The sequence below is a fragment of the Xenopus tropicalis genome, chromosome 7 (assembly GCF_000004195.4).
Source record: "Xenopus tropicalis strain Nigerian chromosome 7, UCB_Xtro_10.0, whole genome shotgun sequence".
Classification (NCBI taxonomy): domain Eukaryota; kingdom Metazoa; phylum Chordata; class Amphibia; order Anura; family Pipidae; genus Xenopus; species Xenopus tropicalis.
Genome location: NC_030683.2, coordinates 123,706,672 through 123,778,760, shown reverse-complemented (window position 1 = coordinate 123,778,760; position 72,089 = coordinate 123,706,672). Strand labels below are relative to the sequence as shown.

General features: G+C 42.8%; 1 protein-coding gene across 1 annotated transcript; it reads right to left on the bottom strand.

Moving 5' to 3' along the window:
- Nucleotides 1-43,491: 43,491 nt before the first annotated feature.
- Nucleotides 43,492-65,113, bottom strand: LOC101733890 (sericin 1-like). The gene is made up of 9 exons (XM_031905912.1): nucleotides 65,039-65,113; nucleotides 61,537-61,647; nucleotides 58,672-58,818; nucleotides 55,444-55,581; nucleotides 53,582-53,719; nucleotides 50,082-50,198; nucleotides 46,822-46,965; nucleotides 44,966-45,100; nucleotides 43,492-44,480 (listed from the first exon to the last, which is right to left on the bottom strand). The coding sequence occupies exons 1-9, from the start codon at nucleotides 65,088-65,090 to the stop codon at nucleotides 43,873-43,875; spliced, it is 1,590 nt and encodes a 529-aa protein (XP_031761772.1). The 5' UTR covers nucleotides 65,091-65,113; the 3' UTR covers nucleotides 43,492-43,872.
- Nucleotides 65,114-72,089: the final 6,976 nt, after the last annotated feature.

Genomic DNA, 72,089 nt, shown 5'->3' with positions numbered 1-72,089 from the left:
GTTCAATAGTTTTAAAAAATGTTAATTTGGGACTTTGTTGAAATTGTATAAATACATGTCTCAAAATTGAAGTTGGGATCAGCAATTCTTTTTTTCATTGCTGGTCCACGTGTGTGTAATAAATCTTCTCTGGAGGAATTTTTTTTCTTTGTTTAATGAGTGATGTTTCTTTAAGAGACTAACTAACACATGATGGTGCTTGATTGACCACTGCCTAGTGACATATTTAAGTTGGGTTAAAACAAGACCAAAGTCCATCAAGTTCAGCCTTCGCTCATCACTATTTGCAATGTCTTTCCTTGCTTACAAGGGGAATATACTGACATGTATACTTGTTAAACAACATTTTAAAGGGATTACAATGCAGGATTCTGCTGGAGTAGCTCTATTAACTGATGGGTTTTGAAAAAAAATGTTTTGCTAGTATTCCTTTAAAGATGTTCCATTTTCCTTCTGTGTCTAACCCTATGAAAAGCCTTTCCCAGCTGACACATTGCATAGATGCCCTTATACTAGCATTACATTACATTACATTAACATTTATTTATAAAGCGCCAACATATCCCGCAGTGCTGTACAATAAGTGGGTTAAATACATTGGACATACAGAGTAACATATAAAGCAATCAGTTACCGATACAGGAGGGGAAGGGAGCCCTGCCCAAAAGAGCTTATAATCTACAAGAGTCTGCACGTCTAAAATCCAGCGTTTTAGTTACTCCCTTATAGAGCTGTCTCTGCAGCATTATCTCAAAGGAGACCATGTTGGGATCACTGTTCCCCAAATGCCCCCCCACACAAATGTTAGAGATAAGTTCAGTATTATTAGAAATCACCAGGTCCAAAATAGAATCATTCCTAGTGGGTTCTTGAACTGCCTGAAATAAAAAGTTGTCATTTAGCCTATTTACAAACCTACTAGCTTTTTCTGACTTAGCCCCCCCATTACTCCAGTCAGTGTCCGGATAATTAAAGTCCCCCATAATAACAACTTAACCCAGTTGTGAAGCCTCTTCCGTCTGTAATAGATCCCCCTCACTTATACAGGTGGGTTTATAGCATACACTAATGATAATTTTCCTTGTAACCTTTAGCCCTGCTGGAATTTCTACCCAAAGGGATTCCACACCCTCCCCAATGGTGCCCCTGGTAATTTTTTTAGTGTGCGGCATTAGTTGTGGCTTTACATAAAGACAAACTCCCCCCCTTTTTATCCCTATCCCTTAGCTCCCTATGGCTTTATCCCTTACCTCTTCACACCTTTACTGTTATTGGGTAATAACCCCTGTACTTAAGTTACAGTTCTAACACTATTCCCTATAGGTCTATACAGGTTGACCACTCCCCCTGCAGATTGATAAAGTGTCTGGCAGGAGGGAGTGGCTTCCTCTTTGGCTGCCTCTGCTTTCAGGCATCAGTCCACTGAGCCTGGAGCACTAAGGCCCCAGTAGCATTTCATCTGATAAGTCAGGGACAGGGCCCCATGAATAAGGAAAAGACAGCATAGCAGGTTTGTCATAGCCCCTCTAGGAGGTGTGAGATCAGTCAGACTTATTTAGTAAGGGCAGCTTTCACCCCATCCAGAATATTAGGAAAGGAGTAGTCTTCCTACTATGCCTCCATTGCCTTATAGTAGGGACACAGAAGTGCTAGGGAATTAGGTTAGCAAATATGCCTTGCCCTACCTCTTAAGGAGAAGGGACTACGCCGGTGAGCTGCCTATACCTATCCTTCTGTTGGTGCTTTACCTACCCAACCTCTTGATGAGAAGGGATCACTAGGGAAGTATCATATTCCACCTGTTGCTCATCTGTATTATCGTTTGTACTTCTGTATGCTGGTCTACCTCAACTCTGTGTATTTGCTGATCCCTGCATTGATACATCATTGTCTTGGACAATAACGCTTCATCTAGTTAATCTGCAAGAGCTCCTGGCGTCCATTTATATCCTTTGCACCACACAACCTCAGATAGTTGTAGTTCAACTACACCCTCACTCCATAGTAAATCTCCCACTTAGCGGAGGCCCACTCCTAAGTATTAAGTGTCGCATGTAACACATGCTCTACATTACGCTACTAGCCAGGATTTGCCCTATTTAAGTCAAAATAGTGTTACAAGTGTATATCCATTTAAATTCATAGCCTAGTCAAATGTTTCATCTCACCAGGTCTCAGTGATACCAATTAAATCATAATTTTCAATACATGCAATAGCCTGCAGCTCCCCTAATTTACCTGACAAGCTACGCGCATTAGCCAGCATGCAGCAGAGATTACTACTTCTCCCTCTGATGTTACATTAGCTAAGGGAGAATTAGAGCTAAGGTTACTATTAGCTACTATCTATCTCCTCTTTAGAGAAACGACAGCTTTACAAACCTCACTGTAACAATGCTTTTTTACAGTTTTTCTAAACTGTATTTACATATTTATTGTATTGTATAAACAAACAGTGAATTGCTTTTAACCCTTTAAGTGCCAGCAGAATTTGACATTTCGGTTCCCCTCAGTGCCAGACGTTTTGTAAACATTCTGTGCTCTCTCAATTTAGGGGCTTTTACTGGGGGCAGGGTTAAGTTTAGGTAGGCAAACTATATATTGTTTTTTTCAGGAGAACCTGAGCTTTCCAAATATGCCTGAATTTTTGTGTATTCACTTCTGGAACAAGATTTAGAGCTTGAAATACAAAAAAAAAAGGAAAAATGCTATTTTTCATGATATAGGGATTTATACCAGAAACATTTTATTTTATGGACAAAAATTCAACTGATTTGGAAAGCCTCATGTCTCCCGAACGTGCCAATACCTGATATGTATAGTTTTATTGAGATTTCTGACTTCTATAGATCAAAAACTCCCAGCAGTAAATTACTAAATTTTCAAAGCATTACAGCAGAATACGGCATACTTTACATTCCAAAGCCAAAAATCCTGGAACATTAGGTTTACCCCAGGAAACCATACATTTTTGAAAACTACACATTCTGACGAATCCGAAATGGGGAACTATGTCTTCCAACTCCTAAGTACCAAACAGCAATGCTTTACTGAATTTAGCATTTTCTATAAAAAATTTAGAAAATTCTAAAAAATCACCTCAAATCTTCCACTTTCAAGCACCTTATCTCCCACATAACATTAGGTACCAAAAGAACACACCCTAAATATGAAAGCCAAGGGTCCGCTGAACAGTTTGATGCCCATTGTGCATAGGATCACCAATGTATCTGGCATTTAGAGACCCCATAAGGAAGTTAGTGCATAGAAATTGCCCCAGAGGTCTTTTTAGCTACTGAAGGAGTAAAGCCACAAAAAAGCAAGCTCTCTGTTTAAGCTCAAATTAAGCAGGGAAATCCCTTTCTAAGGGAGGATTTTTTGGTTTCATTTGATGTGTGAAGGTGTTGGTCATTTGTTGGTTGAATTTTGAGAAGTTTTGAGTTGATTTACTTTATTTAAAATCGAATTTTAGTTTCACCCAGAAGGTGAGTGATTGCTAGCCCATTTCCCTTCACTTCTTTGGGCTACAAACTCACTGATAGATCCCCTACCCCTCCCCCACACCTGGGTGTCAGTTTCATTTGCATTTTGATTCTGTTTCAGCTTAAATCAAATACTTTTTTCTGAGATTGTGTGGGTATTTTATTTTCATATTGCATTTTTTAGTTTTTGAATGTGAGAAAGCTAAAGGGAGAAAGATTTTGGAAGTTAAAATCTTTTCTCAGCAGCAGTGCAACTCCCAGACACCTGCTCACATTAACTCTCTCCCTGCCAGAGCCTCTCTCCTTTATATCTACTTTTTGTTGATTAATAGGATTAAGCTTCCTTTTTTGTGGGGTATTTTGTAAATAATGGGAGGTAATAAAAACAAAAATGTTAAAAAAATGCCTCAGGGTCCTAAAGACAAAAGACCTGAAAGACCCGGCTACAGCTCTGCAGCTAAGCAGCAGTCAGAGCCTGTGTCAAAAAGCCCCAGTGCTTCTACATCTGCTGCTTCAGCCAATGTGACCCCGGCTAAAACATTTGCGCAGGCAGTAGCTGCTGGCAGCAGCCCAAGCCAAGTCACCACTGGGGCAGAGCAACTTACACGGAAACATGGGGTCCGATGTCTAATGTCAGGAGCTCATGGCATAGAGGCTTATATAAAAGCTGCAGCTGAACTAGTGGGCCCCTCTGCAATAGTGGCAGCCAGCAAAATGTATGGGAAAGCAATAATCTTTGCCCGTACACTAGCTGCAGTACACACTTTGGTGCAGAGGGGTATCACAGTGGGGGGGAGTTACGTCCCTGTAGAACCGCTAGAAGGGTTGGGCACTAGGGTAGTCTTATCCAATGTGCCCCCTTTCCTACAAGACCCCATATTGCGTCCCCACCTGCAAGCCCTTGGGGAATTAAAATCAAATATTTCTAAAATCCCCTTAGGATGCAAAGAGAGCAGACTGAAACATGTCCTCTCTTTTAAACGGCAGGTTCAACTGCTTCTTCCTAGGGGTCAAGACAGTATTGAGGGGTCTTTTGGGGTTCTGTTTGAGGGGGTGTTGTATAAAATTTTTTATAACACAGAGGAAGTGAGGTGTTTCCTTTGCAAGGAGATGGGGCACACTCGCCAGAGTTGCCCCAAAAGGCAAATTAAGACCACGGCCAATACTTGCACCCCTGGCACTGCATGTGCAACAGCTTGCCCTGCTAAGACTACCTCAGCAGGCCCTTTAAAGGGGACATCTCCTTCACTGGAGAACTCGAAGGAGGTTGTTACACAACCCACCTCCACAACTTCAAAACCTCCCCCTTCTTCACTGAAGTTATCTAAGTCTCCAGTCTGTCTTGCAACTGCAGCAAAGCAGAAGAGGGGAAATAAATTCACCACATCCCCCAGTGGCACAGCTATTCCTACCACACATCAACCTTCCCCTGTGGGTGTGGGGGCACTCAAGATTGTAACATCTGCTGGGGCAGGAGCAGTGAGTGACCCTTCCTCTTTAGGTGGCAAGGAAAAGAAGAGGAAATTTAAGTCCAACCACCTGGTACCTGAGGAATGGGCATTAGTAGTCAATGATGGAGCACCCCCATCCAAGGGCAAGAAGAGCAGTGAAACATCTGGCCCTCATGTAGTGACATTGTCTAACCCATCTTTTAGACTCAGTCAACCAGTGCCAGACCATACACTCTCAACTCCAGATTCAGTAAGAAATAATGAGGTTAATGGTCTGGAGAGCCTAGAACAGGGGAACATGGGTTTCTCCACAGAGTGCAGAAACCTGCCTCCAACACATTTAGAGGTTCTGCACATGGAGTGCAAAGGGACACCCAATGAAACACCTGCAGGGTGGGTAGTGAATGTCCCTGAGGTGCTAAGTTTTGGGGACTGCAAACATACTCAGTTTTCAGTGCCTCAGGATATTCCACTCCTAGAGGGGGAAAATATTGGGATAACCCCCATACTGGAATCTGCAGATAAGACTGTATGGGGGGATGATGGGGCTGGGGTGGTGGACATGAAGGAGGATAGCATGGCAAACTCAGAAAAAAACAACCCTATGAACACTGCTGTCCATGTGGAGGTCTCTCCTCCCTTACCGTCCACTGACCCCAATGTTATTGCCATCCGGAGTGATCAGGAGGCAGTAGAAAGGGCAGAGGCTGACTATCGAGCTTCTAAAGCTCCCCCTGTTGTGGAGGAGCTGATTCCATCTGCTGCCCCAGACAGCTCTGAAGGTGTTGCAGGAGAAATCGAACCATTGCAGGTTCTCCAAATGATGGGTGCTTCTGATCCCATTCCTGCAACATCACGTGCAGATATCCTCAAAGCTCAAGTGGAGGAGAGACATTATCAATCCCTCAGCCAGGAAGAGCCAAGGGATGAGGATAATATTGTAGAAGAGGGTGAAACAGGTGTGGCAAATCCTTCTGCCCCTCTCATCCCTGCTGAGGAACTCAAAAGGTTTCTTGAGAGCAACCTTGGTGTAAAATTGGATAATAAACTGCGTATGGCCCTGGAGAATTGGCATGATTTGCCTTTAATAATACGTTCTGTGAGACATTATATTGGGGTCATAAGAGAGGCCAAGAACTATGGCACAGCAGAATATCTCCGTATCATTAAGTTTCACAAAAAGTGTTTGTCTCACCAGGCCTCTGTGAGAGCTAAAGCACTTCCTAATACACAATAATGGCCTTGAGTATAAGCACACTAAATACAAATGGCTGTCGAGAGCCTTTCCGCATGTTTCAGGTGCTTTCCTTTCTTAACCAAGGAAGATACTCTGTAAGTTTTCTCCAAGAGACCCATACCACTCCGGAGCTTGAAGCAACCTGGCATCTGGAGTGGAAGGGTAGGGTCTTTTTTAACCACCTCACATGGACTTCATGTGGGGTGGTGACCCTATTCTCTGAATCATTCCAGCCTCAGGTGCTAAGTGCTAAATCTGTCATCCCAGGCCGTGTGTTACATCTCCGGGTCCAGGACTCGAATAGCACATACAACCTTATAAACATATATGCCCCAACTACTGGACCAGAGAGAACACGGTTCTTTGAAAGTTTGTCAACATACGTGGAGACAATTGACTCAGATGAAGCTTTGATTATGGGGGGTGATTTCAATTACACCCTGGATGCTCAAGACCGCAATGTGCCCCAGAAAAGAGACTCATCGGAGTCGGCACTGCGGGAACTCATTGCCCGCTTCTCCTTGGTTGACATCTGGAGAGAGCAGCACCCAGACACAAATACCTTCACCTATGTCAGGGTGAGAAATGGTCATGTCTCTCAGTCCCGGATCGATAGGATATATATATCGGGCCATCTCATGTCACGAGCCAGGTGCAGTACCATTAGGTTGGCTCCATTTACAGACCACAACTGTGCCTCTGCGATAGTGGCAGATGCACCATCACTGGCCAAAGCTGCTTATTGGCACTTTAATAACAGTTTATTGGAGGATGAGGGGTTTGCAAAGTCGGTCCGAGAAATGTGGATGGACTGGAGGGGTTTTCAGGATGAATTTGCCACTTTGAGTCAGTGGTGGGATGTAGGCAAGGTTCACCTAAAACTCTTGTGTCAAGAGTATACCAGGAGTGTGAGCAGGCAGCGCAATGCAGAGATTGAGGCATTGAATGAGGAGGTGCTTGAGCTTGAGCAAAAGCTGTTGGGATGTGATGACCAAAACCTACAGCGGGAATACCTAGAAAAGAAGGAGACTCTGCGTAACATAGAACAGCGTCAGGCTCGTGGTGCCTATGTACGAAGCCGCATGCAGTTACTCTGTGACTTAGATCGTGGCTCGCGCTTCTTCTATGCTCTGGAGAAGAACAAGGGGAACCGAAAACAAATCACATGCCTCCTTGATGAAGATGGCACCCCCCTTGAGGACCCAGAGGCTATCCGGGACAGAGCTCGGTCCTTCTATCAAAACCTTTTTTCTCCGGATCCTATCTCTCCAGATGCCTGCAAGGAACTATGGGAAGGGCTTCCAGTAGTCAGCGAGAGGAGAAGAGAGAGATTGGAGAAACCTATCACTCTAGATGAGCTCTCTCAAGCACTCAGTTTAATGCCCCACAATAAATCTCCGGGGCTAGATGGACTAACCGTAGAATTCTTTCAGTTTTTCTGGGATACTCTGGGACCTGATTTCCACAGGGTCCTAACTGAAGCCCTTGAGACAGGTGAGATGCCCCTTTCATGCTGTCGGGCAGTGTTGTCACTGCTACCTAAGAAGGGGGATCTCCGTTTTATTAAGAACTGGCGTCCAGTCTCCTTGCTCAGCACAGACTATAAGATTGTAGCCAAAGCGATCTCACTCAGACTCAAGTCTGTTCTGGCAGAGGTGATTCATCCAGACCAGTCCTACACAGTCCCCGGCCGGACAATTTTTGATAATGTTTTTCTGGTCCGAGATTTGCTGCATTTTGCTCGGAGGGCTGGTCTATCCCTTGCCTTTCTCTCCCTAGATCAAGAGAAGGCATTTGACAGGGTGGATCATCAATACCTCTTAGGTACTCTGCAAACCTATGGCTTTGGTCCACATTTTGTAGGCTACCTGAAAACGCTGTACACCTCTGCAGAGTGTCTGATAAAAATCAATTGGTCTCTAACTGCACCTCTGACCTTTGGGCGAGGAGTTCGGCAAGGATGCCCCTTGTCAGGACAACTGTATGCACTGGCCATTGAACCCTTCCTGTGTCTCCTAAGGAAAAGACTAACGGGGTTGGTGCTCAAAGAACCAGATATGAAAGTGGTTCTCTCAGCCTATGCAGATGATGTAATCCTTGTGGCCCAAGACCTATCTGATCTTAAGCGGGCACAAGAGTGCCAAGAGATCTACGCTGCTGCCTCATCTGCTCGGATCAACTGGTCCAAAAGTTCAGGCCTTCTGGAAGGTCCTTTAGAAGTAGACAATCTGCCTCCTATTTTTCAAGACATCCCATGGGAGACCAAGGTCATCAAATATCTAGGAGTCTACCTGTCAGCTGAGGAGTGCCCTGTCTCACTGAATTTCAGTGAACTAGAGGAGCGTGTTATCATCCGTCTTGGAAAGTGGAAGGGTCTTGCTAAAGTGCTTTCTTTGAGGGGGAGGGCATTGGTGATCAACCAGCTTGTGGCCTCTCAACTCTGGTACCGGCTGGTGTGCCTTAGCCCACCTCAAGAATTCATTGCTAAGATCCAGAGAAGGTTACTGGACTTTCTCTGGTTGGGAAAGCACTGGGTATCTGCAGGTGTTTCCAGCCTTCCCTTGAGAGAGGGTGGGCAGGGAGTTGTGTGCATACGCTCCCAAGTGCACACTTTCCGTCTCCAACAGATACAGAGATACCTTTATGCAGACCCTGCTCCACAGTGGTGTACTCTGGCATCCAGCTTTTACCACAAGGTACGCAACATGGGGTATGACCGAAAATTATTTGTCATCGAACCTGAGGGGTTCTTAAAAAACCTCTCACCATTACCGGCATACTACCAAGAGACTCTTAAAACCTGGAGCATGGTCTCCGTGTTAAGGGAAGGAGTTATTCAAGGGGAGGACATTCTAACTGAGCCCTTACTTTACAATCCGTCTTTAAAGACTAGGATGTTAGAATCCACCAGCATCCGCCGCCGCCTTTGCCGGGCTCAGTTAACTAGAGTTGGGGATCTCCTGGATTTTGAGAGAATAGATTGGGTGCAAACTCAGGAAGTTATGCAGCGCATGGAATTGCGCACCACCAGAGTTCCAAACCGTTTAATCAAGGAGATCAAGGACACCATCTCCTCTGGCTCTCACACCTTTATTAATGAGGTTTTACATGCTGGAGAGCCAGATTCCCCTTGGAATGCCCCACCTCCAGCCATAAAAATAGCACCTAAGATCCGTCAATCCCCTCAGGCTGCTCCTTCTCCCAACCTGAGCCAGTTGGAGAATTTTACCTTGACACGCTTTTGTGACATGCCAAGAAAACTACTGTACTCTCTCATGCTTCACACTGTACACTTCCTTGCCCTCGTCTCCCGCTATGATACCATCTGGAGGCGGGTGCTCAAAGAGGGTGAGAGACCCCAGTGGCGAGCCCTTTATTCCAGCTTGGTGCCAAGACCCACTGGAGACCTGAGTTGGAGAGTGCTCCATGGTGCACTGAGCACAGGAGAGTACTTGGCTCATTTTACAGACTCCCCGGCTGCTTGTACATTCTGTGGCAAAGGGGAGTCCCTGTTTCATATTTACTTTTCATGTGCCAGACTGCAACCTCTTTTAGCTCTTTTGAGGAAACTTCACCTGCAGTTCTGGTTACACTTTTCCCCTCATGTTTTTATTTTTGGACACCCAGTGTCCCGGGACAATCGAGGAAAAGACCTTCTCTCCAATTTGCTCCTGGCTTTGGCCAAACTAGCCATCTATAAATCCAGGAAGCAGCATTTGGAAGGTGGCAACCCTCTGTCAGCAGAGGTAATGTTTCGGGTGCTGGTGCGTTCCCGCATCAGAGTGGAGTACACCCAGGCGGTGTCTGCTGGTCGGCTAACCGAGTTTGTCGACCAGTGGGCAATAAATGAAGTACTCTGCTCGGTATCCCCAGACTTGGTTTCTGTTCCCACAACCCTCACACTCCATATTTAAGTGCACTTTAATTTGAGTGACAGTTTTAATACATTCAATGAATCATCTCCTTTTTAAAGGATGTGTGATTGACTTTGGCGAGTAACTACCCGCCTGCAATTTGAATAATATATTAGCTACTGAAAATTCAACACATTTCCTGCATTTTCTGTGGGATAAAAACACAAAAAATACATTGACCCCCCCCAAAACCATATATTTTTGGAAAGTACACATTCAGAGGAATTCAAAATTGGTACCCATGTCTTTCTACTCCAAACTACAGAGTCGCAGTGCTTTCCCAAAATTGCCAGTTTTGGTGAAATACCTGAAAATCACATCAAATCTTCCACTTTCAAGCACCTTATCTCCCACATAACATTAGGTACCAAAAGAACACACCCTAAATATGAAAGCCAAGGGACCGCTGAACAGTTTGATGCCCATTGTGCATAGGATCACCAATGTATCTGGCATTTAGAGACCCCATAAGGAAGTTAGTGCATAGAAATTGCCCCAGAGGTCTCTTTAGCTACTGAAAATTCAACACGTTTACTGCATTTTCTGTGGGATAAAAACACAAAAAAATACATTGACCCCCCCCTAAACCATATATTTTTGGAAATTACACATTCGGACAAATTCAAAATTGGTACCCATGTCTTTCTACTCCAAACTACAGAGTCGCAGTGCTTTCCCAAAATTGCCATTTTTGGTGAAATACCTGAAAATCACATCAAACTGAACAGTTTGATGCCCTATATGCATATATTGGCCAAACTGCGTGCCATACAGGGGCACCCAAATAAAAAGATTGCATATGAATTTTCACATAAGACACTCCGGCTCATGCAATTTTTGCACTCGGTATGTGTATTATGTGGCATAAGACCCCCTAACAGTACCGAGACCCTAGAAAACCATACATTTTCCGAAGGTACACATTCTGACAAAACAAAAATGGGTAAATAAAACTTTCTACTGCAAACTACTAAACTACAAAGCTATGCTAAACAGAACGGTTTTTATGACATTTCTGAAAATCGTCACAAAGCTTGCATTTTACCTCATTATGTACCCCCACATTTTTTAATGTATCAACATAAAACTTTCTAAATATGAACGCCAGGGAAATGCCTTTATTATTACTATATTGTATAAAGGAAAACCAATAACACATCATGGCTGTAACTTGTTTAATGTGCAATCCCTAGGTAATTATCTACAATATATACTCTGTATAGATATCCGCTGTATACTGACGATTCAATACGCTGAACAAGAAACGTTTGTTAGTAATGTTATATGTCTTGTCTGTTTTGAAATAAAATAAATAAATACTTTAAAAAAAAAAAAAATATGAACGCCAGGGGTCTACTGAACAGTTTGATGCCCTATATACATATATTGGCCAAACTGCGTGCCATACAGGGGCACCCAAATAAAAATAGTGCATATGAATTTTCACATAAGACACTTCGGCTCATGCAATTTTTGCACCCGGTATGTGTATTATGTGGCATAAGACCCCCTAACAGTACCGAGACCCTAGAAAACCATACATTTTCCGAAGGTACACATTCTGACAAAACAAAAATGGGTAAATAAAACTTTCTACTGCAAACTACTAAACTACAAAGCTATGCTAAACAGAACGGTTTTTATGACATTTCTGAAAATCGTCACAAAGCTTGCATTTTACCTCATTATGTACCCCCACATTTTGTAACGTATCAACATAAAACTTTCTAAATATGAACGCCAGTGGCCTACTGAACAGTTTGATGCCCTATATGCATATTTGGTCAAACTGCATGCCATACAGGGGCACCCAAATAAAAATAGTGCATATGAATTTTCACATAAGACACTCCGGCTCATGCAATTTTTGCACCCGGTATGTGTATTATGTGGCATAAGACCCCCTAACAGTATGAAGACCCTAGAAAACCATATATTTTCCAAAAGTACACATTCTGACAAAACAAAAGTAAGTAAATACAATGTTCTACTGCAAACTTCCAAAGTACAAAGCTATGCTAAACAGAACGGTTTATGTGATATTTCTGAAAATCATCACAAAGCTTGCATGTTGCCCCATTATGTACCCCACATTTAGTAACGTACCAAGATAAAACACTCTAAGTATTAATGCCAGGGGCCTACAGAACAGTTTGATGCCCAATATACATAGATTTACCAAACTATGTGGGGTACACAGGATGCCAAATTGAAATACAGCAGACAAAATATCCATGTGCAAGGACAAGTAATAAAGAACAATGTGAAATGCAATAAAATTGATAAATACAATGTGGGGGTACATAATGGGGCAACATGCAAGCTTTGTGACAATTTTCAGAAATGTCACATAAACCGTTCTGTTTAGCATAGCTTTGTAGTTGGGTAGTTTGCAGTAGAAAGTTGTGTTTTCCCATTTTTGTTTTGTCAGAATGTGTACTTTCGGAAAATATATGGTTTTCTAGGGTCTTCGTACTGTTAGGGGTTCTTGTGCCACATAATACACATACCGGGTGCAAAAATTGCATGAGCCGGAGCATCTTATGTGAAAATTCATATGCACTATTTTTATTTGGGTGCCCCTGTAGTTTGGTAAATCTATGCATATAGGGCATCAAACTATTCAATAAACCCCTGGTGTTCACATTTAGAATGTTTTTTGTTGATACGTTACAAAATGTGGGGGTACATAATGTGGTAAAATGCAAGCTTTGTGACGATTTTCAGAAATGTCAAAAAAACCGTTCTGTTTAGCATAGCTTTGTAGTTTGGTAGTTTGCTGTAGAAAGATGTATTTACCCATTTTTGTTTTGTCAGAATGTGTACTTTCGGAAAATGTATAGATTTCTAGGGTCTCCTTAATGTTAGGGGGTCTTATGGCACATAATGTACATGCCGGTAGCTTATATTGCAGCGTATACACTTTGTATGCACTAACTTATTTTTGGGGTCTCTAAATGCCTGATACATCGGTGATCCTATGCACAATGGGTATCAAACTGTTCAGCAGACCATTGGCTTTCATATTTAGGGGGTGTTTTCTTGGTACCTAATGTTATATGGGAGATAAGGTGCTTGAAAGTAGAAGATTTGATGTGATTTTCAGGTATTTTACCAAAACTGGCAATTTTGGGAAAGCATTGCGTCTCTGTAGTTTGGAGTAGAAAGACATGGGTACCAATTTTGAATTTGCCCGAATGTGTTCTTTCCAAAAATATATGGTTTTGGGGGCCAATGTATTTTTTTGTGTTTTTACCCCACTGAAAATGCAGTAAATGTGATGAATTTTCAGTAGCTAATATATTATTCAAATTGCAGGCTCAGTTAGAATGTCCTCCCCTTGAATAACTCCTTCCCTTAACACGGAGACCATGCTCCAGGTTTTAAGAGTCTCTTGGTAGTATGCCGGTAATGGTGAGAGGTTTTTTAAGAACTCTTCAGGTTCGATGACAAATAATTTTCGGTCATACCCCATGTTGCGTACCTTGTGATAAAAGCTGGATGCCAGAGTACACCACTGTGGAGCAGGGTCTGCATAAAGGTATCTCTGTATCTGTTGGAGACGGAAAGTGTGCACTTGGGAGCGTATGCACACAACTCCCTGCCCACCCTCTCTCAAGGGAAGGCTGGAAACACCTGCAGATACCCAGTGCTTTCCCAACCAGAGAAAGTCTAGTAACCTTCTCTGGATCTTAGCAATGAATTCTTGAGGTGGGCTAAGGCACACCAGCCAGTACCAGAGTTTAGAGGCCACAAGCTGGTTGATCACCAATGCCCTCCCCCTCAAAGAAAGCACTTTAGCAAGACCCTTCCACTTTCCAAGACGGATGATGACACGCTCCTCTAGTTCACTGAAATTCAGTGAGACAGGGCACTCCTCAGCTGACAGGTAGACTCCTAAATATTTGATGACCTTGGTCTCCCATGGGATGTCTTGAAAAATCGCAGGCAGATTGTCTACTTCTAAAGGACCTTCCAGAAGGCCTGAACTTTTGGACCAGTTGATCCGAGCAGATGAGGCAGCAGCGTAGATCTCTTAGCACTCTTGTGCCTGCTTAAGATCAGATAGGTCTTGGGCCACAAGGTGTCAGGAACTGCAGGGAATCGAACCCTGGACTTGGTGCTAGACTGCAAGTGCACTTGCTTAGTGAGCCACAGGAGGCTCCATGAGCTCCTTGGGATCAGTCGCCCTTATGTGCCTTATGCATTTCTACCAGTTTTGCTTATGTCGCAACATATATTGTTTATCACATGTGTGGCTGCTTTTCTAATTACCCACCTATATAAACCCTCTTCGGGCAACACCCAGTGGCTCGATCATCGTTCCTGCTGAGCTTTGTCTTGCCACTTCTGATTCCTGTTCCCTGCCTTTGCCCTGCCTGATCTCTGTTTGGTTCCCCGATTTGACCTCTGCCTGATTATTGGATTTGCTTGAACTCTGCCTGGACTGACCTCTGCCTGATTATTGGATTTGCTTGAACTCTGCCTGGACTGACCTCTGCCTGCTCACGGATTTGCCTATTGCCGGACTCTGCACCTTACCTTACCACAGGCTTGTACTTTACTTTTATTTTTGTGTTCATTAAACTACCTATTTTCATCTCACTTGGCTGTCTGGCCCTTTTAGGGAGTTCTGGGGGTTATCTATACAAAGGCTCCTACCTGCTGGTCTCTCGCCAGAGGCCAGGCCTGACACAAGGATTACATCATCTGCATAGGCTGAGAGAACCACTTTTATATCTGGTTCTTTGAGCACCAACCCCATTAGTCTTTTCCTTAGGAGACACAGGAAGGGTTCAATGGCCAGTGCATACAGTTGTCCTGACAAGGGGCATCCTTGCCGAACTTCTCCCACAAAGGTCAGAGGTGCAGTTAGAGACCAATTGATATTTACCAGACACTCTGCAGAGGTGTACAGCATTTTCAGGTAGCTGGATAGACCAGCCCTCCGAGCAAAATGCAGCAAATCTCGGACCAGAAAAACATTATCAAAAATTGTCCGGCCAGGGACTGTGTAGGACTGGTCTGGATGAATCACCTCTGCCAGAACAGACTTGAGTCTGAGTGAGATCGCTTCGGCTACAATCTTATAGTCTGTGCTGAGCAAGAAGACTGGACGCCAGTTCTTAATAAAACGGAGATCCTTCTTCTTAGGTAGCAGTGACAACACTGCCCGACAGCATGAAAGGGGCATCTCACCTGTCTCAAGGGCTTCAGTTAGGACCCTTTGGAAATCAGGTCCCAGAGTATCCCAGAAAAACTGAAAGAACTCTACGGTTAGTCCATCTAGCCCCGGAGATTTATTGTGGGGCATTAAACTGAGTGCTTGAGAGAGCTCATCTAGAGTGATAGGTTTCTCCAATCTCTCTCTTCTCCTCTCGCTGACTACTGGAAGCCCTTCCCATAGTTCCTTGCAGGCATCCAGAGAGATAGGATCCGGAGAAAAAAGGTTTTGATAGAAGGACCGAGCTCTGTCCCGGATAGCCTCTGGGTCCTCAAGGGGGACCCCATCTTCATCAAGGAGGCATGTGATTTGTTTTCGGTTCCCCTTCTTCTTCTCCAGAGCATAGAAGAAGTGCAAGCCACAATCTAAGTAACAGAGTAACTGCATGTGGCTTCGTACATAGGCACCACGAGCCTGACGCTGTTCTATGTTATGCAGAGTCTCCTTCTTTTCTAGGTATTCCCACTGCAGGTTTTGGTCTTCACATCCCAACAGCTTTTGCTCAAGATCAAGCACCTCCTTGGTATACTCTTGACACAAGAGTTTTAGGTGAACCTTGCCTACATCCAACCACTGACTCAAAGTGGCAAATTCATCCTGAAAACCCCTCCAGTCCATCCATATTTCTCGGACCGACTTTGCAAACCCCTCATCCTCCAATAAACTGTTATTAAAGTGCCAATAAGCAGCTTTGGCCAGTGATGGTGCATCTGCAACTATCACAGAGGCACAGTTGTGGTCTGTAAATGGAGCCAACCTAATGGTACTGCACCTGGCTTGTGACATGAGATGGCCCGATATATATATCCTATCAATCCGGGACTGAGACACATGACCATTTCTCACCCTGACATAGGTGAAGGTATTTGTGTCTGGGTGCTGCTCTCTCCAGATGTCAACCAAGGAGAAGCGGGCAATGAGTTCCCGCAGTGCTGACTCAGATGAGTCCCTTTTCTGGGGCACACTGCAGTCTTGAGCATCCAGGGTTAAATTGAAATCACCCCCCATAATCAAAGCTTCATCTGAGTCAATTGTCTCCACGTATGTTGACAAACTTTCAAAGAACCGTGTTCTCTCTGGTCCGGTAGTTGGGGCATATATGTTTATAAGGTTGTATGTAGTATTCGAGTCCTGGACCCGGAGATGTAACACACGGCCTGGGATGACAGATTTAGCACTCAGCACCTGAGGCTGGAATGATTCAGAGAATAGGGTCACCACCCCACATGAAGTCCATGTGAGGTGGTTAAAAAAGACCCTACCCTTCCACTCTAGATGCCAGGTTGCTTCAAGCTCTGGAGTGGTATGGGTCTCTTGAAGAAAACTTACAGAGTATCTTCCTTGGTTAAGAAAGGAAAGTACCTGAAACATGCGGAAAGGCTCTCGACAGCCATTTGTATTTAGTGTGCTTAATTTTACACCACGGTTGCTAAAAGATGGGTTAGACAATGTCATTACATGAGGGCCAGATGTTTGCCCTTAGATGGGGGTGCTCCATCATTGACTACTAATGCCCATTCCTCAGGTACCAGGTGGTTGGACTTAAATTTCCTCTTCTTTTCCTTGCCACCTAAAGAGGAAGGGTCACTCACTGCTCCTACCCCAGCAGATGTTACAATCTTGTGTGCCCCCACACCCACAGGGGAAGGTTGATGTGTGATAGGAATAGCTGTGCCACTGGGGGATGTGGTGAAATTATTTCCCCTCTTCTCCTTTGCTGCAGTTGCAAGACAGGCTGGAGACTTAGATAACTTCAGTGAAGAAGGAGGAGGTTTTGAAATTGTGGAGGTGGATTGTGTAACAACCTCCTTCGAGTTCTCCAGTGAAGGGGATGTCCCCTTTAAAGGGCCTGCTGAGATAGTCCTAGCAGGGCAAGCTGTTACACATGAAGTGCCAGGGGTGCAAGTATTGGCTGTGGTCTTAATGTGCCTTTTGGGGCAACTCTGGCGAGTGTGCCAGAAATGAAAACAAAAAATCTTCCCTTAGACAGGGATTTCTCTGCTTAATTTCAGCTTAAACAGAGAGCTTGCTTTTTTGTGGCTTTACTCCTTCAGTAGCTAAAGAGACCTCTGGGGCAATCTCTATGCACTAACTTCCTTATGGGGTTTCTAAATTCCAGATACATTAGTGTTCCTATGCACAATGGGCATCAAACTGTTCAGTGGACCCTTGGCTTTCATATTTAGGATGTATTTTCTTGGTACCTAATGTTATGTGGGAGATATGATGCTTGAAAGTGGAAGATTTGAGGCGATTTTTTAGAATTTTCATAATTTTTTATAGAAAATGCTAAATTCAGCATTGCCGTTTGGTACTTAGGAGTTACATAGTTACATAGTTACATAGTTACATAGGGTTGAAAAAAGACCATTGTCCATCAAGTTCAACCCATCCGAGTAAACCCAGCACACAACCTATACTAACCAATCTATACACTCACATACACAAACTATATATATATACAACCAGTAATACTAACTGTAGATATTAGTATCACAATAGCCTTGGATATTCTGCTTGTTCAAAAACTCATCCAGGCCCCTCTTAAAGGCATTAACAGAGTCTGCCATTACCACATCACTAGGAAGGGCATTCCACAGCCTCACTGCCCTCACCGTGAAAAACCACCTACGCTGCTTCAAATGGAAGCTCTGTTCCTCTAATCTATAGGGGTGACCTCTGGTGCGCTGATTGTTTTTATGGGAAAAAAGAACATCCCCCAACTGCCTATAATCCCCTCTAATGTACTTGTACAGAGTAATCATGTCCCCTCGCAAGCGCCTCTTTTCCAGAGAAAACAACCCCAACCTCGACAGTCTAACCTCATAGCTTAAATCTTCCATCCCCTTTACCAGTTTAGTTGCACGTCTCTGCACTCTCTCCAGCTCATTAATATCCTTCTTAAGGACTGGAGCCCAAAACTGCCCCCATACTCAAGGTGAGGCCTTACCAGGGACCTATAAAGCGGCAAAAATATGTCCTCATCCCTTGAGTCAATGCCCTTTTTTATACAAGACAGCACTTTATTTGCTGTAGTAGCCACAGAATGACACTGCCTGGAATTAGACAACTTGTGATCTACAAAAACCCCTAGATCCTTCTCCATTAAGGAAACCCCCAACACACTACCATTCAGTAGATAGTTACCCATTTCGGATTCATCAGAATGTGTACTTTTCAAAAATGTATGGTTTCCTGGGGTAAACCTAATGTTTCAGGATTTTTGGCTTTGGAATATAAAGTATGCTGTATTCTGCTGTAATGCTTTGAAAATTTAGTGTAGCCCACTTTATGATTAGAGGTGGCACTACCTGCTGATATGTCACTATACTTGGCGCTTTCAGGAGTCCTGAGCCCCGCTTACTTTGGGGAACAGCTATTTCTTTATACTTTGGCGTGCCTCCACCCAGGATAGGGATAGAATGAACTATAACTCCCCTCCTGAGACCTTGATACTGTACTGCTGTGTGGGGACTCCCAACACTCCTGGCACCTTGCCCCCTCCCTGGGGTAGTTGCTTACCAGGCAGGTGGATCTTCCAGATATGCAGAGACAAGACACTGGATGAATGCTTAACCAGTGGAACTTATTTATTAGCACAGATGTATCAGACAGGCAGATCACACACAGGAGCAATGTTACAGTCAGGGTACACTCCCTCTTCCTTAAGAGACCCTCTCTCCACGACATATTAGCAGTACTACACGCCAGATGATTCCCTTTAGGGGTTCCCTCCGGTACTTCTCGCCAGAAGCCCCTCTCTAGGGCACTTCCCGGTACTTCTCGCCAAGCGGACACCCCCTCAGCAGACCTCACCCTGGTACTTCCACTTAGATACCCCTGGATTAGGCAAATCTCCTACACTTAGCACTTTATACCCTGACTCCAGCTATGAGTGCTGGTGGATCTTAATCCAGTAAATCCTCCTGTAGGGGCCACGCTGCCCAACTAGATAACCTGCCTACCACTCCTAGAGCGGTCTATAACAATCACTCACTGTCTAACTCTGACCTGTTGTTAACCTCTTCTCCAAGAGGGGTCCCAGGCTGACAGACCTGCAGGCACATGGCTGCACAGCCTTATATACTGTGTGCACCCTGTGGCCTAACTATTGAACTGCAGGGAAGCTAACTCCCTGTTAACCCTTATAGTGCCAACCACCCAAGGTGTCCCACTACTAAAGTACTACCCTCCCTTGGGGTCTATCCTGGGGCAACCATCCTAGGGGACCCAAATTTTGGGGAACCCTACATTCTTCCCCCACAAGAAAAATGTCACCTCCTGGCTGACATACCTTTTACCAAACCATATACATTTTACCCACACATTACTTATACCAAAATCACTTCTTCACAGTTCCTCGCGGTGTCTGCGCAGAAACCTGTATTACCTGGGAAGGAAACAGTAAACACAATTTTACCTTTCCCACCACCCCCAAAGTCTTGGTATAAGTCCCAGAGAGTCTTTTCCCTGTAAGAAATTGCACACATATACTCAGAAAGGCACAGGACAATTATCTCTCAAAACAAAAAGAAATTTTTATTAAACTGCTTCTCCTTTGCTCCTTGAGGGAGTCCATACCCCCAGGGGATCAGCACCTCCAGGGGTCCTCAACCAACGGGTGGGCACACTGTAACTTGGGCAGCTCCAGCCGGCAGCTGCAACACCCTCCATGGGTCAGAACTCTGTGGGGGCAAACCCCTCCAACTAAATAGCAGCTCCCCTTGTTGGGAGAAGTGGCAGGCAGTCCAGGCCTCCACTTAACAGAAACTTAAACACAGTTCACCTTGGGAGAGTCCTCCTCACACCATGTAAGTGAACCTACTCTTTACGTCATCATAGGAGGTGTAGTAACGCGGGTGAGGCTTTTCTACCTTCCCACCATCTGGCAATGTGTGCTCAATGCTGAAATACCTCGGTTTGGGGTTGTGCTTCCCACAACTTTGGACGGCATGTTTGAGCACCGTGCGGCCCCACCACCATTCTTTTTCCCGGGCACGCACATGTTTCCAGGCCTGTTGCCGTTTGGCCCTATCAGCAGAATTTAGGATGTTGAGGGGCATCTTTTCCTTACTTTGAATATCTTCTATTACCCACTCCTCCATCATGTGCTCAAGTTTGTCATAGACCCATACCGGTGCATATGGGAGAAAGTAGCCCCACAGCATGTGAACCCGGAAATTTAACACTCTTTGTATCCGGGACACTGAGCGAAAAACCGCAGGGTCTGCCTGGCCAGGTAAAACCCAAAAGTACTTCTCCTCCTCAGCACTAACTCGGGGAGGGGGCACAAAACTGCGTGGAGAGCCTGCCATAGCCCTTACGCTCTCCCCAGCCTCATCAGCAGATTCCTCTGCCCCAGTTGTATATTCACTGTGGGAGCAGACCCCCCTCTGACTATAAGGTGGCGGTGCCCTGCTGGCCGGTTTATCTCTAAGGCTCTGCAGGTAAGATGGTGGTGCCAAAACCTCATCAAGTCCCGACTCTGATGGTACAGGGGATGGGGGCCCCATTGCCTCAGCCCACGCCTGGTCCCGCTCTCCCTGATATTTACTCTTCTTAGGTCTCCCCCGGTGTCTCCGGGCCCTGGGTAAGGTGGATCTACGTACCTCCCCCTCAGCAGGTGGTTCCGGGGCTACCCACACATCGCTCTGGGCTCCCCGTTCACTCACCTCTTCGGCCGCCGCTTCCACCGCCTGTGTAGTACCTTGCACAGTGGGGGCGGGAGCGCAGGCCTCATCCCGGTCGACCTCACGCTCTGCCGGATCCCCCTCCAGATTGGGGTCCGCGGTTGCGGTATACGGTTCCAGGGGCCCCTCTTCCTCCTCACTGAGGGAAAGTTCCTCACATGCGTCGGCGAGGGCCTCCACCTCGATTACTTGGGCTCCTCTGGGCCCGGCCCCAAACGGCCCACTCCAAAAAGGTCGGTCGCAAGTAGAGCAGATTGCCTCCGGATGTTTCATGGAGCCAAATGACTCCACCTCGCAGCCCCCGCACAGGGGTACCATCCAGCGTAGGGTGTCATCCACTTCCATTTCAGCAAAACAGCCGGACCACATAAATCTTCGACCAGTGTCGCGTAGCCTCACTGCCATTCGCCTCCGTGCTCCAGCAGTGGTCAGTAATTCCTGCCCAGGGGGCAGCGGTTTACTCAGGTTGGGCATGTTTCAATGGGTACACCAGCAGCTCCTCTCCCTAGCTTGGTCAGACACACTCTGGCAAAGTTCCAAAATGGCCGCGGTGACGTCACCGGCCAAGTCGCGCCCACTCACTTTGGCGCACTTTTTCAGCCACACGGTTGGCTAAGCGCTCTAAGGGGCGGGCCCCCACAATTAGGATGGTTCTGCCTCCTCCCCCTCACGGGGCCTTCCACGGAATTCCCCGGGTCTGTTTTGCGCCACAGGCCTGCGATCTGATTGGCTGAGAGCCACTCCTCTGCTCTTTTGGCACCCAATATCCCTCACTGGATATAGATGCAGGGTGCCCAAAATTGACCCCAGACGGAGGTCAGGCTCCCAGATTCACACTGGGCCCAAATGCTGTTATGGCCCTTCTGCACTTTACTTTCTGTTCTTTTGCTGCTGTTTCGAGATCTCAGCAGTGCCTCCAAATGTAGCCCACTTTATGATTAGAGGTGGCACTACCTGCTGATATGTCACTATACTTGGCGCTTTCAGGAGTCCTGAGCCCCGCTTACTTTGGGGAACAGCTATTTCTTTATACTTTGGCGTGCCTCCACCCAGGATAGGGATAGCTTGAACTATAACTCCCCTCCTGAGACCTTGATACTGTACTGCTGTGTGGGGACTCCCAACACTCCTGGCACCTTGCCCCCTCCCTGGGGTAGTTGCTTACCAGGCAGGTGGATCCTCCAGATATGCAGAGACAAGACACTGGATGAATGCTTAACCAGTGGAACTTATTTATTAGCACAGATGTATCAGACAGGCAGATCAAACACAGGAGCAATGTTACAGTCAGGGTACACTCCCTCTTCCTTAAGAGACCCTCTCTCCACGACATATTAGCAGTACTACACGCCAGATGATTCCCTTTAGGGGTTCCCTCCGGTACTTCTCGCCAGAAGCCCCTCTCTAGGGCACTTCCCGGTACTTCTCGCCAAGCGGACACCCCCTCAGCAGACCTCACCCCGGTACTTCCACTTAGATACCCCTGGATTAGGCAAATCTCCTATACTTAGCACTTTATACCCTGACTCCAGCTATGAGTGCTGGTGGATCTTAATCCAGTAAATCCTCCTGTAGGGGCCACGCTGCCCAACTAGATAACCTGCCTACCACTCCTAGAGCGGTCTATAACAATCACTCACTGTCTAACTCTGACCTGTTGTTAACCTCTTCTCCAAGAGGGGTCCCAGGCTGAAAGACCTGCAGGCACATGGCTGCACAGCCTTATATACTGTGTGCACCCTGTGGCCTAACTATTGAACTGCAGGGAAGCTAACTCCCTGTTAACCCTTATAGTGCCAACCACCCAAGGTGTCCCACTACTAAAGTACTACCCTCCCTTGGGGTCTATCCTGGGGCAACCATCCTAGGGGACCCAAATTTTGGGGAACCCTACATTAGTAATTTACTGCTGGGAGTTTTTGAGCTATAGAAGTCAGAAATCTCAATAAAACTATACATATCAGGTATTGGCATGTTCGGGAGACATGAGGATTTTCAAATCAGTTGAATTTTTGTCCATAAAATAAAATATGTTTCTGGTAGAAATCCCTTTATCATGAAAAATAGCATTTTTCTTTTTTTTTTTGTATTTAAAGCTCTAAATCTTGTTCCAGAAGTGGAAATACACAAAAACTCAAAAGCTCAAGTTTGCCTACCTAAACTTAACCCTTCCCCCAGTAAAAGCCCCTAAATTGAGAGAGCACAGAATGTTTGGCACTGAGGGGAACCGAAATGTCAAATTCAGCTGGCACTTAAAGGGTTAAATCAGAAATAAACTTTTTAAAACAACATTTCAAACAATGAAAAGCTGTCTTTTTTTAAGTGAATACTGAAATAGCAATGGGGATTATTACATTTCCCAGCGCTGATGTTTATCGGTGCACATGACTGTGACATAAAACGAATGTTCAAGAAATTCGAAAGAATAGCTTTTCAAATCGCACATACGTTCATTACTGCAGCCGCGTAGAGTTACACTGTTTCCTACAGAAAAAAATATATAAATTACAAAACGTAATAACTTTGCAATAATGCACCAATAAAGTTATCTGAAGGGTTGCAGCTGGACAACACTAATAATAAAAAGCATTGGTATTGTGATCTATCTTGCCCTTCTATCACCCTACTATAACTTCTATTGCACCACCACAGAGCTTTCTTGGAGTCGATGATCCCCCCACTGCTACTATAGGCACCATCTCTTCCTACTATACCTGCTATCCCACAGCCCCAGTCCCTTCCCAGAGGCTATTATCCCCCCACTGCTACTATAGGCACCATCTCTCCCTACTATACCTGCTATCCCACAGCCCCAGTCCCTTCCCAGAGGCTATTATCCCCCCACTGCTACTATAGGCACCATCTCTCCCTACTATACCTGCTATCCCACAGCCCCAGTCCCTTCCCAGAGGCTATTATCCCCCCACTGATACTATAGGCACCATCTCTCCCTACTATACCTGCTATCCCACAGCCCCAGTCCCTTCCCAGAGGCTATTATCCCCCCACTGCTACTATAGGCACCATCTCTCCCTACTATACCTGCAATCCCACAGCCCCAGTCCCTTCCCAGAGGCTATTATCCCCCCACTGCTACTATAGGCACCATCTCTCCCTACTATACCTGCTATCCCACAGCCCCAGTACCTTCCCAGAGGCTATTATCCCCCCACTGCTACTATAGGCACCATCTCTCCCTACTATACCTGCTATCCCACAGCCCCAGTCCCTTCCCAGAGGCTATTATCCCCCCACTGCTACTATAGGCACCATCTCTCCCTACTATACCTGCTATCCCACAGCCCCAGTCCCTTCCCAGAGGCTATTATCCCCCCACTGCTACTATAGGCACCATCTCTCCCTACTATACCTGCTATCCCACAGCCCCAGTCCCTTCCCAGAGGCTATTATCCCCCCACTGCTACTATAGGCACCATCTCTCCCTACTATACCTGCTATCCCACAGCCCCAGTCCCTTCCCAGAGGCTATTATCCCCCCACTGCTACTATAGGCACCATCTCTCCCTACTATACCTGCTATCCCACAGCCCCAGTCCCTTCCCAGAGGCTATTATCCCCCCACTGCTACTATAGGCACCATCTCTCCCTACTATACCTGCTATCCCACAGCCCCAGTCCCTTCCCAGAGGCTATTATCCCCCCACTGCTACTATAGGCACCATCTCTCCCTACTATACCTGCTATCCCACAGCCCCAGTCCCTTCCCAGAGGCTATTATCCCCCCACTGCTACTATAGGCACCATCTCTCCCTACTATACCTGCTATCCCACAGCCCCAGTCCCTTCCCAGAGGCTATTATCCCCCACTGCTACTATAGGCACCATCTCTCCCTACTATACCTGCTATCCCACAGCCCCAGTCCCTTCCCAGAGGCTATTAGTATCTGGGAAGGGAATGTGGTTAGTATCTTTTGGCACTTGTCCAGTCAGGACCACATTGACAAGGTAAGGGCTACCCAGGTCCTTATACATTGCTGTCTTTTTACCAAACCTCCTCTGTCTGTGGAACTTTTACTGAACTGGACTATAAGGACAATGCTCCTGAGTGAAAGACAAATCTAAGCTTGGGCTGTAGGAAAGCATTGCGTACTGTGAACTGCTATCATTTTAATAATAATGATAATACTAAGGCTGTGTGAAAGAATAAAAAATGATGAAGCAATGGCTGTTAATAATATTGTATGTATACAATAGGTATACACCTAGAAAACACCTTTGCTAAAAATTAACAGAATAGTGTAGAAACTACATTCTGCCTATTGTTTTTATTAATTAATTTAATTTAATCATAAAGTTTAAAAATTGGTTTATTTTCATTGACATTAAGCCCCCTCCCTTCCCCAAGCAGCAGCCTTTGAGCCTCTCTATATCAGGATATTCACAAGGGACTGCTATTTAGTTGTATCAGTTCTGTTTGGGACACATGGGACTGTTCTGTGGGACAGGAAGTGACAGGAAGTGCTAAAGAGAAACTGGCTTCATATTCTTGTTTAATGCCAGAAATAACAGAAACAATAGATTTTGTTAATTAGAACAAGAGGCAAAAAGTATGTTCCGCACATGCCCTGTTCCCTGAGCTCATGTTAAAAAAAGGCACTGAAAAATGTTACTCTTTATTAATTTGGGTCACTAACTTACCTGACAAACTTGCAGTTAGAAAAATACACTTGTTTTCATCTCCTGAGCACTGCAAGTCATCCTCAACATTTAACTTGACTGAGTTCACAGAGATGCTGGCAGGGCAGGACAGTCCATTCAGTTGAAAGTTGTCCTCTGTCACTGTATGTGGAGAGGAGAGAAAAATAGCTCCATACATTTACTCCCTTTCATCTGTAGGAACATTACTTAGTGCAGTGCTGTCCAACTGGCGGCCTGACTGACCCCCCCCGTCTGTGTGGCCCCCCACCTGTCTGTCTGCTTTGATGGCTTACCTTTGTGTAAGATTTAAATGGTATCAGTACTGAGTTTAACTGGCCCCCTGCATGGTTCTCACCTCAGATTCAGGCTGTAATCCCCCTGTATTGTTTAAACATGTAATCCCCTGTGTTGTTCACACCTTTTAATCCCTGCATTGTTCACTCCCTGCAGTGTTCACAACTCAGGCTCAGGTTGTAATCACCCACATTGTTCACCTGCTCACACCTCAGGTACATCAGGTACCACTAGGTACTGCTTGACCTATGCTGCCTGTGTGCATGGCACACAGGGAGAATAGGGTAGGCAGATTATGACACATAGGCAGCATAGGGCAGGGAGGGTATGGCACACACAGGCAGCATAGGGCAGGCAGAGTATGGCACACACAGGCAGCATAGGGCAGGCAGAGTATGGCACACACAGGTAGCATAGGGCAGGCAGAGTATGGCACACACAGGCAGTATAGGGCAGGCATAGTATGGCACACACAAGCAGCATAGGGCAGGCACAGTATTGTACACACAGGCAGCATAGGGCAGGCAGAGTATGGCACACACAGTGAGCTGTAATACATGTTCAAACGGAAAAGTAAAATGAAAAGTACCTTTATAGGGTACATTGCTGTTACAAATAGACACTTACAGGTTGGTTGGGGAGGGATGCAGTCGTCTGTATAACAACAGGAGGTTCCCGTTTTTGTTTTCACAATATGAACATTGATACTTCCATGTCTGTCACACTGGATGCGAGGGGCACAGGAGAGAATGTATGATTCACGTACAGTCACCCCATCTGTAAGATTGTATGAACAGTATAAAGTTTGGTTGAGCAGTGCTGTGCAGCAGGGTTTACACCCCCCTTAAGAGTGCAAGAGAAGTGACCAATGAGAATGCTGATTCCCAGCACTGTGTCAGGCCCCTTGCTGGTACCTTACATATAGAGATAATGATGGCATTTTCCCGTCATTATATGGCACAGGAATCAGACATGGGGATAAAGGGACAGACTTGTTCAGTGCTGGGAAACTGTGCTTATTGCTCCCAACTCCAATTGCAGGAACAGAGAACAGGGAGCCGGATTTACTCACATCAGCTGGGATTCTCATTGGGGGATTTCTTGCATTTTAATGGGGATTTGGGGGAAAGTTTTATTGTGCAATATTGCTTTAAGAATACAGCCCTGATGTTGCTGGACTACAGCTCCCAGCATGCCTCAACCTTCATTATATGTTACATTATTCTGGGATTTGTAGTCCAGCAACAGCTGAGTAAGGTTTGGTTGAGTAGCGCTGTGCAGCAGGGTTTAGTTCCCCTTGAAGACTATGTTTAAAGGGACACTAAACCCTGCTGCACAGCGCGGCTCAACCAAACTTTACTCAGTTGTTGCTGGACTACAAATCCGAGAATAATGTAACATATAATGAAGGTACATAGATTTGTCACGGGGTGACTAAACTCCCCGTCTGTCACTGCCCTTAAAGCAATATCGCACAATAACTGCAGAAAGTGCATTCAGTGTAAAAAAGCTCTAAAAAGGGAGGCAACCTCAAATTTTTATATAGGTGCTTGCTTTATTTATATATAATTATTTTGTACCCAGTATACAAAACACAGAAAGAAATCGCCAGCACTCGGTCTAACCCACGCTGTAGCATTGACCAGCTGCTAGAAACACACTTGTGCCAGCGCTCGGTCTAACCCACAATCTGGAGTTGACCAGCTGCTAGAAACAATAAAAAGCCATTATTTATACACAAAGAGAAAGAGAAATTGCCAGCGCTTAGTTTGCCTTTAAAAAAGATTTTTACAAAAAATGAGGTGTTAGTACCAAAATATGTAAGCTCACGTGCCACGTCAAGGCCCCTCATTGTACGTGAGTCCTACACTGTCTAATGACATTGAGTCTGTGATGCAATTAAAAGTCCCCCAGCAAACAATGTGACTGAGTAGTAAGACCCTGTTGCACTTACCTTTAGCTCAAAAGGCTCTAGTGGAAACAATGAGGGGCCTTGACATGGCACGTGAGCTTACATATTACATATTTTGGCCAAAGTGTGGTACTAACACCTCATTTTTTATAAAAAAATCATTTTTAAAGGCAAACTAAGCACTTGCAATTTTTCTTTCTCTTTGTGTATTTTGTACCCAGTAACTGCATGGTGAGATTCTTGAGCAGCTAAACGACATATAAACCCCCCACACAAAAACTGAATCAGTGAGCTGCCTTTTTAAAATTTTTAAATACCTGCCACTCTGGTTATTTAAAGGTTAATAGTAAGGCTGCAGCATCCCCTTAATCCCTTAGCTTTCCGTATCCTCTCCTAACCCACCCAGCCCCCACCCTGTGGAATTCACTTTGGCTGTTGGCTCCTGGGCATGCTCAGTTCTTCTTATCTTGCAGCCAATTAAAAGATGGTATTGCTGGTTCCCATAGAAACTCTGCTGTAACTGTCTGCTCCTATTTTTTTCTTCTGACCGTCTCACCTGAGCTCAGCTTAAAGGGGACATATACCATCATTTTTCAGAGTGCATTAATGGGTGTTTTGTAATGTAAAATAGAAGGAATTGGCTTTTTTTGGCGCATTTCGAGTCAAACTTTTATGAAACTGGCCAAAACTGCTCTTGTTACGCTCCTATCCCGGACTTCCGGTTTAAGACTCTGTACAGTTTGCTAAAGAGCCGCCGGTTCTCACAGATTCATTAGCGCCAGCGGGCCCAGTTACTGAGGGCTTGGGCTGTGAGGGGAGGGAGGTGCTTCTAGTGACGCCAGTTTGGCTGTGTGCAATTAGCATGTACTTGCACATATATCCGCACTGTCACATACCTCCCAAGATTTGAAAAATGAAAAGAGGGACAAAAAGATTTGGCGCACGCAACGCAGCAAATTTGTTTGACCACGCACATTTGTGTGGCCACACCCCAATTACCACCCCCCCCCTTTTTTTTCAAAAAATACTCCTTTTGTATAGTTGAAATGGTGGGATCAGACACAAAATGTGCTATACCCTCATACTGTACTACCTAAGGAAAACAATATAACATTTATAACTATGTACCAGTTTTGCCCCCCCATACACAGTGCCCCCAATGGCCCAATAGACAGTACCCCCCATACAGAGTGCCCCCATAGACAATACCCCCCATACACAGTGTCCCCCATACACAGTGCCCCCCATACACAGTACCCCACATACACAGTATCCCACATACACAGTGCCCCCCAAAGACAGTACTCCCCATAGAAAGCACCCCCAATTGACCCCATAGACAGTAGCCCCCATAGTAAGTGCCCCCAATAGCCCCCATAGACAATGCCCCCATAGTAAGTGCCCCCAATAGCCCCCATAGACAATGCCCCCAATAGCAGCCATAGACAATGCCCCCATAGTAAGTGCCCCCAATAGCCCCCATAGTATGTGCCCCCAATAGCAAGTGCCCCCAATAGCCCCCATAGACAATGCCCCCATAGTAAGTGCCCCCAATAACAAGTGCCCCCAATAGCCCCCATAGACAATGCCCCCATAGTAAGTGCCCCCAATATCCCCCATAGTAAGTGCCCCAATAGCCCCCATAGACAATGCCCCCATAGTAAGTGCCCCCATAGACAGTTTCCCCCATACACAATGCCCCCATAGTAAGTGGCCCCAATTTCCCCATACACAGTAGCCCCCACCGCTCCCACTCTCCCACACCCAGATGCTCCGCCTTCATATGCTGCTGTGCAACTCGTGTTTTATAAGGTCGCAATGTGTATGACGTCACACGCACACAGGCGCAAGCTTATAAAAGGGCCTGTTGCCACCGCAGAAGTTACAGAGCAGTAGAAGAAGCCAGAGCATGCGGCTATAGCCAGCGCATCCCCCTGTGCTTGATAGTTAAAAAAATGTACTGCGGGACATTCATTGAACTATCCAGGACAGCGGGATGCGCTTTAAAAACCGGGACTGTCCCACAGAAAGCGGGACAGTTGGGGGGTATGCTGTCAATCAGCCACCTGCCAGCTACCTGCCCACCCACCTGCCCCTAATACAGGGGCGGGACTTTAGCTGCTTCTGCTGAGTTCTGACTGTCACTCAGAGTTATGATCACTTCCTGAGGCAGAACGAGAGGACACGCCCAGTCCTCATTTCAGCTTAGATGCAGAGGAGAAAGGATCTCTCTGCAGTTTTAGTATAATTACATTTTTAACAGGTAAAATGTTTTTAAAACCTTCTTTTATAGAAGCACTATACAGTTGTAGCCCACCTTTGAGATGTCAATGCTGCTACCTGCTGATTTCATGTTACTTGGCGCTACAGGAGTCCTGAGCCCCCGCTTACTATGGGGGTTTAACAGGGATTCCTCCCTTAGATGGCGTGCCTCCACCCAGGGATGGTGTGGGAGAACTATAACTCTCACCCTAAGACCTTATTTCAGATTAGTACCTCTGCTTGGGATCCACGCAACACCTGGCACCTTGCCCCTCCCTTGGGGTAGTTTCTTACCAGCGGGTAGGTGATCCTTGTAACAGGAATGAACTGAATACACAGGATGTGATGAATACGATGTATGGCTTCATTTGGGCAGAACCTCTCCAGGAGCAGCATACATTCACAGAAGGGCATATACTCCTTAACTTCTCATTGAGAACCTTTTCCTGTTGGGTAACCTACGGTACTCATGCCAAGTGCTCCCTTCTAGGTGATCTCCCCGGTACTCTTGCCAGGAGACCCTCTCTAGGGCTCTCCCCGGTACTCACGCTAGGTAGACCCACCACAGGGACTCACGCCTAGGCACCCTCAGATCAGGACTTCACTAGTGGTGATTTGGACTTGATCCACCTACCTAGCCACTTTGTGCCCTACTCTCCAGCAGATGTAATGCTGGGGGGTCTTAACCCCACTACCACTCCTGGAGGGGTATTATCCACCCATTCTAGCTTCCAGTACCTACATGTCACTCATGGAGTGACCTATTACCAAAACTAACTATCTAATAACTTGGCCTGTTGTCCTCCTCTAACCTAGAGGCAGTCCCAGGCTTAAGACCTACCGCACATGGCTGCATCCCTATTATATAGTGCTATGCACCACCCTGTGGCCATAACCCAAACTACAGGTTTACTCCCTGTTAACTATTTAGAACCCAATCATCCCAATGTCCCAATAACCAGCACCACCCTGTGGCCTGTCCTAGGGGTATTCACTCAAGGGGCCTAATTTTGGACATCCCTACACAGTTTAAAGCAAGGGGAATATATTACCAAAAAATGAGTATGATGCAATATGTCTCCTTTACGCATTGCAGTACATATGGAGCAACACAAAAACACATATTCACACCACAGTCCTTAGCATTACCAATCTATAAACATACATGCAGTAACTTTAACATAAAGTGCTCTACAGGCACTATCAGCTGCGCAGGGACGGCTTGGGCCTCGGCAGGGAGCGCTGCCGGGTGCAAAGCAGCTCTGACAGGAGAGGGAATAACCTAAAGAGAGAGAATGAAGACATTCAGTATGTTTAGCATTGTATACATGTTTAACATCAAAGAATTTCTATATTTAGAATCACTTTTAGTAGGTTCTTCTGCCCATAGGGTAACTTCTTTTGCATCTTCAGTCACAGGCATGTATAATAGGCAATAAACTCCCCTAACACAACTTTCTATAAAGCCTAATAAAGCAACACAATGACCTGGGCCTTTCTTATCTCTTCTATTAAATTCTTAAAGGAGAACTAAAGTCTAAAATTGAAAATCATTAGAAATGCTGTATTCTGTATACTGAACATAGATATAAACATTATGGACTTACTGCACAAGCCCAGGGATTGAGAAGCCTAATTAAAGTAATGATTTATGCTTTCACAGTTGTCCAATGGGGACTGCCATGTTGTTACTTTGTTAGACCATCTTTTATAAGATTTGGCTCCTGCACATGCTCAGTTTGCTCTGGGCTGCTGTTGGCTGCATAAATATGCAAAATAATCCTCCAATACCTGATCCCAACTAAGATATAATAGTCACACAATAAGGATCCAGCTAAAGTCTCGTCCCAAGCTCAAAGTGCCCGAGCGGGACTTCAGTTTTTTAGGGAGCAGCCAGACAGGACTGTGATTGGTTGGCCTGTATGCATGTTTAATAGTGACCAGGCAGTGACTAGAGCAAGCCGGCAGGGGAAAGAAGAATATTGTGAGTCGATCCCTAAGCTCAGGTCACTGACATCAGCCAAGAGCAGACTGAGCATGTGCAGTAGTTGGGCAAAAGATGGAGAGCTACTGTGGGCATCTTCAGGGGCATGGGGCTTTATTTCTATAGAGCTTTGGTGGCTTTGGGCTGGTACAGGGGCTCCAAACACATAGCTAAACATTTCTAGCCATATTCTTTTTTAGACTTTAGTTCTCCTTTAAAAGGGGTTATAAACCCAACTATAACGCTGTCCCACTGCGCCCCCTGGTTTTGCTATAGAAGTTGTCAAAAAACATAATTATAGATGCAAAATTCCCCACTGAGCATTCTACTGAGCAAACATCTCATTATAAGTGCAGGAGAAGTGACCAATGAGAATGCTGATTCCCAGCACTGTGTCAGGCCCCTTGCTGGTACCTTACATATAGAGATAATGATGGCATTTTTCCCGTCATTATATGGCACAGGAATCAGACATGGGGATAAAGGGACAGACTTGTTCAGGGAAACTGTGCTTATTGCTCCCAACTCCAATTGCAGGAACAGAGAACAGGGAGCCGGATTTACTCACATCAGCTGGGATTCTCATTGGGGGATTTCTTGCATTTTAATGGGGGAAAGTTTTATTGGGCAATATTGCTTTAAGAATACAACCCTGATGTTGCTGGACTACAGCTCCCAGCATGCCTCACCCTTCATTATATGTTACATTATTCTGGGATTTGTAGTCCGGCAACAGCTGAGTAACGTTTGGTTGAGCCGCGCTGTGCAGCAGGGTTTAGTTCCCCTTTGAATTTAAAATGCTGCCTTTCTCACACTATTTATGTCAGGGTTCCCTAACTTTGTACAGTCAGACAGTGGGTGACTACGTATTCAGGATTAGAAAAAGAGGTCGGAGCCACCAACAGCCAATTTCTTTAATTAATTTTAGTGAGGAAATTTAACTGCTGCCATTCTCACACATTTAATGCCAGTGTCCCCAAACTTTTCAGAGCTGGTCACTGGGGGGGGGGGGACAAAGGTTAAAGTTCAAGAAAAGTGGGTGGAGCCACCAACAGCCAATTTCCACCCATTAAATTTTATGTTTAAAATTATGTTACCACAAAATTAAATCCGCTACAGATAACATAGGTAGATTTGTACAAGTGGAAATACTTTTGAATAACCAATGTTGTTCATAGGATCTGTTCTTTTAAAGGGAAACTAAAGCCTAAGAAAAGAATATGGCTAGAAATGTTTAGCTATGTGTTTCTTGTACCAGCCCAATGTCACCAAAGCTCTATAGAAATAAAGCCCCATGCCCCTGAAGATGCCCACAGTAGCTCACAGAAATTCTTTGGCGAAATCCTTATTGTGTGACTTTTCTTTCCACCTTGTAATGATTCCAAATACTGAGCTGTGTAACAAATACAAGTTACAAAGGTTGGAAACATAGGGAGAAGCTGTGACAACAGTTTTAGTTATTTTGCTATTACCCAACAGCCCCTCTGGGAATAAACTTTCCCATTTTAAAGGCTTTTCTGAGTGCAATCCAGTGATTTGCATCTGCACTTTACAATCACCCCCATTGGTAAGATACAAAACATTAATCACTTTAGTATATATCAAACCAACAACAAATTTCAAAGTGTATATGAAGCAGTTGCATGGGGGTTTGTGTGCATTACACACGGGGAGAGGCCAAACTGTGCCAGTAGGTGTATAGGCAGAACAACATGATATGTACAGGGGAACCTCTGCACAAACACTATGTTCCTTCCCAAAGTGACTGACACTCAGTTCAGAGTTTGGGCTCTCACTATAATAAATAGGCTGTGTATGGAACCCCCAGTCTGCTCAGCAAAGCTTTGTTTTGGTTGTGCTATAAATGTTAGTGTAACTAAAGAGTCAGAAAAAGTTGTTTGTAGAAGGATAGAATTCAAGCTGAACTTTTAGCTAGAAAAAAACACAATTACCTTCTAAACTAATATTTTGGGGGATGGAGATATGATAATATTTGGAAGTCTGTTGTAAACAAGTTACATCTAAATACTAAGCAAAACCTTGTATAGGGAATACTGAATATACTGTATAATATGATATCCTGTAATAGAATGCATATAATAGGGCAGCACTAGTTTATATGTGGGGTTTCACGACATTTTAAAGCATATTACAACAGTGACCCTAAAGCATACCTCCCAACATTTGAAAAACAAAAAGAGGGAGAATTTTTTTTTGGCCACGCTCACTTTTGTGACCACACCCCAATTAACACACCCCATTTTTTTTCTAAACCTACTCCTTTTATATAGTTGAAATGGCGGGATCAGATGCAAATGTGCTATACCCTCATACTGTACGACCTAAGGAAAACAAAATAGCAACTCCTACATATAAATACAAATATAGAGAGAAGGCAGTCAGTTATGTATGTATGAATAACTTTATTTATAAAGCACCACAAGGGTATGCAGCGCTGTACAATCTTACAATATACAGAATTACACACAGGGAGGACAAATGTTATAATAAATATAAGTGAGTTATAACTATCTACCAGTTTTGCCCCCCCACACAGGGGAGACAGTACCCCCATACACAGTGCCCCCCAGGCCCCCATAGACAGTACCCCCCATAGAAAGTACCCCCCCATAGAAAGCCCCCACTTGACCCCATAGACAGTGCCTCCAATTTCCCCCATAGACAGTACCCCTCCATACACAGTAACCTTCATACACAGAGCCCCCCATACACAGTGCCCCCCCATATACAGTACCCCCCATACACAGTACCCTTTATACACAGATCCCCCCATACACAGTGCCCCCATACACGGAGCACTCATACACAGTTCCCCCCATACACAGTGCACCCCAAACACAGTGCACCCCAAACACAGTGCCCCCATACACAGTGCAACCCAAACACAGTGCCCCCCAAACACAGTGCCCCCTTACACAGTGCCCCCCATACACAGTGCCCCCCATACACAGTGCCCCCAAACACAGTGCCCCCCAAACAGAGAGCGCCCCATACACAGAGCCCCCCAAACACAGAGCCCCCCATACACAGAGCCCCGCATACACAGTGCCCCCCATACACAGAGCCCCCCATACACAGAGACCCCTATACACAGAGCCCCGCATACACAGTGCCCCCCATACACAGAGCCCCCCATACACAGAGCCCCGCATACACAGTGCCCCCCATACACAGAGCCCTGCATACACAATGCCCCCATACACAGAGCCCCCCAAACACAGAGCCCCCCCAATACACGCTCCGACTCCTTGCGCTGCTTCTCTCCTTATGTGGCTTCTTCAACCTTATAAAAGGGCCAGGCACCGCCGGAAAAGGAGCCACAGGAGAGAAGCAGCGCAAGGAGTCGGAGCGCTCATCTTAAACCTTCTCATCCCGCTGTTGCGGATCCTTCTATGAATGTCCCGCATTTCCGTAATCTATTACGAAAATGCGGGACATTCAGGGAACTATCTGGGACAGCGGGATGCGCTATAGAAAGCGGGACTGTCCTGCTTAAAGTTGGACAGTTGGGGGGTATGCTAAAGGCATGGTATTCATGGGTCTAGAACAAGTAAGCTCCAAATTAAGGGGTGGTGACCGTTACATGAGACTGAGACAACGAGAAACATTTTGGATCTTTAAACGCAACACTTTACAACCGGATGGTCTTAATGTAGATTTAGATCTGACAGCATTTTAGCACATCCTTTCATTTTAAATAATCTGTATATATTAGGATTATTCCATAGCCTACCTTGTCACTCATTCTTTAGCTTTTTGGGTGATCAAACCTGAGTTCACAACAGCCCTACAACAGGTTTAGGTGGGCATTAATCACCTTGTATGTTTTATGTACATTTTTGATCATTTTATATGTCTTTTTACTCATGTTTTTATATGTGGATATTATTTATCTTTTGTTTTTGATTATTGGCTTTGATTACTTATTTTATGGGCATTTTAGCTGATGTGTATATAGCGTTTTATTGACACCTTTATTTGCGATAGAAACCTTTACCATTCGAATGTTAGTAAGGTTACTATATACGTTTTCACCTCTATCACACGTGTTTCCTTGGCAACGCTGGATTTTATCATGGCAGTTCTCACTCACTTAATTCACTCACACTGGCGAATATACCTTTATTACATCCATAAGAGCCACTTAGACAACGCTTAATCATTCTCCTTCACGCCTCTTAAATTTACAAGTCAGCAGCACCACACATTATAGAGTTGCATGCGTTGCCTCGGTAACGCTTAACTATGCCTTAACTGTTCCATCTCCACCCCACCACTGTTTCCGTGTCCGTTCCCTCTCCACCCACTTCCATTTGTTAGCCGACATTCAGTTTAGTTATATGCGTTGCTATATCAACGCGTCACTTTATTATGACACGTCCCCTTTCTCTCTCGCACTTAGCGAGCTTACACGTCACAGTGTTACACGCGTCGCCTAGGCAACGCGTTTCAACTTCTAGATACGGGCCTCTTCCCTTATATTAGCAGACACACACTTCACTTATCATTTCATTCATTCTTTATATTTCCTTATGTGCCATAGGGCACCGATTGATTTTATATTTTGTGTGCGATTGTGCACCCACTCCTTTACATTAACTAGGCAGATCTATTAATGGACGCTAAGTGACCTCATAGATGGTAGACAAAATTTTTTTTCACACGTGGTGAATGGCATCAATCCTACATCACAATACTATTTAAAGAGGCTCTAGGGTTATGAGCCCCACTTTCACTCCTGAGGAAGTGTACTGCAGTACGTGAAACGCGTTGAGTTTTTATGCACCTGTTTATTCTCTACATCCTGGAAGTAGCCCATTTTTAGCAGTATTTATGTAATAAACTATGCTATACTATCTGCCGTTTCTCTTTTTTCTCTGCCTAAACTGAGGATTCGGTCAGTTCCCACTTTCGTATACCTGCTGTTGGGCTTGAATACATCGCCATCTGGTGAGCCTTGTGGATTACTACACATGGTGGTTTTATATATTAACATTTACACCACACATTTTGGTGGTTGGATTTGTTTTGGAATCAAATGTTCAATACGGTTTTGCACTATTAGTTGTTTTTTTATTTTACATATATGCGCTCCTACTACACATTTCTGAGAACTAGTGTATATGTACCTGTACCCATGATACACCTGTGTCTCTGTGCCAATGGGATCATTTGGCCAGTATCATTTATGGATTAAATTTTAGATTCCACCTGATTCTTTATAGAGGTTGAAGAAAAAAATTATAGATGCAAGAGAAGTGACCAATGAGAATGCTGATTCCCAGCACTGTGTCAGGCCCCTTGCTGGTACCTTACATATAGAGATAATGATGGCATTTTCCCGTCATTATATGGCACAGGAATCAGACATGGGGATAAAGGGACAGACTTGTTCAGTGCTGGGAAACTGTGCTTATTGCTCCCAACTCCAATTGCAGGAACAGAGAACAGGGAGCCGGATTTACTCACATCAGCTGGGATTCTCATTGGGGGATTATTTTGCATATTTATGCAGCCACTGGCCCTGGAGAGCTGGGAAAAGTTTCATTAAACAATGCAAAAACTCTAAAACCCACATTACATTACATGGCAACACAGGAACCAGTGCAGCCTGCATATTATGATTCTTATTATTAATCAGCTTCTATGGCAGATATTACCTCATGTGCTGTTTTGATAATTTACTACGTTCCCTAAGCTCCGCCTCCCAACAGCAGCCCAGAGCAAACTGAGCATGTGCAGGAGCCAAATCTTATAAAAGATGGTCTAACAAAGTAACAACATGGCAGCCCCCTCTGGGCAACTTTGAAAGCATAAATCATTACTTTAATTAGGCTTCTCAATCCCTGGGCTTGTGCAGTAAGTTCATAATGTTTATATTTATGTTCAGTATACAGAATACAGCATTTCTAATGATTTTCAATTTTAGACTTTACTTCTCATTTAATTCTGATCTTGCCCATTCCCACACAGGGCTCTCCACCTCTTGTATCAGTTACTGGTTGCTTTGTATGTAATTATATCCAATGTATAAACCCACTTATTGTACAGCGCTGCGGGATATGTTGGCGCTTTACGAGTTCATGTTTATTACAATAAATAATAATTAATAGTAAGTAGGCAGTGACTAGAGAGAGAAGGCAGATGAATAGGGAACTTTCAATCTTTACAGCACAAAAACATACAAATAATGATAATATATGAGAGAAAGGTTCCATTTTGATTAAAATTCCAAATAAAATTGACATTATTCTCACCTTTACTACCCCTTTAACTGCTCACCTGTTGCTGCAAGAGCAGCCAGGGCACAGAGAGTTCCAAGAAGAGATCTCATTATGGAGGCAATGGCAAGTGCTCAGTTCTCAGTATCTTATAGGTGGAAGGCAGGAAGTAAAGCAATAAAAAGTACCTTGAAAACAATGACAGTTGAATAAAGGAAAATACCAGGTAGCTTATAAGAAAATGAAACTATAAGGAGCTGAGTCATTCCAATCACATCAACAAATCCTTACTCGGCTGTTGCTAGACTACAAATCCCAGAATAATGTAACATATAATGAAGGGTGAGGCATGCTGGGAGCTGTAGTCCAGCAACATCAGGGTTGTATTCTTAAAGCAATATTGCCCAATAAAACTTTCCCCCAAATCCCCATTAAAATGCAAGAAATCCCCCAATGAGAATCCCAGCTGATCTGTGTAAATCCCTGTTCTTGAGGCTAGATCGGGTGTGGTTAGATGAGCCATCAGGGTCCAATTAGGAGACCATAAGAATTATTATCAGCCAATCTAAGTAATCAAGTGGGTAGGCTTAGGGTACATGAGAATCCCTCTGGGCACACCTAGGTAGCTTTATTCTTTAAGGCCAAGATTCCTGAGTGAGTTCTACAGCTGTCTGTAAAAAAAAATAAATAAATGTTCTATATAGCATGTGTTATATTGGACTCTGCAACATCCATCCTTTTTGGGCTTTGATTGTTACCGGGGGTGGATGTGCTGGGCAGAGCTAGGCAAGTAGTTTGCTGGTCCTGCTGCTTTGGAGCCTGGAGCATAACATCCCAGTAAGAAGATTTATTGCTCTAAAGCAGTGATCCCCAACCAGTGGCTCAGGGGTAACATGTTGCTCCCCAACCCCTTGGGTGTTGCTCTCAGTGCCCCCAAACCAGGGAGTTATTTTTGAATTCCTGACTTGGGGGCAAGTTTTGGTTGAATAAAAACCAAATAAAGCCCCCTGTAAGCTGATAGGGTGCATAGAGGCCCCTAATTGCCAATCACAGCCCTTATTTGGCTCCTCCATGTTGTTCACCAAGTCTTTTTACATTTGACTGTGGCAAATGAGTAAGAAAGGTTGGGAATCCCTGCTCTAAGGGGACTAATGCTTTATTAAAGTTGGGGACCACTGACCCCATGAATGAGGGTTAAAAAGTTACAGGTTCTGTCATAGGAAACCCCAGGAGTGTAAGAGAATCAGGTTAAGCAAGAGCAGCACTTGGCTCCATTGAGGAGTGCTTGTGTGGAGTTAGTGCTCCATGTGAGGGAGATCCTGATACCCTTCTTATTTTAAATGCTTTATTCCATATGCTTCCATATGCTTCTAACTGTCTTTAGAGCTTGAATATCCTGTGGCTTTGGGTATTTTAACCAGGTATTAGATGGTTCATTTCTAACACAGGAATGACAGGCATGCTGATACATCAAGTTTGATTAAGTTGAAACCTTAATTGCCCCCACTTTGTTGAATCTTTTTAAAATGCTAAAAACCAAAGGGGGCATTTATAAACTGTGTGCTGCCACATTGGGGGTGTAACTGGAAGGCAGAGTGTGCACATAACTATTTGCAATTAGTGATTACCCCACTGGAAGTGCAGCCAATAGAGACCATACTCTCTGGTTGGGGGAAACAATATCATTTTGTTCAAAAAATGCTCTTTAGGGGCACTGTGCCCCCAGCAACAGGAGGAGAATTGACCAATTACAATGCTGATTCCCAGTACTTTGGCAGCCATCTTGCTGTTGTCTTAGATGAAAAGTGGGTGGGGCTTTGAATAGCCAATCCGGGGAAATTTAAATTACTGCCATTCTCACATATTAAATGCCAGTGTCCCCAAACTTTGCACAGTGTTTTGTTTTTTGTTTTTTTACTCTATGACTGTGGTCCAAGGTTAGAACAACAGGGTGGATCCAACAACAGCTGTTTTACAATTTTTTCTGTAGTAATTTTTCAAAATGGGACAGATTCGCTCATAACTTATAACTTTCTGCCTTGTGCCAGTGGCTCAAGGGGATAAGGCTACTCAGTGGCAGTGATGGGCGAAATGTTTCGCCAGGCATGGATTCGCGGTGAATTTCCATGTTTCGCCATTGCCGGATTGTTTCACGAAACGGATAAAAAAAAAAAGGCACAGAAAAATTCGCCGCACGCCCAAAAATTGTCGCCGGCGTCAAAAAAGAATAGTCGCGGGCGTCAAAAGAATAGCCGCGGGCGACGAAATAATAGTCCCGGGACTAATTAATAGCCACGGGCAACGAAATAATAGCCGCGGGCGACAAAACAATTGCCGTGGGCGACGAAACAAAAGCCGCGGGGCGACAAAACAATAGCTGCGCCACAAAATAATAGCCGCGGGCGACAATTTTTTTTGTCGCACAACATTTTTGCTTTTTAGTGAATTTTTCACTGTTTTGCGGATCTTTTGAATTTGTAAAACTTCAGAAAAATTCGCAAAAAGTGAAAAATTTCAAAAATTTGCATTTTTTTTATACAACCACAACTTTTTTGTTGGGAGTGACTGCAACTTTTTTTGCCAAGACCACAACTTTTTTTGATGCAACCGCTGTGCAAAAAAAAAAAAATCGCCAATGGCAAAATGCGGAATTTCGCTGCGAATCCATGCCTGCCGAAAAAATTTTGCTCATCTCCACTGGGAAGCTGCCAACCCATTTATATATAGTCAGTAGGGGAGTTTGAATTGGATTGCATAATAACATTAGTCTGATCTTTCAGAGATTTTGTCCAACTTTTGGTGCTGTAGGAATGTGATTAGTGGAAATTCCAGCAGAACTAAAGTAAAAGTAGATTTCTGGTATAAGACACAACAGAAATGAAAATAGGAATACTAGCAATAGGAACAATATATTTATTATTATTATTAATATTTAATGCGGGTAGTTGGCACTTCAAAAAGAAAAATGTTAATACACAGTAACTGACATTACATTTCTTTACACATTTGATTTATCAGAAAAAAACGATTTCATAAAGGGGATCATGATAAGTCTAAAGTACAAATATGAGATCTAATATCTGGAAAGCTTGTGACCTGGGGTTTTCTGGATAAGGGATCTTTCTGTAATTTGGATCACCTTTGAGTTAACTTTTAGTATAATGTAGAGAGAAATATTCCGAGATAATTTGCAATTGGTCTTCCTTTTTTATTAGTAGTTTTTTTAATTATTTCACCTTTTGTTCAGCAGCTCTCCAGTTTGGAGTTTTAGCAGCTATCTGGTTGCTAGGGTCCACATTATCTTAGTAACCAGGATGTGGTTTGAATGAGAGGCTGGTATATGAATAGGAGAGGGGCTGAATAGAAAGATAAGTAATAAAAAGTAACAATAACAATAAAATTGTAGCCTCACAGAGCAATAGTTTTTAAGCTGCCGGGGTCAGTGACCCCCATTTGAAAGCTGGAAAAAGTCAGAAGAATAAGCCCTATTATTCAAAAATGACAAAAAATAAATACCAGTTGAAAAGTTGCTTACAATTAGTGATGAGCGAATCTGTCCCGTTTCGCTTTGCTGAAAAATTCGGGCAACTAAACAAAATTCACGAAATGCGCGTCTATTTTGTCACAATGTTTTTTATGTGACCACGCCTATTTTTATGAGACCACACCCATTTTGATGCAACCGCAAATTTTGATGTGTTTGCCAAACAATTTGTGGAGAAATGCAGAAATTCGCTTGAGGAAATCCAAGCCTGGTGAAAAAATTCGCCCGTCACTACTTCCACTTGGCCATTTTATAACATACTAAGGGGCACATTTACTAATCCACGAACGTCCGAATGTGTTTTTTCGTAATGATCGGTATTTTTGCGTTTTCTTTTGTCGCCGTCGCAATATTTTCGTATTTTGCGCAACTTTTTCGTCGCCGTTACAACTTTATCGTATATTTTCCGCAACTTTTTCATCGCCGTCACAAAAAATTCGAATTGGTTTTTCCGCCATTTACAATTGCTCAATACGAAAAAATCGCGAGAGCGACGAAAAAATCACGTAAAAAACGATAAAGTTGCAACGGTGCCGAAAAAGTCGCGCAAAATACGAAAAAATTGCGACGGCGATGAAAAAGTTGCGATTTTTTCCCATTCGGGATTCGGATTTGAGGATTTGTAAATGTGCCCCCCACTTGGATTTTGCTCTGCTGAACACTAAAGGGTAACTTACGGCATGAAGGAAGGGGGCCCTTTGGCAGAAGGTAAAGCCAGACGTTCTCTCTGTATGAGCTCTTTGCTCCTTTGTGCCCCTGCACTTCTGTCTGGGGTCTTTGTAAATTAACCCTATAGTATAGGGTAAAAACCGGAATCATGTGAAAAGGGCTGAAATTTGGCTGAACACTGCGCCACGTTCTGGACTCACTTTTTTGTTTAACTAAAAGACTTGTTTATCTATTTTTACATTTTCAAAATAAACTCAAAATTTGACTAAACTCCAATGTTTTCTTATCGATTTGAAAAAACTGTATCAAGTTGAACCGTTAAAAGAAAAATTCAAATGCATTAAAGTTGTATTCTATCCCATTGTTTTCCACGGGCCTACAGAAACACCGCAGACATTTTGCCAAGAACAACCTAGAACTGACTTCTACATAAACTCACGAGCTTCTAGAAGTTTTACTTCAACTTTTCCAATTTTTTCGTTGATTTCAAATATTTGAGTTTTTGAAACCAACATTCGAATTTGGGAGTTTTAGGTAAAACAATAAAAAATGATGGCAAAAAGTGCAAGTTTGCATGTTGATTATTCACCCCCTTAATGTTTTGCCATCATTCTTTAGCTTAAGGTGCCCATACACCTTCAGATCCGCTCGCTATGGGTGGGCGATATCGGGAGAATCCAGGCTAATTCAATTGTTTGGCCCTGGGGCCAAACGATCGAATTATAACAGCGGGTATATGAAAAGTCCAGGGGCTGCATCAACGAGCCGATGCGGTCCCCGATCAAACTAGATTTTTTAACCTGCCCGATCGAGATCTGCCCAATTTCAGGCCAGATATCTGTCGGGCAGTCCCGTCGGTAGTGCCCATACACGGGCCGATTAGCTGCTGAATCGGTCTAAGGGACCCATATCGGCAGATAGAATCGGCCCATGTATGGGGACCTTTAGATCATGTGTCAAACACAAGGCCCGCGGGCCTGTGCTGACTGTGAAGCTGACCAATAGCCTGACTCCAAATGGCTGCTTTCCTTCTGCCCTGCCGGGTGTGTGGTTTGGAATGAAGTAATATGCACTGCAGGGTAGCAGTTATATACCAGAAGGAAGGCACAGAGGCAATAGTGCTTTGGGCTTCTTGGTATCTCTTTCATTTTAAAAACAATGGTATGGGCTGTTCACTACCTTACTTACCCTTTAAGAAGAGTTTCTTATATTGTACTGACATATACTCATTGCAATGTATATACCCAACTCTATATTAGGTAAAGCCAACATTTAAGAAAGAAGAAAGATCATTGTCCTAAAGATGCCTTATTGCGCAAAATACATATATAGAATGAAGAAAACACCAACATAGATACGTCTACTGGATATCTTTGTACTGGCACTCGTTACTCCAGGATTCCCTGTATTTGCCAACACAGTGCTGCTCTTTGTGGTTCCTGTGGTACTTCCAGTAGTTCCTACAGTGCTGCCCAGAGATGCACTGGTATTTTTAATACCTTCACTAGTGCTCCCAGTAGGTCCAGTTCCCACACTTGTGCTTGAGTTCCCAGTAGGTCCAGTTCCCACACTTGTGCTTGAGTTCCCAGTAGGTCCAGTTCCCACACTTGTGCTTGAGTTCCCAGTAGGTCCAGTTCCCACACTTGTGCTTGAGTTCCCAGTAGGTCCAGTTCCCACACTTGTGCTTGAGTTCCCAGTAGGTCCAGTTCCTACACTTATGGTTGTGTTCCCAGTAGGTCCAGTTCCTGCACTTACAGTTACAGTCCAAGTAGTTCCAGTTGCCGCACTTGCGGTTGTGCTTTCCATAGACATTGCTTTTGGAATCTGGCAGGTGTAACTAACCGTTGCATCCTCAGAAGGATATACCCTACCGCAAATACCTTTAGTCGCACAACCATAGACATATTGAAGACTTTCTGGAGGGAAAAGAAAGAAAACAAAGATGTTTAGTCAATATAATGTAATTTTTTTTCTAGTTTTTCAGCTCTCAAATGGGGGGTCACCGACCCCGGTAGCTAACAAGCTACTGCTCTTGGAGGTTACAATTTTATTTATATTTGTTGCTTCCTTATCTTTCGATTCAAAAACCTCTCCTATTCATATTCCATTCTCACAATCAAACCATGTCCTGGTTGCTAAAGAATAAACAAGACCCTAGCAACCAGATAGCTAGTGAAATTCCAAACCGGAGCGCTGTGGAACAAAAATAAAGTAAATAACTGAGATCTTCCCTGCTAAAGGGCTGGGGGTGCCTTGGGCTGGTACAGAAGCTCAAAACATTATGTACAACATTTCTAGCCTACTTCTTTAGTTTAACTTAAGTTCTCCTTTAATCTCTAACTACTGTACATGTCAGTATTATTTTAAAGCAATAAAACCCATGCATTTATTTCCCCTTTACCTGATAGCAGCGTTAATTCCGCATAGCACATATTTTCATCCCCACTGCATTCCATAGTTTGCTCATTATCACAAGTATCTGTATTTTCAGCAGTGCAGGTTTTACATGTCAGCCCATTGGTTTGGTTGCTATGTACTGGGAAAGCAAAGAAGAGGATAGAGTGTTACATACGGGGAAAAAATTAGGGTAAAATGAAGACGTACTAATGTAAAGATGTACTGAATTTACTATTTTGTTCTTTTATACCCACAAAACAACCAGCTTTGAGGAGGCTGGTTGATGCCCAATGCTTTGGTGAAGTAGGGGAGACAATTGTTAGTCGCTTGCTGATATTTTCCGCACCAAATTTTTCCACCGTTTTCTGAAACAATCCGCCAATTCGCTGCAATCCAAGCCGGGCAAATTATTTTACCCCTCACTACTTGTAAGTGGAACAAGTACCCTAGATATTAGTGGCCCTATCTGGTAAGGGGGTGGTTGCTGGAAAAAGTGGGGAAAAGTGATTTGTTGATCTACAGCAGTGATCCCCAACCAGTGGCTCAGGGGCAACATGTTGCTCCCCAACCCCTTGGATGTTGCTCTCAGTGCCCCCCAAACCAGGGAGTTATTTTTGAATTCCTGACTTGGGGGCAAGTTTTAGTTGAATAAAAACAAGATTTCCTACCAAATAAAGCCCCTGTAAGCTGATAGGGTGCATAGAGGCCCCTAATAGCCAATCACAGCCATTATTTGGCTCCTCCATGAACTTTTATGGGGCTTGTGTTGCTCTCCAAGTCTTTTTACATTTGGCTGTGGCTCACAGGTAAGAAAGGTTGGGGACCCCTGCTCTACAGAATGCCCATGTTGTTGTTTAAGCTGGGTAAATCAGATAAGTCAAGATCCGTAAGCACCTCACATTAGCTGGAGGCTGGCCCGTGTTTGAGAACTAGAGGACCAAGCAGGGAAGTACATGGATTAGGTAGAAGAATGGTCAACCAGATCAGGCAGCAAGTCAGTAGTTGGCCAACAGGAAGCTTAAAAATATAACAGGAACTCTAGGTACAAGATAGGACCTCAATAAGCAAACCCCTTCTGAAGTTTGTTTGGGTCCTTTAGGGCAGAGTTGGGAGTGGCAAATGTAATATCAGACTTGCATGTCAGATTTGGCAAAATAATATTTGAATCCTAATCATGAGGAATTCAGAGACGGCAAGATTTGTGCATCAGTGTTTGGGCACCAAATACCCAGCAAGGGACCTTACATTTTGCTTATTCTCTCTATATGAGGTGGCACTCAGCGGGCAAGAGCCCAACCCTCAAATACTACGGCCCTTCACCTTTATATTGTCAGACAATAAATAGAAAGGGGCAGCAGGATTTTAATTCCAGGCTCCAAATTACTAACGCAAATATAATCTACTTGGATTGAATTATCTGGAACTCTGGGACTGAACACATGGGGTGAGATTAACCTACAGCATGAAAAAACCACCAAATACTTCATAGTGGGTCTGATGACCATACTTAATGTATCGTGTACGATCTATAATCACCATTCACTTTACAAGCCAACCGTCTTTGCCTATTTTTGTTCCTCAGATGTTTGTTTAATAACTACTGCTGCCCAAGATCTCTTCTGGAAGTGTGTGTGTGAGGGTTCTTGTTTAGCCTTGAAGCACTCTGTCTCTACTTTGAGGCCCCAGCTGAGAGAGAAGCTCACACGTAACAATGTTCTACCTGGAGAACAGCAGGAGATAAAATACCCATCTCCATGGTGCCACAAAAACTGTATCAGAATGGAATAATATAGCCTTTAGGCACAAGCCCCTCCAACAATATCAAGTTATATATATATATGGGATTATCCCATAACTTACATTTGATGGCCGGTGTGCAATTGTTGGTGTAACAACAGGTGGTGCTGTCAATCAATGTATATCCAGGAAGGCTTTTTCTTACTGAATCCTCACAGCTACTTTGCATTCCACACGTCCTCACTATGCTTTCCGTCTTGGCTCCATCTATTTATATTGTGGGAAAAAAGAATAATGATATTATATTGCTGAGAATATGGCCATAGAGTTATATTAATCGTCCCCTCAACCCTTTGGGGGGAACTGGTGAGGTGTGGGAGCATAAGGGTTTTTTTGTGTCTCTGTCCATTCATCGGACGCTGGTAGGGGACCGTATTCCTCAAGAAAGGACATGGATAGGACAATGGGGAATTTCCTTAAGACAATGGTTCCTAAACTGTGAGAAGGTCCACCTTGGGAGTCTTAGACCCTTGGCTAAGGGTGGTTAGAGCTCAGCCTGAAGGTCAGTTGGGGCCATGTTTCATTAGAATGTCTTCTCCATGTATACAGTAGATGCTCCTGGAGCCCCATGTTGAAGACCAGACATATGGTCCTAGATATTCCTGTAACTAAAGCTGAATGACCAATGTGGTCACTTATTTCCACCCAGTTTGTAAATCTCCTCAGGAATAGCGATAAGTGAATCTGTCCCATTTCACTTCACCATAAAATTTGGGAAGTGGCAAGAACATTTTCAAAACACATTTGTTGATTTTTTTTTTTGTCACCTGCGCCTATTTTTTTTCGCCCGCGCTTTTTTTTTGACGTGACCAAGCCCAATTTTGATGCAGCCTCGCCATTTTTTGATGCGACGGGGCCCAATTTGCCACGCGACAAATTTTTTTGAATTTTCACAGAAGTTTCGCAAAACAATTCGCCAATGGCGAAATGTGGAAATTCCCTGCGAATCCATGCCTGGTGAAAAAGGCTTATCTCTACTCAGGAACAGTGTAGGACTGGGAGACCAGGGGCCCACCTGAAAACCTTAGACTGTGGGCCCAGTCTACAAAAAGTTTTCCTTTGCATTATTTATTCCCTTAATCACTTCTTCAAACATATTATTATTTATTCTTCCTTCTATTTATTTTCTTTGTTCTCATATAGAAATGAGGAATGACATACTAGGCATACAAGGAAAATGGCTGGGTGAGCAGAAGGGACCACTGACCCCTGGGCCAATGAGAGTTTTCCTGGTATCCTGGTGGGCCAGTCCGACACTGCTCAGGAATATGGTGACGGCAGGGGCATCATTAAATAGCCGCTTGTGTTTCACATTTGCCACCTTTATTAAAGGACAACTAAAGCCTAAAAAAGAATATGGCTAGAAATGTTTAGCTATGTGTTTTGGGCCCTTGTACCAGCCCAAAGCCACCAAAGCTCTATAGAAATAAAGCCCCATGCCCCTGAAGGTGCCCACAGTAGCTCTCCATCTTGTGCCCAACTACTGCACATGCTCAGTCTGCTCTTGGCTGATGTCAGTGACCTGAGCTTAGGGAGCGACTCACAATATTCTTCTTTCCCCTGCCTGCTTGGTCTGGTCACTATTAAACATGCATACTAGCCAACCAATCACAGTCCTGTCTGGCTGCTCTCTAAAAAACTCAAGTCCTGCTCTGGCACTTTGAGCTTGGGGCGAGACTTTAGCTGAATCTTTATTGTGTGACTTTTCTTTCCACCTTGTAATGGTTCCAAATACTGAGCTGTGTAACAAATATAAGTTACAAAGATTGGAAACATAGGGAGAAGCTGTGACAAAAGTTTCAGTCACTTTGCTATTACAAACAGCCCATCTGGGAATAAACTTTCCTATTGGAAAGGCTTTTCTGTATGTAATACAGTGACTGTATATGCACCTTACACTCTCCCCCATGGCTAAGGTACAGAATATTACTAGCTTTAGCACTGGGGCTTGCTTTTTTACACTTTTTTTTGTTTGTTTGTTTTTATATATAACCACACAACAGACAAACAACTTCTCTGAAAGTGTTTATGAAGCAGTTGCATGGGGGTTTGTGTGCATTACACACGGGGAGAGGCCAAACTGTGCCAGTAGGTGTATAGGCAGAACAACATGATATGTACAGGGGAACCTCTGCACAAACACTATGTTCCTTCCCAAAGTGACTGACACTCAGTTCAGAGTTTGGGCTCTCACTATAATAAACAGGCTGAGTATGGAACCCCCAGTCTGCTCAGCTGCCCTTTGCTTTGGTCAGTGTAATGCAAGTGTTAGAGAAAGTCATTTGTAGAAGGATAGAATTCAGAAGGTGTTTTGGTTAGAAAAAGCCACAATTATCTTCTGGACCTTTTTTTGGGGGGATGGGGATATGGGAATATTTGTGAGTCTGTCGTAAACAAGTTATGTCTAAATACTGAGCTAAAGCTTGTTTTTATTGATATCCTGTTATAAAATGTGTATAATAGGGCAGCACTAGTTTATATGTACCTGTACCCATGATGCACCTGTGTCTCTGTGCCAATGGGATCATTTTTAGGTTCCACCTAGTTCTCTATGGAGGTTGAAGAAAAAAATATATACACAAGAGCATCGGCCAATGAGAATGCTAATTCGATTCCCAGCACTATATCAGCCATTTTGATATTATCTTACATATAGAGATAATTACATAATTTTTCCCTTCATTATATGGCACAGGAATCAGACATGGGGATAAAGGGACAGACTTGTTCAGTGCTGGGAAACTGTGCTTATTGCTCCCAACTCCAATTGCAGGAACAGAGAACAGGGAGCCGGATTTACTCACATCAGCTGGGATTCTCATTGGGGGATTATTTTGCATATTTATGCAGCCACTGGCTTTGTGCTGTTTTGATAATTTACTACGTTCCCTAAGCTCCGCCTCCCAACAGCAGCCCAGAGCAAACTGAGCATGTGCAGGAGCCAGATCTTATAGAAGATGGTCTAACAAAGTAACAACATGGCAGCCCCCTGTGGACAACTTTGAAAGTGTAAATCATTATTTTAATTAGGCTTCTCAACCTCTGGGCTTGTGCAGTAAGTTCATAATGTTTATGTTTATGTTCAGTATACAAAATACAGCATTTCTAATGATTTTCTATTTTAGACTTTAGTTCTCCTTTAAGGATTATCTACTCTGACCCCTTACAAAGTGTGGGCAAGAGACTGCTGTAGGCTTCAAGCACCCTATACATTCATTGCTGCTACAGTCTATAGAAAGTATATAAATACAGCACTGCAATTGGTCTGCTTTTGCCTGGTTATGTGAATGCAATCTGAAGACGTAACAAACAAAATTGCTTACCTTGAATTTCGACTTTGTGATGAGTTATACAGGCATAGCCCGGGGGGCAAGTCACATTATTGCCCGAGCAGGAGGAACTATCGGAAGAATTGCACTCAGTACAGGATATGGGAGAGTCTGAACAATAAAAGAACAGAATCAAAACTCACTTATTATTTTTAAATTATTATTTAATAACTGCATGAAAATACTTCTATTGGATCTTAGGGCAATTATGTATTAATTATATATTAACTACTAATCAGCTGTATATCGTGACATTTATATTGTACTGTATATACAGTATATAGGGAGTGGGTCCCTAAGCTCAGGTTATACTGTGACATTTATAGTGTATATATACAGTATATAGTGAGTGGGCCCCTAAGCTCAGGTTATACTGTGACAGTTATAGTGTATATATACAGTATATAGTGAGTGGGCCCCTAAGCTCAGGTTATACTGTGACATTTATAGTATGTATATACAGTATATAGTGAGTGGGCCCCTAAGCTCAGGTTATACTGTGACAGTTATATTGTATATATACAGTATATAGTGAGTGGGTCCCTAAGCTCAGGTTATACTGTAACATTTATATTGTATATATACAGTATATAGTGAGTGGGTCCCTAAGCTCAGGTTATACTGTGACAGTTATAGTGTATATATACAGTATATAGTGAGTGGGTCCCTAAGCTCAGGTTATACTGTGACATTTATATTGTATATATACAGTATATAGTGAGTGGGCCCCTAAGCTCAGGTTATACTGTGACATTTATATTCTATATATACAGTATATAGTGAGTGGGTCCCTAAGCTCAGGTTATACTGTGACATTTATATTGTATATATACAGTATATAGTGAGTGGGTCCCTAAGCTCAGGTTATACTGTGACATTTATATTGTATATATACAGTATATAGTGAGTGGGCCCCTAAGCTCAGGTTATACTGTAACATTTATATTGTATATATACAGTATATAGTGAGTGGGTCCCTAAGCTCAGGTTATACTGTGACAGTTATAGTGTATATATACAGTATATAGTGAGTGGGCCCCTAAGCTCAGGTTATACTGCGACATTTATAGTGTATATATACAGTATATAGTGAGTGGGTCCCTAAACTCAGGTTATACTGTGACATTTATATTATATATATACAGTATATAGTGAGTGGGTCCCTAAGCTCAGGTTATACTGTGACATTTATATTCTATATATACAGTATATAGTGAGTGGGTCCCTAAGCTCAGGTTATACTGTGACATTTATATTGTATATATACAGTATATAGTGAGTGGGCCCCTAAACTCAGGTTATACTGTGACATTTATATTCTATATATACAGTATATAGTGAGTGGGTCCCTAAGCTCAGGTTATACTGTGACATTTATATTGTATATATACAGTATATAGTGAGTGGGTCCCTAAGCTCAGGTTATACTGTGACATTTATATTGTATATATACAGTATATAGTGAGTGGGCCCCTAAACTCAGGTTATACTGTGACATTTATATTCTATATATACAGTATATAGTGAGTGGGCCCCTAAGCTCAGGTTATACTGTGACAGTTATAGTGTATATATACAGTATATAGTGAGTGGGCCCCTAAGCTCAGGTTATACTGTGACATTTATAGTGTATATATACAGTATATAGTGAGTGGGTCCCTAAGCTCAGGTTATACTGTGACAGTTATATTGTATATATACAGTATATAGTGAGTGGGTCCCTAAGCTCAGGTTATACTGTGACAGTTATAGTGTATATATACAGTATATAGTGAGTGGGCCCCTAAGCTCAGGTTATACTGTGACATTTATATTCTATATATACAGTATATAGTGAGTGGGCCCCTAAGCTCAGGTTATACTGTGACAGTTATAGTGTATATATACAGTATATAGTGAGTGGCCCCTAAGCTCAGGTTATACTGTGACAGTTATAGTGTATATATACAGTATATAGTGAGTGGGTCCCTAAGCTCAGGTTATACTGTGACATTTATATTCTATATATACAGTATATAGTGAGTGGGTCCCTAAGCTCAGGTTATACTGTGACATTTATATTGTATATATACAGTATATAGTGAGTGGGCCCCTAAACTCAGGTTATACTGTGACATTTATATTCTATATATACAGTATATAGTGAGTGGGTCCCTAAGCTCAGGTTATACTGTGACATTTATATTGTATATATACAGTATATAGTGAGTGGGCCCCTAAACTCAGGTTATACTGTGACATTTATATTCTATATATACAGTATATAGTGAGTGGGCCCCTAAGCTCAGGTTATACTGTGACAGTTATAGTGTATATATACAGTATATAGTGAGTGGGCCCCTAAGCTCAGGTTATACTGTGACATTTATAGTGTATATATACAGTATATAGTGAGTGGGTCCCTAAGCTCAGGTTATACTGTGACAGTTATAGTGTATATATACAGTATATAGTGAGTGGGCCCCTAAGCTCAGGTTATACTGTGACATTTATATTCTATATATACAGTATATAGTGAGTGGGCCCCTAAGCTCAGGTTATACTGTGACAGTTATAGTGTATATATACAGTATATAGTGAGTGGCCCCTAAGCTCAGGTTATACTGTGACAGTTATAGTGTATATATACAGTATATAGTGAGTGGGTCCCTAAGCTCAGGTTATACTGTGACAGTTATAGTGTATATATACAGTATATAGTGAGTGGGCCCCTAAGCTCAGGTTATACTGTGACATTTATAGTGTATATATACAGTATATAGTGAGTGGGCCCCTAAGCTCAGGTTATACTGTGACATTTATAGTGTATATATACAGTATATAGTGAGTGGGTCCCTAAGCTCAGGTTATACTGTGACAGTTATAGTGTATATATACAGTATATAGTGAGTGGGCCCCTAAGCTCAGGTTATACTGTGACATTTATAGTGTATATATACAGTATATAGTGAGTGGGCCCCTAAGCTCAGGTTATACTGTGACAGTTATAGTGTATATATACAGTATATAGTGAGTGGGCCCCTAAGCTCAGGTTATACTGTGACAGTTATAGTGTATATATACAGTATATAGTGAGTGGGTCCCTAAGCTCAGGTTATACTGTGACATTTATACTCTATATATACAGTATATTGTGAGTGGGCCCCTAAGCTCAGGTAAGTGCCAGCAGCACAGAGTATGGGCAGGGAATCAGCAGAAAAGAAGATGGGGGGCTACTGGGGCATCTTTGGGGGCACAGATCTTCCCTGCTAAAGGGCTGGGGTGCCTTGGGCTGGTACAGAAGCACAAAACATAATGTAAAACATTTCTAGCCTATTTCTTTAGTTAGGCTTTAGTTCTCCTTTAAAAATATAATCTCCCTGTGTGCCTCACGCTTAGATCTTCCATGTCATCTTGCAAAAACTTTCCATGGTTTTCATGGTTTCTACTATAACATCATGATTTGATACCACAAGGCAAAAAACACAAGGAACAAAATATAAAATTTTAAATACCAATAATTTCAGCATCGGTACAGTTGAAGGTAAAATGAAATCCACTGATGTTCACAGACAGAGGCTCAGGACCATCAAGGCCATCGGGGCCACAGGAACTTCTGGGGGCGCACCCACGGACTGCCTTTGTACTGTTTCCTATTAAATAGAAATATCCCTATTAATGAGTGCGCTGATGGAGGCCACACTGCGGGGCCACCGTATGAAGAATCACTGCTAGTCATTAGGGCTTGGGTACATATGGGGGTTCTGATTGCCGTTACTTGGAGATCACACGGATGAGGACCATACACCTTCAGATGCACTCGCTTGGCGATGTCACCAAGCGATCGGATCTTCTCCAGATATCCCTACCTACGGGTGGGCGATATCGGGAGAATCCAGGCTAATTCGATCATTTAGCCCTGGGGCCAAACGATCGAATTATAACGACGGGTATAGACAAAGTTGGTCTGGGGACCGCATTGGCTCGTTGATGCGGTCCCCGATCCGACTAGATTTTTTAACCTGCCCGATAGAGATATGGCCGATTTCAGGCCAGATTTCGGTCGGGCAGGCCCGTAGGGAGTGCCCATACACAGGCCAATTAGCTGCCGAATCAGTCCAAGGGACCCATATCGGCAGCTAGAATCGGCCCGTGTATGGGGACCTTAAGGGTCATGATGACTGTAACCCTGGACCCGGTTTATAGCACTGGGATGCACTTGTCTTGCCATTTATAAAATAATCACAACCATACAAGGTGCAGATGTTGGTTCTGATTATTGGAACAATGGAAGAGAAGTTCTCTCTCTTTAATCTAATCCCCTATTTCCATCAATGCTTCTTCTTCACAGGTCTGTTTAAGATCCGCTCGCTCGGTGAGGTCAGCAAGTGAATAGATCTTCTCCCGATATCCTCACCTACGAGTGGGCGATATCAGACTAATCCAATCGTTTGGCCCCAGGGCCAAAAGATCGAATTAAAATGGCTGTCATAGGCGCCGTTGGTTTGGGGGCCACATCAATGAGCCAATGCGGTCCCCGATCCAACGGAAATTTAAACCTGCCTAATTGAGATCTGTCCGATATCAGGACAGATTACGGTCGGGGGCATTGGTGATACCAATACATGGGCAGGCAAGCTTCCAAACGGTCTAAAGGTGGCCATACACGGACCGATTTTTTACTTACAAACGACCGATTCCCGAACGATCCGATGCTATCGTTAAGTTATCGTATAGTTGGTGGTGTACGAACGATCGTCGGCCCACTAAACGAGCCGACATTATCGTCCCCAAAATCGATCGGCCAGGTTTAAAAATTTTGGTCGTTTAACGATAAAATCTGCCAGTTGGTGTGAGTGTCAGACATTTGTCTTTCAACGATTGTTCTCTGCGCATGTCACGATTGCCAGCAGCGGAAGTCAACGACATCGATCGTACGTAGATGTACGATCGTAGGTATTTTACGATAATGATGCGACAAAATCTTTCCCGAATTATCGTTGCCCGTGGATGGCATATCGTATGGGAACTCGATCGCCATACGATCGTTTGTCGATATAATCGTTCATCGCACAACGAGCGAAATTGCCTCGTGTATGGCCACCTTAAGGGACCAATACCAGCAGCTAGAATCAGCCCGTGTATGGCCACCTTAACATGATTTTGAAAATAAGCAACAGACAGACATTGCTTTCAATACAATTTACATTTACACATAACTTTAAAACCATTAAAAGTATATAAAAATGTATATTGTTTAAGTGGCTTAGACTTATATTTTCTTTCATTGAGAAGACAATGATGAAGAAGAAGAAGACAATGATGAAGAAGAAGAAGACAATGATGAAGAAGAGGAAGACAATGGCTGGAATCTGACCTGATGAGCTTGAGTACTCGATGCACCGACTCTCCCTGCCGCCACATTGTATTGTCTCCTCACTGCTGCAGGAACTGAATTGAGAAGCTGTACATGCCGGGCACATAATCCCAAGCGTCTGGGGGCTGTCAGCTGGCACTTTCAACAAGAAAGAGAAGACAAATTAGGGGATTCATGTTATTGTTGAGGCACACCCCAGGGCTGAATGCGCTGTTGGCTACAATGGCTACAGTATATGGCTAGCGTCATCTTTCCCCCAAAAGAAGTCCCGGACGTAAAGGGGCGGTTAACTTTTAATGTTATAGAATGGCTAATTTTAAGCAACTTTTCAATTAGTCTTCATTTTTTCATCTCTTTTTTCTGCCCCTTTTCATCTTTCAAATGTGGGTCACTGACCCGGCAGGTCTGTGAGGCTACAGTTTTGTTATTTTTGATTATTTATATTTTGTGTAGTTATATTTGTTTATTTTTATTACTTATCTCTCTATTCAGCACTTCAACTATTCATATATCAGTCCCTCTCTCAAATCACTCCCTGGTTACTAAGGTAAATTGGACCCTAGCAACTAGATAACTGCTGAAATTCCAATCTGGAGAGCTGCAGAACAAAATGTAAAATAATTAAAAAAAATACCAATAATAAAAAAATGAAGACCAATTGTAAATTGTTTGAGAATTGCACTCTCTACACCATACTTAAAGTTAATTTAAAGGTAAACAACCCCAAAATGAGTCTGGAATATAGAAAGATCAGTTATAACAGTCAGAGGGGAACCAGGTAGAAGTTTGATTGGACCCCAAATTGAACATAATGACTCCTGCCTCACCTCACTACAACCTTGTGTGTCTCTATGTTCCTGTACTTTCCCTCAGAGCCAATGCCACCCATATCCAATGCCACCCACTGCCTTACAATCTAGATTGTAAGGTCTGTGGGACAAACTATGGGGCAGTTCCCTCCTTTCTTGTGCATCTCTTACTTTTAAGTGAGCCATGTGATTTAATATTTATAGGTAATACATGTATTAAGTAATGTTACTCATAGGGGCACATTTACTAATCCACGAACGTCCGAAAAGCGTCTGAATACGTTTTTTTCGTAATGATCGGTATTTTGCGACTTTTTCAAGCGCTCAATACGAAAAATTTGCGACAATTCGCGAAAGTCGTAATGGCTATGAAAAAGTCGCGACAATTCACGAAAGTCATAATGCTATGAAAAAGTCGCGACAATTCACGGAATTTGTAATGGCTACGAAAAAGTCGCAAAATGTTTGTTTTCCAATCCGAATTTTTCCCATTCGGATTCGTGGATTAGTAAATCAGCCCCATAGTGTAAACCAAAGCAAACTTCCCACTGAGCAAAAACAAACATCTAATCTGGAAATTCCAGTGCGTTTTACTATTATTGTAGTACCTAAAGTGTCCACAGGGTGTCTCCCTTGTTCCTCAAAAAAGTCCATATTTATGATTTATTAATTATCTCTGTTCTGCGCTTCCTTAACATGCCTTTTTAAATGACAATATTCCCATTATACACCTAGTTACAGAGATTAGGGTGCAAAGGGTTGCCACCTTATATTATAAAGAAGCCTTCCTATATTTGTATCCATCTTCCCTATTGTTAATATTGGCATCAGAGAACATTTTTATTGGTCATGCCAGTAAAATACCGGCTAGGTGGCAACCTTGATAACAACTGATAGCAATTGTGAGCGAGATTCCAAAGATGTAGACGATATGGGGAATAAAATATTGACCAAAGGATCTTCTAAGAGAAAAAAAACCCAAGAGAGACTAAGAAAAGAAACTATAATATGTTTATTTATGAGCAAGTTCCCAAATAGTGTGGGTATTGAGGAATTGCCTAATTGTTTCTCAATATAAGGATGTTAAAGGGATAGGTGCTGCCCCCACCAGGAGCTTTTTATAAAACAAAAATATTGTTTCCTCCGACCAAAGTGTGGGTTCTATTAACTCACACCGCCAGTGGGGGGAACAATTTTAGGGTAACTTTGGCTCCCACAAAGTCAAAGTCTGTCTATAAAAGAGGTAAGAACTTGAAGGACCTTTAAATTCCATCAGACTCAGGTTTAAATACAGAACAAATGTTCCAGTTTCACATTTATAATTATCAATAGTGATGAGCGAATCTGTCCCGGTTCACAACAAAAGTACAGTATATGGGTCACAAAACATGCAGCAGCCTAATACTAAGCACAGTGTTTATCTACAGTTACAGGTATGGGATCTGTCATCCATAACGCTGGGGACCTGGGGTTTTCCGGATAAGGGATCTTTCCGAAATTTGGATCTGTATATCATTAGTCTGCTAAAAAATAATGTAACCATTAAATAAACCCAATAGGATTGTTCTGCCCCCAATAAGGGGTAATTATATCTTAGTTGGGATCAAGTACAGGTACTGTTTTATTATTACAGAGAAAAGGGAATCATTTAACCATTAAATAAACCCAATAGGGCTGTTCTGCCCCCAATAAGGGGTAATTATATCTTAGTTGGGATCAAGTACAGGTACTGTTTTATTATTACAGAGAAAAGGAAATCATTTAACCATTAAATAAACCCAATAGGGCTGTTCTGCCCCCAATAAGGGGTAATTATATCTTAGTTGGGATCAAGTACAGGCACTGTTTTATTATTACAGAGAAAAGGGAATCATTTAACCATGAAATAAACCCAATAGGGCTGTTCTGCCCCCAATAAGGGGTAATTATATCTTAGTTGGGATCAAGTACAGGTACTGTTTTATTATTACAGAGAAAAGGGAATCATTTAACCATTAAATAAACCCAATAGGGCTGTTCTGCCCCAATAAGGGGTAATTATATCTTAGTTGGGATCAAGTACAGGTACTGTTTTATTATTACAGAGAAAAGGGAATCATTTAACCATGAAATAAACCCAATAGGGCTGTTCTGCCCCAATAAGGGGTAATTATATCTTAGTTGGGATCAAGTACAGGTACTGTTTTATTATTACAGAGAAAAAAGAAAGTAGAACTATTTGTTTATAGTGTCTGTCTCTGAATTCTCTGGCTGCTCCCTATACAGTTTATATAAGCTGCCAACCTCTAGCAGCATAAACCCATACAGTGTATAAATCAGAACTTCAAACAATCACTCGCAATGATTTCCCTTAGATAACACAGTAGGTACATTATCCATTCTAACACACAGGTATACGCAGGATTCATACTGTACTTACATGGGGGTAACTGAGGAGTACAGTTGTCAGTATCACAACAAGAGCTGACTATCTTGACGCTCCCGTTAGTGACACGGATACTTGCGGAGAAGTCGCATTGCTCTACTGGCGCGCACGATCTGATCAGAGACTTTGTTGCATTTCCTCCTTTATCAAAAATATGAAAATAAAAATACAACAATAAGTTTGTAGTAAAAGAGTATATTTACCAAATGAGTTGTCATGGGGCTTAGTACATCTAGGGTGGGATTTAGCAACGGTCGAGTTTGATTTTTTTTCTCTAATCAATTTAAAAAACCTCAGATCGGAGTTATGGTTCAAAAACTCCAGTATCTGGTATTTATTATGTGCAATAAACACAAAAACTTGAATGTAATTATTCATCTAAAGCAGCGGTTCTTTACCTATGGGTCGGGACCCCTTTGGGGTTGCCTAAGACAATTGGAAAACACATATTTCCGATGGTCTTAGGAATCATTTTATGGTTGGGGGTCACCACAACATGAGGAACTGTATTAAAGGGTTGGGGCATTAGGAAGGTTGAGAACCACTTTCTATAGAAGTCAATGGGAGTTGTCCTAGGCACAGTCAAGCCTTATTCTCAAACTCAAGTCTTTCGAGCTCGTAAACACAAAAAATTCAAGCGTTTGTAATTTGAACAAGTTTTCCTTATTATTAAATAAGCGACCATTCGATATATGAGTTTATTTCACTTTGAAACACAAACTCCAACACTGATGAATAAGCCCTCTAGTAATATATACATATATGTTATGTTTTGCCTTCTTCTCTCCTCATCCTCAACCCCATAGAACCTTTGTCACTCCCATTATGAACAGGAGTGGAGCACAGAAAGCCCATTCTGCACTAAGGGAAGCTTCACATAGCAACCATTTTTTAAAACTAAGGATTTGGTTGGATCTGAGTCTCTTAACAAGTAATTGCATTTGGCCAATTCCAGGATGAAACCCTAAATATCTCAATACTAAAATCTCTCTCTATAAAGCTCTTCAGACCCATGTAGAGTTGAAATGGCTCAGACAGCTGAGAGCTAAAGAAGCTTCTGCTGGGCCTGGGGCCCTTCCCTGATCTTTCTCCAAGAGACTTTGCGTATTCAAAGGATCGGCTTTCAGTGTTGTTCCTTCTGGCAAGCTGCCTAATCCTGTGGCTCAGGTAAGGAATCTCACACAATTAGGTGTATAGGGCTTACAGGGATATAGGGCAGGGACACCTTATGCAACACGCATTTTAGTACAATAAATACAATTAGTCATTATTACTCTTTCACAGGAGAAATAGGTTCTGTCCATGTACGATTATTAGGGATGCACAGAATCTGGTGTGAGTTTAGACCAGGCCAAACCAAATTGGAACCCTAATTACAGGGCAAATTAATAATTATGTAACTTTAGACTGAAAGATTTTTTTTTCTTTTGTGAGTTTGATCATTTGTAAATTATGAATTTGCCTGAATTTTGCCACATCCTAAAACTGGTCACTTGGTTCCTTTCCTAAAGGTTCTCTTGTGTTTGTGGGGATTACTGGGTTTAAGTAGGGAATAAAGAAAGGAAATATGGAGAATGGGAGCACTGTGTATGGGAGCAACTGGGTATGATTGGGGGCTGGAAGATGGGTTGGAAAGCACCGTGGGAGATTGGAGACCTTGGTTGGGGAACTGAAGGAAAAAACCTGAAGAAGAACTGTATGGAGGAGAATATGGCTGTTTATTATGGGGGAGAGTTGTGGAGAGAAGATATAAGAGAAGGAATAAAGGAAGGAATGGGTATGCTATGTGATTGGGAAAGTCAAGGGGGGTTGAGATGGAGGCTGTATCCATGGCAAGGGCCAATACCAGTAGATTGTGCAAACTGAGAGCTGGGCTAACTCCATGACTAAGAGCTGGGCTAACTCCATGACTAAGAGCTGGGCTAACTCCATGACTAAGAGCTGGGCTAACTCCATGACTAAGAGCTGGGCTAACTCCATGACTAAAAGCTGGGCTAACTCCATGACTAAAAGCTGGGCTAACTCCATGACTAAGAGCTGGGTTAACTCCATGACTAGGAGCTGGGCTAACTCCATGACTAAGAGCTGGGCTAACTCCATGACTGAGAGCTGGGCTAACTCCATGACTAAGAGCTGGGCTAACTCCATGACTGAGAGCTGGGCTAACTCCATGACTAAGAGCTGGGCTAACTCCATGACTAAGAGCTGGGCTAACTCCATGACTGAGAGCTGGGCTAACTCCATGACTAAGAGCTGGGCTAACTCCATGACTAAGAGCTGGGCTAACTCCATGACTGAGAGCTGGGCTAACTCCATGACTGAGAGCTGGGCTAACTCCATGACTGAGAGCTGGGCTAACTCCATGACTAAGAGCTGGGCTAACTCCATGACTAAGAGCTGGGCTAACTCCATGACTAAGAGCTGGGCTAACTCCATGACTAAGAGCTGGGCTAACTCCATGACTGAGAGCTGGGCTAACTCCATGACTAAGAGCTGGGCTAACTCCATGACTAAGAGCTGGGCTAACTCCATGACTGAGAGCTGGGCTAACTCCATGACTGAGAGCTGGGCTAACTCCATGACTGAGAGCTGGGCTAACTCCATGACTGAGAGCTGGGTTAACTCCATGACTAAGAGCTGGGCTAACTCCATGACTAAGAGCTGGGCTAACTCCATGACTAAGAGCTGGGCTAACTCCATGACTGAGAGCTGGGCTAACTCCATGACTAAGAGCTGGGCTAACTCCATGACTAAGAGCTGGGCTAACTCCATGACAAGAGCCAAACTCAGGCAGGTTATTTTAATATTTAGGGTGCCATAATTAATATTATTTCCATTCCTTACACTAATAGAACTTACCATTGGTTTCCACAGTGAACCAACTAACACAGTATTCTTCACCAGCGCAGGTCACATTGGCGCCCATGCAGGACATTTCCCCTCGGCACTCGGTGCATAACAGAGAGGAATCTAAAAGAAAAAAAATAATGTGCCGTTGTCGTTACAAAATTAATTTAAATAGCTCTGAAACTGAAATAACATAATTAAAGTAAGTAATTTGCAAAAGTGCTTCCATTTGTTTTAGGGTTTACTTATACTGTAGGGGTTTGAATTTGGTTCAGCCAGGAACTTAGATTTAGACAAATCTGAATCCTGCTGGAAAAGGCTCAGATTTGGCCAAAACCTGGATCTGGTGCATTCCTAGCGATAAAAACCCAGCGTTATTGTAATACAATACAGGTATAGGACCCATTATCCAGAATGCTCGGGACCAAGGGTATTCCGGATAAGGGGTCTTTCTGCAATTTGGATCTCCATACCTTAAGTCTACTAAAAAATCAATAAAACGTTAATTAAACCCAATAGGATTGTTTTGTATCCAATAAGGGGTAATTATATCTTAGTTGGGATCAAGTACAGGTACTGTTTTATTATTACAGAGAAAAGGGAATCATTTAACCATTAAATAAACCCAATAGGGCTGTTCTGCCCCCAATAAGGGGTAATTATATCTTAGTTGGGATCAAGTACAGGTACTGTTTTATTATTACAGAGAAAAGGGAATCATTTAACCATGAAATAAACCCAATAGGGCTGTTCTGCCCCCAATAAGGGGTAATTATATCTTAGTTGGGATCAAGTACAGGTACTGTTTTATTATTACAGAGAAAAGGGAATCATTTAACCATGAAATAAACCCAATAGGGCTGTTCTGCCCCCAATAAGGGGTAATTATATCTTAGTTGGGATCAAGTACAGGTACTGTTTTATTATTACAGAGAAAAGGGAATCATTTAACCATTAAATAAACCCAATAGGGCTGTTCTGCCCCAATAAGGGGTAATTATATCTTAGTTGGGATCAAGTACAGGTACTGTTTTATTATTACAGAGAAAAGGGAATCATTTAACCATTAAATAAACCCAATAGGGCTGTTCTGCCCCCAATAAGGGGTAATTATATCTTAGTTGGGATCAAGTACAGGTACTGTTTTATTATTACAGAGAAAAGGGAATCATTTAACCATGAAATAAACCCAATAGGGCTGTTCTGCCCCCAATAAGGGTAATTATATCTTAGTTGGGATCAAGTACAGGTACTGTTTTATTATTACAGAGAAAAGGGAATCATTTAACCATGAAATAAACCCAATAGGGCTGTTCTGCCCCAATAAGGGGTAATTATATCTTAGTTGGGATCAAGTACAGGTACTGTTTTATTATTACAGAGAAAAGGGAATCATTTAACCATTAAATAAACCCAATAGGGCTGTTCTGCCCCAATAAGGGGTAATTATATCTTAGTTGGGATCAAGTACAGGTACTGTTTTATTATTACAGAGAAAAGGGAATCATTTAACCATGAAATAAACCCAATAGGACTGTTCTGCCCCCAATAAGGGGTAATTATATCTTAGTTGGGATCAAGTACAGGTACTGTTTTATTATTACAGAGAAAAGGGAAATCAGTTTTAAAATTCTAAATTATTTCATTAAAATGGAGTCTATGGGAGACAGGCTTTCTGTAATTTGGAGCTTTCTGGATAACAGGTTTTATGATAAGGGATCCCATACCTGTAATAATAAAAATTCATAGCATCACAAAGTATATACACTGCAATGAGCTTTGTGCATATTGCCCAGACCTGGCCAGCAGTACATTGCAATAGATATTATTACCCAGGCTTGCCTATCTATACAGTGCAATGAGCACTTGTTGCTAAATATTAGTACAAGGCACAAATCTCTATGTCTGGATTTCCAGCCAATGTAGTGCTATGGGCTTTGAGCAGGATGAGTCCAAACATGCATGTCAGATAGGGCAAGAAGCTTTATTTATATAACCCCACACAGGTTAGCAATACAGGGCAGAACAATATTAGTCCAGATAGGTCTGCTGATACAGTGCAACGAGTATTATGAACATTACCCTAGAAAGAACAATAATACAGTTGAATTAGGTTTAGGGATATTAACCAAAGATAGAACATTGATGACATATAATTGATTTTGAGTATAATATACAATACAAAAAGGGCAATTGGTTCCCAGTATAATTGACCCTATTGTGTGTTAATGTGACTGTACTCTGCACTGGGGCTGTGAATATTCCGCATCAGGGATTCTCATGTATATCCAGCGCAGCCATAAGGGCTTTTTCCTCCTACTGCAGGATGTTTGTTGAAAACCATCAACCCCCTATGGAGGTGAGCATGAAAAATTTTAGTAGGAGAAAGGACAATGATGTTAAATGAACATATTCACTCCAAAGAATTCAAATGTTCTCCAATCAAAAATGGTCAGTGTCTCCCCCAATGGTTGAACCCTTCCTAATTCTGGGGTGCATGGTTATGAATATCATCCAGTAAAGAGAGACTCAACCTGGTCCCATTCCTCTAGGTAAGTATAACCTAGGGATTACTAACCCCCACTATTTCTCCAAAGGGGGATCTCAGAACTGTCCTAACCTGCTAAACCTAAGCCCTTAGGGTCTACTATGACAAGGTCTAACTCCCAATCACCAATCCTCATTCATGAGGTCCTGGTAACCAAACTTAATCCAGAAATGCTGCTGGACCCTCTACACCCCCTCCCGCTACTGAGTAGAAGCACCAAACACATGGCAATCCTTTCTCTTTTATCAACTTGAGGACACGACATCCCATAATATCATTTAACTAATGGGTGGAATACTCCCCATAGGGCACCCATATTGAAAATGTCCTCTAAAGGAGAAATATATCCCCATACCCTACATATCAGTCCCTGCCCCAGTGGAGCTTACAATCTAAAGGCTTTATCACATTCATTGTGGTCAATTTTTTTCAGGAGCCAATTAACTTGTATGTTTTTGGAGTGTGGAAGGAAACCAGAGTGCAGATGGGAAACAAACAATGCTTGTAGATTGTGAGCTCTTTAGGGCTCTTCCCCTCCTGTATCGGTTATTGATTGCTTTATATGTTACTCTGTATGTCCAATGTATGTAACCCACTTATTGTACAGCGCTGCGGAATATGTTGGCGCTTTATAAATAAATGTTAATAATATATGCTACCCACTGCCCCACCATGCTGCCCATATAGCTGCCCCACTAGTGATCATAGGCAAATTCTGGTAACCACAGTTCTAGAGACATCCTGATGAAGAGCACATTGTTTCTACTGATTAAACTAAAGCTTCCAATATACCATGGTCTATTGACACCTCAGTCCAAGATACATATTTGTAAAAAGTCCCCACCCCATTAGGGGACAACAGCTCTTTCAAGCTACTTTTAAGGAGTCTGGAACCAAAAAAAATGCTTTTCTATGATTATTTGGCGACTATATCCTTCTATATTACATATAAATCCAGAGACTTACCCACTGCAGCAAACGCAATGACAAAAGAGATCAATCCCAGAAGAAATCTCATTGTTTTAGTTCTCCTCTTTACACAAATCAAACAGCCAGGGAAACAAACAGTAAAGCTTATATAGAATACAGGGCTTGTGGGTTGTGAAATACCCAACAAAAGAAGAGGTTAAACAATGCCAATCAAAATGAAGCCACGCCTCCTGCCAGCTGGCAGTGGGGTAAATGCATAGGAAACTCTCACACCCACAGTAGGTGCCAAGGACACACCCAACATTATTCTATGGCAGCAAAGGCAGATAAGATCATCTTTGGAAGCTTATTATTGTGTAGAGCAGCTCCTGGGTTATAAAGCAATAATTGCCACATTAATGTCCCGCATGTGATAGTGACTGATTAAATACAGTACTGGGAATTGAGGTTAAGACGGACGTCTGGGGACTTCACATGCTTCCAAATGTTGTGCTATTGGGGAAATAGGTTCCATTCATTGTATTGCATTCTTGTTTCTTAGTGGCACTGATTGAAGTCTTCAGTTCATATTACTATACTGTACTTATGGGATAGATTCAGTGCTGTATTTAGGTCTAGTACCACCCTACACACTGGACCTAAGAACCCCCCCCCCCCCAAAGCTTGTGATCTGCCCATGTTTGTGATGTCACATCCACCAATGCCATGTGACTATGGGCCTGGTACCCCTCACCACTGGATTAACACATAGTGAGTTTTTTTTCTTTTTCATTCATATATAGTGATGGGCAAAATGTTTCGCCAGGCATGGATTTGTGGTGAATTTCCGCGCTTTGCCATTGGCGGTTTGTTTCGGGAAATGACAAAATTAGCAGAGGAAAAATTCGCAGCGCGTCCAAAAATTGACGGCCACGTCAAAAGAATAGTCACGGGCGTCAAAAATTAGTTGGGCAACAAAAGAATGGGCACATGACAAAAGAATAGCCGCGGGCGACAAAAGAATAGCTGCGTGACAAAAGAATAGCCACGGGGGACAAAATAATAGCCGCGTGACAAAAGAATAGCCGCGGGCGACAAAAGAATGGCCGCATGACAAAAGAATAGCCACGGGCGACAAAAGAATAGCTGCGTGACAAAAGAATAGCCACGGGTGACAAAATAATAGCCGCGTGACAAAAGAATAGCCGCGGGTGACAAAAGAATAGCCGCGTGACAAAAGAATATTCTTTTTTACGCGCAACATTTTCCCCATTTTGCAAATTTTCTGCCGTTTCAGTGAAGCGAAACGGGACAGATTCGCTCATCACTGTTCATTTAGGCTCCCACAGATTGTCCCCAAAAACCTGCCACCCTAGGCATGGGCCCTTGGGTGCCCCAATAAGGGGTAATTATATCTTAGTTGGGATCAAGTACAGGTACTGTTTTATTATTACAGAGAAAAGGGAATCATTTAACCATTAAATAAACCCAATAGGGCTGTTCTGCCCCCAATAAGGGGTAATTATATCTTAGTTGGGATCAAGTACAGGTACTGTTTTATTATTACAGAGAAAAGGGAATCATTTAACCATTAAATAAACCCAATAGGGCTGTTCTGCCCCAATAAGGGGTAATTATATCTTAGTTGGGATCAAGTACAGGTACTGTTTTATTATTACAGAGAAAAGGGAATCATTTAACCATTAAATAAACCCAATAGGGCTGTTCTGCCCCCAATAAGGGGTAATTATTTAGTTGGGATCAATTACAAGGTATTATTTTATTTCTACAGAGAAAAAGGAAATCAGTTTTAAAACTCTGAATTATTTGATTAAAATGGAGTCTATGGGGGACGGGCTTTCCATAATTCGGAGCTTTCTGGATAATGGGTTTCCAGATAAGGGATCCCATACCTGTATTAAGAAGCATATAAAAATAAAATATAACGGTAAAGAGAAGGAAGTGTGAGACCCCCTGATCACACCAGTTTTTCCCACAGAGTATACTCATCACCAGGAAATGTCACACACAATTAAAAATGATGAAAACAAAGGACAACTACATACCTCATCCCGGACAGTAGAGGAAGAGATTATGTAAAGTAACTTTGAAGCCATTCATTCCTGTTTTATTGTTAATTACTCATTACACAGCTATGGCCCATACCTCATCTCTACTGAAGGACTTGGCCACTTATGTTCCACCTGTAATCTCATATGTAGGTAACTTCCTAGTATCTTGACTGGATCTGACTGTTGGTTCTAGAAAAGAACTGTTATTAGTAACATCTGTTCATTCGGATCAAACTAGTAACATAACAAAAGTCTTTTGGGCCCCTTTGCTAAAACTGGAACTGGGGTTCTTCTCATCCTACCCCTTCTTATCCTCCTTACAACTCAGATACCTCTCTTGGCCTCCCAGGGTTCCTGTCTAGTGCCATCAAAGCACAGAGGACCTCAGAGGTAATGATGGGCAAAATGTTTTGCCAGGCCTGGATTTGTGGCAAATTTTCCACCATTGGTGGATTGTTTAGCGACGCGGATGAAAAAATTTGCTTCAAAAATGAATAGTCGCGGGCGTCAAAAGAATAGCTGTGCGACAAAAGAATAGCCACGTGACAAAAAAATATCCGCAGGCGACAAAAGAATAGCTGCGGGTGACAAAAGAATAGCTGCGGGTGACAAAAGAATATCCGCGGGTGACAAAAGAATATCCGCGGGCGACAAAAGAATAGCTGCGGGTGACAAAAGAATAGCCACGTGACAAAAGAATATCCGCGGGCGACAAAAGAATAGCTGCGGGTGACAAAAGAATAGCTGCGGGTGACAAAAGAATATCCGCGGGTGACAAAAGAATATCCGCGGGCGACAAAAGAATAGCTGCGGGTGACAAAAGAATAGCTGCGGGCGACAAAAGAAGAGCCGCGAGTGACAAAAGAATAGCCGTGGGCGACAAAAGAATAGCCGCAGGCGACAATTTTTTTTTGACGAGCGACATTTTCGCCATTTCGCGAATCTTTTGAAAGATTCGTGAATTTTTCGGTGAAGCGAAACAGGACAGATTTGCTCATCACTACTCAGAGGTCCTAATGCAGCCTTACCCCCTCCAAGCTAGTAATGTTACCACTGGATCCAGTCTCTTATAAAACGCAGATCAGTTATCATTTATCATACATTAAATTTGCAAATGTCAGGAGGTAAAGTGGACCATAATGTTCCTCAGAACCACAAGAGGAGACAAAAGCCCAGAGCATGGTATTATGGTTGGTTGAGGTATAAAGTATGAACAGCTGACCCAGAGCTTGGTTCACCCCTTTACTACTAATCACACAAACAATTTCTATATACAATGACTTCAAGGAAGCAAATGATTTCAGGAAGAAGATAAGGGAGGGGCAGCAGCTGCCATGACCTGGGCTAATAATATGCCTAATCTATTCCGAGGATAATTACGCTAATCCCCATAAACCCTCTAGGGCAAACCACACAATTTTTATAGGAGTTCTAAATGTGTTCATTGTTATTTGTGGAATGATTAATTGAGGCACATGGGATTTCCTATTAGTGATTTTCATGGTCTTCCTACTGTAAGCTTTACATGACCTGCTAAAACTTGTTAGGCAATCAGTACTTTTGTAGATTGATAGCTAGCGCCTCGTGTAAAATAGGGTAAAGGATTACTATATCCTGAAATTTTAATCAAAATTATATTACCATGGTGGCATTATTCATGGTTTCTCATGGTATGGTCTATGAGCAAACTTAGGGGGCTGTTCATGCTCAATAGATGGGAAAACTTATGAAGACAGACTGGCCCAGTTGGGTTTGTTTACAGAAGAGACGCTTAAGGGGTGACATGATAACTATGTATAAATATATAAGGGGATCATATAATAACCTTTCTAATGTTTTATTTACCAGTAGGCCCTTCCAACGGACACGAGGGCACCCACTCCATTTAGAAGAAGGGAGGTTCCGTTTAAATATTGGGAAAGGGTTTGTTACAGTGAGAGCTGTGAGGGTGTGGGATTCCCTCCCTGAATCAGTTTTACTGGCTGATACATTAGATAGGTACAAGAAGGGGCTGGGTGGGTATTTAGCAAGTGACAGAATACAGGGTTATGGGAGATAGGGATCCAGGGACTGGGCCGACTGCCATCTTGGAGTCAGGAAGGAATTTTTCCCTTCTGGGGCAAATTAGAGAGGCTTCAGATGGGGTTTTTGCCTTCCTCTGGATCAACTAGCAGTTAGGCAGGTTATATATAGGCATTATGGTTGAACGTGATGGACATACGTCTTTATTCAACCCAACTTACTATGTTACCTAAGCTGGTGTAGTAACAGGGACATGGAAATATCTGTCTTATGGTATCTTACTCTACTGAATTTTTCCTGTTCCTGAAATATGTCAATGGAAAGCCATAAATGGCTATTTTTGACTGTCTACAACCATATCATAGAACAGTCCCTAACTACTACTATACTGCCACAATAGAAGGCCAATGGGAAGCAATCAAGATTATGCGAGCCTAGTTACTGTGTAGTGTAGAGAACAATATTTGCAGAGGGGAGGCTTGGACCAGGGGCTGGGAGGGACCAGTCTGAAGGAACATAAGGTTGAGATTGGGGGAAGTAACTTGCTGTTTACCTACAGTATATATTCCTGGAAGTCCAGTCTGTAGGATTAATTAGCCTAAGAACTGTGGTGAGCACAAATTAAACCAAGAGAAGGTATTGGAGAACCAAAATCTCTTGCTTTATTGTTAACTTGGACCACCCCGAAAAACAGTTGCCAAACACAAATGCATGCAAAAATGTTATTGAAAGAAAGTTGCTGTTCTTGTATAGAGCCAGAACTGAGAGATCAGACCTTTCTAATAGGTAAAATATTTTATTGTCAGCAAAGCACGACAACAGCAAACAGATAATACAAAGTCCCAAGTCCCTAAGGCAGTAGATCCCAGACTGTGGACCTCAAAAGGGGCTTGGAACGGTGACAGGGGGCTCAGCTTGAAGGTTAGTCAAGGCAAAAGCTTGGGCTATTGCCTATTTGGTGTCCTAGATATACCAGCTTGGAAGTCATTGAGAATTAGGGGGGACCTGGAAGACTGAAAACCCAATGATTTCACTATTTTATCTGAAAAAGTGGTTTGTAGGCAAGCAAGGTCTTTGTCTTTTATTGGTAGAACTATAGTACCTTCTGTCAGGCCCAAAAATTGGGTAAATAACTCAACAATTCTGTTTAAAAGAAATCAGATAAGATTTAATTTACATCGATGGGGAAACAATGTACAAATGCAATATTGTACACAAAACGTCCAAGTTGTTTACATTATATCATTCCTTTTTATACCCTTCAGTATGGATTTCCAAAAGCCCCCACTGCCCCCATATCTTGTCCAATCAGAGTCCAATATTCCTCCTTTATCTGTCCATCATTCGCGAAGCTTCTCCAGACGTTTGACCATACGTGACAGCAGAAGTTTCTGGACTTTTCCAAAACAACATGTGACACCTGGGGTCCTCCGATAGCGTGGGGTGACGATGTAGGATTCAAAACAATTTATGTTAAAAGTTCAACAACTTTTTGCTAATTCTAGGCCTTAAATATACTAGTAGGCCTAAAGCCTGTATACCTGTGGTTAAACCTGTCCTCACACTTCCTGTGAGAGCCGATATTCTAATTCTTCTTGGTGCTGTTAGCAAAAAAGCTTTGGGAAACTCTTAAACCATTTAGGAAAAATAAACATTTGTAACCACTAGATTGTTGCATTATTTTAGAAAAGATCATATAAAACCTTCATAAGAAGAAACTTTGAGGACCCTCTGCTCCAGGAGATCAACCTGTGGCCTAGTTTCTATATTTATATCAAACCTTATCCAATCATGTCAAGGAATAAACACAAGTCAAGCACCTGGCTTTTCTGAGATACATTAGCAATAGGACTGATGCCTTTTATAGTACAGGTATGGAACCCATTATCCAGAATGCTCGGGACCAAGGGTATTCCGGATAAGGGGTCTTTCCGTAATTTGGATCTCAGTACCTTAAGTCTACTAAAAAATCAATAAAACATTAATTAAACCCAATAGGATTGTTTTGCATCCAATAAGGATTAATTATATCTTAGTTGGGATCAATTAAAAGGTTCTGTTTTATTTCTACATAGAAAAAGGAAATCAGTTTTAAAATTCTGAATTATTTGATTAAAATGGAGTCTATGGGAGACGGGCATGCCGTAATTCGGAGCTTTCTGGATAATGGGTTTCCGGATAAGGGGTCCGATACCTGTATTATTTAACCATGAAATAAACCCAATAGGGCTGTTCTGCCCCAATAAGGGGTAATTATATCTTAGTTGGGATCAAGTACAGGTACTGTTTTATTATTACAGAGAAAAGGGAATCATTTAACCATGAAATAAACCCAATAGGGCTGTTCTGCCCCAATAAGGGGTAATTATATCTTAGTTGGGATCAAGTACAGGTACTGTTTTATTTCTAAAGAGAAAAAGGGAATCATTTTTAAAAATTAGAATTATTTGCTTATAATGGAGTCTATGGGAGATGGCCTTTCCGTAATTCGGCGCTTTCTGGATAATGGGTTTCCGGATAAGGGATCCCATACCTGTATTACAATGTTTTATTAGTGTATAGGCATTTCAGTTGACTGACATCTTCATATTCGAGTCTTTGTCATTTACAAACCACAAAAAAAGCTTATATTACATCAGACCATGATGAAGAAGAGTATTAATATCTCCCTTATATACGTCACAATGTTTCTCTGTATGATATAGTGTGTATCACCCACTGGGCGTATCACAACCGTTCATAACAAGAGACAGAATCTGGAAAATGTCCAATCTATTTACCATTTCTCTCAGGATAAATTCACATTGACTTTATATTGCTGAAGCTTTGCCCACATTGACCAAAGGAAACTCGTGCATTTGGGAAAGGTTCAAGTTACCCCAAGTCACATCTGCATCTCATGTATAGAATTGTGGGGTATTTATTTGAGCTCCTTATTACATTTATTTCTTATTTTTTATTAAAAATATTTATTATTATTATTAATATTTATTAGTTATTTTTTATTAATTATT

Bases quoted from the DNA above. Each gene is read 5' to 3' on its own strand.
- LOC101733890 (XM_031905912.1), bottom strand. From the start codon at position 65,090: ATGAGATTTCTTCTGGGATTGATCTCTTTTGTCATTGCGTTTGCTGCA. The intron at 58,819-61,536 runs GTAAGTTCTATT...TTTTTGATAAAG, and splicing joins GTTCACTGTGGAAACCAATG to GAGGAAATGCAACAAAGTCT. The intron at 53,720-55,443 runs GTCAGATTCCAG...TCTATTTAATAG, and splicing joins CGAGTACTCAAGCTCATCAG to GAAACAGTACAAAGGCAGTC.